The sequence below is a fragment of the Microtus pennsylvanicus genome, chromosome X (assembly GCF_037038515.1).
Source record: "Microtus pennsylvanicus isolate mMicPen1 chromosome X, mMicPen1.hap1, whole genome shotgun sequence".
NCBI lineage: Eukaryota > Metazoa > Chordata > Mammalia > Rodentia > Cricetidae > Microtus > Microtus pennsylvanicus.
In genome coordinates this window covers 53,181,926-53,242,873 of record NC_134601.1, presented here as the reverse complement: position 1 = coordinate 53,242,873, position 60,948 = coordinate 53,181,926, and the positions used below count along the sequence as shown (strand labels likewise).

The 60,948-nt window shown below is 42.1% G+C and overlaps 1 protein-coding gene and 1 pseudogene across 3 annotated transcripts; one reads left to right on the top strand and one right to left on the bottom strand.

The window, feature by feature from the left end:
• Positions 1 to 479: 479 nt before the first annotated feature.
• On the bottom strand, positions 480 to 20,413 carry LOC142840341 (arylsulfatase K pseudogene; annotated as a pseudogene).
• A 9,408-nt stretch (positions 20,414 to 29,821) lies between these two features.
• Atp1b4 (ATPase Na+/K+ transporting family member beta 4) lies at positions 29,822 to 49,270 on the top strand. Of its 3 annotated transcripts, XM_075958181.1 has the most exons (9): positions 29,870 to 29,956; positions 30,613 to 32,591; positions 33,977 to 34,226; positions 37,918 to 38,046; positions 38,318 to 38,422; positions 41,782 to 41,978; positions 43,136 to 43,192; positions 45,342 to 45,437; positions 46,114 to 49,270. In XM_075958181.1, the coding sequence occupies exons 2-9, from the start codon at positions 32,589 to 32,591 to the stop codon at positions 46,273 to 46,275; spliced, it is 999 nt and encodes a 332-aa protein (XP_075814296.1). In that variant the 5' UTR covers positions 29,870 to 29,956; positions 30,613 to 32,588; the 3' UTR covers positions 46,276 to 49,270. The 3 variants fall into 3 exon arrangements, with proteins under 3 accessions (XP_075814295.1, XP_075814297.1, XP_075814296.1); XM_075958180.1 differs by lacking the exon at positions 30,613 to 32,591 and having other exon boundaries at positions 29,822 to 29,956; XM_075958182.1 differs by having other exon boundaries at positions 29,868 to 32,576.
• The last annotated feature ends 11,678 nt before the right edge of the window (positions 49,271 to 60,948 follow it).

Genomic DNA, 60,948 nt, shown 5'->3' with positions numbered 1-60,948 from the left:
CCTGCCTCTTCCTCCCAAGTACTGGGATTAAAGGTGTACGCCACCACCAGTCAGCTCAACTCCACATTTTCTACTGTGTAATTGTTATCTCTTTACTGATAATCTCTAGTTGGTGATATCACATAATACTTCTGTAGATCTGAGTTCCTCTATGTTAGTGCTAATAAACTTCATATAATAAATAGTATGTCTGGACTTTCTCAGGGACTGCTCTTATTTATTATTTTTCTCCATCAGCATATCACCCATCCTGTGCTGTTTTTTGTACGTCGCAACTTTGTTTCCTAAAAATGATATTTTAAGGCATGTAATATGGCAGTCATGGAAATCAGATTCTTTCATAAGTCCGGGGTATATTTTAATCACTAACTATTTTGTTATTATTCCTGCTTATGTAATGGCTTGCTGAAGCAATTCTGTGATGTTTATACTCTTTGTCACATGTGATAACCGAAGCCTCCATTTAGTCTGGTGGCCAACTAATGATTAAAGAGGTCATTTTTGAAATGCCGGAAGCAGGAAGTTTGATAGTCTTCTTTGAGGTGCTCTGTGTCCACGGAGAGGCATTCAGCACTCAGTTTCACAGTAGGAGACTTCATACTGTTCTTCGCATCTATCTCTGTAGAGCTCTGTCCAGCACGAAGTGAAGGTTTCGGCTCCCCGCAGGTCTTTCTTGGGAACATCGAGCCCCATTCATGTGTGTGGTCCTCTAGGTTCTCCAGGTCCGGAAGAACTTTGTCAGCACCCTATGAATGTTTATTTTCAAATTTTTCATTTTGAGACCTTTTCTTTCGTCATCCTACACTGTTTGTACCAAGCTTTGCTTTATCAAATGACCTTGTTTTTGAACAGTTGCTGCTTGTTATTTTCAACTCAGTGAAAAGACAAACTGAATTAGTTCAAATAAGGACAGGTTTTTGAATGGATTCTTCCAGGAAATGATGAGACAGTTGGTTTACTCACCATAATAAGGACATGGCCTTATGGGAACTGCAGCCCACTCTGCTTCCTCAGTCCTCGTGTTTCCACATGATTCTAGAAGGTCATTTTTTTTTCAAAAACTCCAGAGCTAGAGAGAAGGGAATAGTCATGTCACAAGTTAAAACACAAAAACATATATATATATATATATATATATATATATATATATGCCGGAAATAATAGTGTGGTAAGGAAGAAAAAATGTTCCCCAGAAGGAAGAGAATAGTGCTTAAAATGGTAGGAATCAAGTGTTCCCCCTACCCCTGTCATCTAGGTTGTGATAAGAATAAGACTGGGGAATGTATATATATACATACATATATATCTGTGTATATATGTGTGCATGTATGTATGTATGCATGTTTCTGGGTGTTTTACCTGCATGTGTGTATGTATTTGCATTGTTCCCAGTGCCTATAGAAGTCAGAAGAGAGTGCTGGATTTCCTACAAGTTGAGTTCTGAGACGCCATCTGGGTGCTGGGGACCCAACGTGGCTCCTCTGCAAGTGGGACAAGTGCCATCTCCCCATTCCCCAGTCTTATTCTTATCACAACCTAGATGACAGGGGTAGGGGGAACACTTGATTCCTACCATTTTAAGCACTATTCTCTTCCTTCTGGGGAACATTTTTTTCTTCCTTACCACACTATTATTTCCGGCATTGCTCTGACAGTTTTGAGCAGTTTGTAATACAGAGAAGCTGTGTATTAAAATTTGAAGCTTGGAAGGAAGCAATCTAGTTAGTGTAAAGACAAAAAATGTAGAAGATGCCATTGGAGTAGATTAGATCACTCAATGAGAATTTGAAGGATTAGAAAGTCTTAGGACAGAATTCTAAGGAACAGAAATACTTAAGTGTTAGAGAAATTGGAGATAAAGAAGATCTGATACCAAAAGGTAAAATGAACCAGAAAACCTAGGCTTTATAACAGGGTTTCTTGTGGACAATCAGCCATAGTTTGAAAGTCAGTATAGCCCCATCATTCTTCTTGCTGATATGGAATCACCACTGTGTCTATCTACCCTAGCAGCTGCTCTAGTTTTCATTCAATGATACAGAATTCAGGGCATTTGTTGCATCTACCAGATTATTTCACTAATCTTTTCAACTCTTGCTCAAATCCAGGCTTCTCTCTAAAGCCTTCTAATATGAATTAAAACAGAATCAATGTATAATCCTTATTTCTGGGTCCCCTAAAACTCTTTTTATCTTTCTACCAGTATTATCTTTATTTGTACATGTATCTATCTAAAAGATTTTGCTTTGTTCCTGAGAGCTATATTTTGAATGCAGCTCCTCAACAATTCAGAAGTTGTCAGTAGTGGGCAAGGCATATATTTGCATTATTTTCACAATATGTGAACTAAAATTATGTCCATAATAATTAACTTTTAAAAGGCAGTAAGAGAGAAAATATGCAAGCCCTACAAGAGAAAGAGTTTCTTGGGAGACTTTTCAATAGCAACAATGTAGTGTAGAAAGTCCTTCTGTCTATGTGTTGTTTTTATTGGTTAATGAATAAATCTGTTTCAGCCAGTGGCTTAACAACATAGAGCTAGGCAGGAAAACTAAACTGAATGCTGGGAGAAAGCAGGTGGAGTGAGAAGAAGCCATGTAGCTGCTGCCAGGGACAGATATGCCAGAACCTTGCTGGTAAGCCACAGCCATGCGGTGATATGCAAATTAATAAAAATGGGTTAAGATATGAATTAGCCAGAAATACACTTAAGCTATTGGCCAAAGAGTATTGTAATTAATATAGTTTCTATGTGATTATTTCAAGACTGAGTATCTGGAATGAACAAGCAGCCTCCCCCAAGAATGGAAGTCAGCGGTCAGTGCAAGAATTTCCTTAAAGGGCTAGTAAGTCTGTTAACTTTGAACTGATGAACAAATACACTTTCATATATGCAAGCACAGAAAAAAAGTGAAAAGGTTATACTTCAAGAAAAGAAATTTCTTTCAGAAAGAAGGTCTCAGACACAAGAAAAAACAATGGGAAAGTATGGTTGAGTGTGTTTGGACAGGGTATGAAAAAAGCAAAGTAAATCAATGCTATGGTTTCGTTCAGTACAAAGGCAATACAATAAAAATACTAGGCAATATTTGCACAAAATGTGTAAAGGCTTAAAAATGGGCTTATTACAAAGTGGTGTTTTTTCAACTAAATAAATGCAAATGGAATATAAGCAGAAGTAAACCTAGCAACATTTCATATACATAACATAATCATTTTGGTAACTATGCATAAAGAGAAAATATACAAAGAAATGTTTTAACACACCATTTTGACTGAATGTCATCAAGTTAAACACAAAGAACTAGTACTTACTAGGTATATTTTTATGCACTGATATACTTCAACAGGTCTGAAAGTTGTTGTAGATACACTTGAGAATAACACACACGAGGTTGCTTGGTGTGAGAGCAGGGTGTCACAAAATAGAAAGGAGGATGGCTGGAAGGTAGTCTTATTGTTTGGGATCTGAAGCATTGTAGCCAATGTGAATTCATGGCTTTTGATATGTGTGACTTTTCCTGACAACTAATAAGTTCCAGTAGTGATGTACGTATTTATATGGCATGTATTTTCATATCTATATAATCATCTGTAAGTAAAGGGACAGAAAACTTGGAGAAATCGCTGAATCCAGGGTAGAACAAAGCATGTGCCTTAGACTGCTGGAAAATTAAGGAGATACTAAAAACATGATAGATAAATGTCAAAGGGACACAGCTGCTGACCTGAAATGATACCAACTGGCCAAATACATGACAAATTCATGAACAGCATGGACATAGTAATAAATTATAAGCAATATACAACAATGTTCACAAACATACTAAAATAAATAAAAAACACTTTCATATGGTAAAATGCCAGTTAGTAAATGTAAGAGGATTGAGGAAATTCAAAAATTACCATTTGGCAACCACCAAAATAATATTGGTTTGGGGCTGAAACAAGCAAGTGAAATTATGGGTGAGAAAAAGTACCTTCATAATTCTCAAAGAATCCATAAACACATGTAATATTTCTTTTATTCAAGCCGGGCGGTGGTGGCGCACACGTTTAATCCCAGCACTTGGGAGGTAGAGGCAGGCGGATCTCTGGGAGTTCGAGGCCAGCCTGGTCTACAAGAGCTAGTTCCAGGACAGGCACCAAAGCTACAGAGAAATCCTGTCTCAAAAAACCAAAAAAAAATATTTATTTTATTCAGTTATGTGTATTGTTGCAATGTGGAGTATGACATTACAGTGAAAGGAAAGAGTCCCCTGTTCGGGGCCACGTTAAGGAAGTAAACAAAGATTAAATTATGAACCAAAGGACAAAGGTGGCTTAGCAGTTATGGAGCACTTAATATTCTTGTAGAGGACCCAGGTTCAGTTCCCAGTACCCCCAAGAGGACTCAGCCATCTGCAGCTCCCATTTCAGGGGTTCCAACTCCCTCTTCTGGCCTCCATGGGTACTGGGTATGCAAACAGTTCACAGACATACCTGCAGAGAAAACATCTGTACACCAAAAAGAAATAAATTGATCTTTAAAAAGAAAAAGAATGGCAGTTCTGTTACACCCCTGCTCAGGATGCACAAACTAAATCCAATAATGGGGAATCAGCAGAAAATCCCAAATTAAGAGACATTCTAAAAATAGCAGACCTTTAGTTGTTGAAAAAGTCACGTCCAGACAGAGATTGAGGAACTGTGAAAGATTTAAAGGAATCTAAAAGGTTATAGTAATTAAATACTGTGTATAGTCCTGGATCCAATCCTGGACCATATTTTTTTTCTTTTGTTACAAATATCACTAGTTCAACACTGATGAAACCTAATTTAAAATAAAAATTTGGCACATCTAATAATATTATTGTATCAGTGTTCATTTCTAAGTTTGATAATTGTTCTGACATTAAGAGAATATCTCTGTTTTTAAAAAATATCTATGTAATATCACAAACTTACAAAACAACCATCTGGTCTAACTTGCTAACTTTGGTAAATGGAGTAAAATGAAATCTTAGATTCTTTGTAGTTCTTGACATTGCTATGCAGCAGCAATGCACAGTATTCCAAATCCTAAAAGACACACTATGTGAGGGCAATCCTTCACTTGTGTTTATAAAGTCCTAGCATTCTCAAGGTTTCTGCAATAGCTTTACATCTTTTTGCTGGGGATAGGTGCTAAAGACCACAGATCTTGTTCCCAATGATCAACCTCACCGCTAGAGCATTTATTGTCGCAATATTAAAAATCATATTTAATTATGTGTCTGTGTGTGGATGCGTGCACATGAGTCACATGAGTGCAGGTGCCTGAAGATTCCAGAGGTGTTGGATCCCCAAGCAGGTGGAGTTAACAGTGTTGGTGAGTCAAATGGTGCTGGGACTTGAATACAAGTCCACTGGAAGTACAGTACATGTTCTTAACCCTGTGTCATTTCTCCGGCCCCTGGAGTAGATTAGTATGTGCTAGCTACTAGTGGTAAAATACTCATCTACTCTACCCCAGACAGATTCACCCTAACATGGAATGTGAACTTGTAAATGAATATATGCTGATCCTGTAGCACACATAAAACACAGAATACCAGAAGATAAAGCCCCAGAAAGATAAACTGAGCCTTCCAGAATCTTCAGAAGGGGCTGCAGAGATGGCTGAGTGGTTAGGAGCACTGACTACTCTCAAGAGGACCCAGGTTCAATTCCCAGCACCCACATGGCAGCTCACAACCATCAGGAACTTCTGTCCCAGGGCACTTGTCATCCTCTTCTGGCCTCCTCAGACACACATATGTGCATGCAAAATACTCATCCTCATACAATTAAAATCAATGCATCTTTTAAAAAAGAATCTTGAGGAAATTCAAGTAGCATCATGAGTAATGATTTGGAGGAACAGTAAGTATGAAACAGAGCAAAAATCATTCAAAATGGCATATGAGTGCCTCAGAGTCATGAAAGCCCTTGTCACATGAAGAGAATGGTGAAGAGTTTGAGGTGCCTGGAAAGCAGTGTCGGGGTGACAAAGAGAACTGGGAGGCTAGCTATGGACAAAATAGGAAAAGATGGGGAACAATTCCTATTCTCACGTTCCCTCCAATCCCAACTGCAGCACACTCCGCATTCCAGCTTCTAATGGAGAAGAATTCATGCTGGAGACCAGGTAAAGCAAGTGAGTAATCAAGGTTTATTTCAGTAGGCAAGAAAAGCAGAAAGCAAACACACCCTCCAGGCCAGAGGGAGCACCACGCAGAGCAGCAATGCAAAGGGCTGCTTCGAATATGAGGACTCATTAGCACTAACCTACCGTTTCTCCTCCCCTTGCCCACACTTGAGGCAGTCTGGAGTACTCTCCTTCCAGGAATAGGCAGAGGCTTTCTTAGAAATCATCTTTACCCACAATTCAGTCTGCTACAATGCATTCAGTCTGTTAGATACATTAGATGTGTGAATATATGCAAAGGCTTAATTATACTCAAAGCAACAAATGCCTCACCCATCCTCCCCAGGAAGCTGTACTTGGGAGTTGGGCAGAGTTTACCCAGAAGAGCTTTGCTCTTTTGCCCAGAGCCTTTCCTTCCTGTTATATGGTCAACTTGGCTATCTCATGCCCAGCAGCAAGTCTTATTTACTTCCTCAAGTGTTCCTGGCCTCACCATTTTAACTCCAACATTGATTTTAATTCTCGCTGTTGTTTTCACCATAACAAGCTGCTCTCCCCAGGGCTCCTCCAAGGACTCGAGTATGTACAGACAATACTTTCATAAAATGGTCACATTCAGACTGGGATGTATCTTGGTGGTTGAATGTTTACCCAGCATTATGGATGACCTGAGTTCCATCCTCAGCTCCACAAAACAAAAATGAAACAAAAATTCCAGATTTAGTTTTAGTCTATTAAATTCCGAATATGAAGTAAGTTCACATTCACAACTTGGAGGAATGTTATTCATAATTCACATTAAATGAAAGCCACTGCTAGTGATTTTATTAGTTCTACTTTGTCATTTTTTTTGTTTTTATTTATTTTCTATTTTCTTGATCTTTTTTAAAATTAGATTTAAAAAAAATACCAGTCCAAATTCCCACTCCCTCCTCTCGTCCCATTCTCTCCACACACCCTCCCACCCCACCCCTTCTAATCCTGAGAGGGTAAGGCACATGGCTTTGTGGAAGGTCCAAGACCCTGCCTACTATATCTAATTTTATGCAAGGAATACATCCAAGGAGAATAGGATCCCAAAAAGCCAGTACATGCAATAGAAATAAATCCCAGTGCCACTGCCAGTGGCCCCTCAGTCTGTCCCAGCCATACAACTGTCAACCACATTCAAAGGGACTAGTTTGGTCCTATGCTTATTCCTTCCCAGTTTAGCTGGAGTTGGTGAGCTCCTATTAGCTCAGGTAAACTGTTTCAGTGGATGAACCCTTCATTGTCTTGACCTCTTTGTTCATATTCTCATTCCTTCTACTCTTCAACTGGACCTTGGGAGCTTAGTCCAGTGCTCCGATGTGTGTCTCTGCCTCTGTTTCCATCTGTTGTTGGATGAAGGTTCTATGGTGATATTTAAGATAATCATCAGTCTGACTACGTGGCAAGGCCAGTTCGAGCACCCTCTCCTCTATAGCTTAGGGTCTTAGCTGGGGTCATCCTTGTGCATTCCTGGGAATTTTTCTAGAGCCAGGTTTCTTGCTAACCCCATAATGGCTCCCTCAATCAAGATATCTCTTTCCTTGCCCTCATATCTGTCCTTCCTCCATCTCGACTATCATGTTCCCTCAAGTTCTCCTCAGCTCTCCTCTTCACCTTCTCCTCTTTCTTCTACCCCACCCCCATGCTCCCAAGTTTTGTCAGGCAATCTTGTCTGCTTCCAATTTTGAGATGGATGTATATATGTTTTCTTTGGGTTCACCTTATTTCTTAGCTTTTCTAGGATCATGAACTATAGCCTCAATGTCCTTTGTTTATGGCTAGAATCCAGTAATGAGTGAGTACATACCATATTCATTTTGGGGACTCTGCGTTATCTCACTCAGGATAGTGTTTTCTATTTCCATCCATTTGCATGCAAAACTCAAAATGTCATTGTTTTTTTTCCATTGAGTAATACTCTAATGTGTATATGTGCCACACTTTCTTTATCCATTCTTCAGTTGAGGAGCATCTAGGTTGTTTCCAGATTCTGGCCATTACAAATAATGCTGCTATGAACATAGTTAAACAAATGCTTACAGGTGTTTTAACCAAAAAAAAAAACTTGTATTGCAATACATGAAAGCAAGCCTTATAAAGACATTTCTGAAGAAGCAGAAAATAAAACATGAGATCCCTTTCCCAAACATGAGGTTTATTTTTTCAACAAATATTTTATTTATCTATGCATGGGTTTATGTATGTATGCATGCAAACATGTATGTGAGACTGTACATACATGTGTGTGAAAGCAGGGCCTTTCACTTAACATGGGGCTTACCAGTTAGCCAGGCATACTCACCAATGAGTTTAAGGGATTCCCCTATCTCCTTTCACACCGCCAGCACCAGGATTACACATGTGTACCACCTCGCCTGACTTCTTACATGATTCCCAACTCTGGCCCTCAGGCTTGTGCACAGGCATTTTACTGACTGAGCCGTCTCCTCAGCTCGAGGCAGGAGGCTTATTGTAAAGCCACAGCAAACAAGACAGTATAATATTGGCAGAAGTAGAAGGACATAAGGAACAAAAGGGAATGGTTCCAAACAGATTCTTATAAAATGGAGGTTTGATATATAATGACAGATTTAGCACTGTAGTGGAATGAAAAGAAGACAGCCTGTCATTTTAAGACCTGTAGTAGAGCTGAAGAGATGGCTCCCACTGTTAAAGGCACTAACTGCTCCATCAGAGGATCGGAGTTCAATTTCCAGCACCCAGTGTGATTAAGAACTGCCCGTAACTCCATTTCCATGTGGGGAATCCAACACCCGCTTCTCTCAATCATGGGTACCACTCGTGCACGTGGTACACAGACATGCATGAAGGCAAAACAAACCACACACATAGGATGAAAATAAATAGACCTCCAAAGATTTACAGACACTTAGGAATCTGAGTCCTCTGGAAGAGTAGCCAGTGCTCTTTTAAAGAAAAGAAAGGTTATTTTCAGAGTTTTGTGATTTGATCTCAACTGGAATTCTGTACTAACAATCATGCATAGAGGTCAAGTTGCTTTGGGGGGAAAAAAGAAAGAAAAGAAATATCCTCTCTCACTTCATTTCAAACGCATTTTAGTTTAGTTTTTTTTATATAATGCATTTTGACCATATTCTTTCCCACTCTCCAATTCCTCTCACAACCCTCTGTATCTCCAGCCCTAGGGGATTCTCTGCCCATTTCTGGCCTCTGTGGGCACTGCATGAACGTGGTGCAAAGACATGCACGTGGTGCACAGACCTACATGCAGGCAAAACACCCATATGCATAATTAAATAAAATAAGTAAATAAAAACCTTCCAAGAATTAAAAAAAACACCATTTAGTTCTTTCCTTTATAAATCTAGTTAGCAAGTGATTTCAGTGCTTTGAGGCTTTTTTATTTTTGAGGTTTTTAGCTTTTGTTTTTATTTTTTTGGTCAACATAGTAGATGTTTACTTGGATTATTGATCCCCTCAAAGAACAAGGTTATGCTTTTGCTCATAGTCTCTACTTGTATTCCATAGTTTATTCATTTCATTCTTCTCATTTGAATTCTTCCCTTCTTGCTTAGTTAATGCTTAGTCTGCTCTTTTTTTTTTCTAGCTTTCTCACCACAAAGCTCAATTTATTAGTTTGCAGTCTTTATTCCTCCTGGACTATTGTGCAAAAGAGTCTGAGCACTTTGCCCAGGCTAGTATCAAACTCCTGGACTCAAGGAAATCTTGCCTGTGCCTTCCAAGCGCTGGTACTACAGGCATGTGCCCACAACATATGTTCTTCCTCCTTCCCCTCATTTTCCTCCTCCTCCCTCTCCTCTTCCCCACTTTTCTTCTTCTTTTGCATACTGGGTACTGAGCCTGGGCCTTATGCCCGGTAGGCACAGGTCTTTCACTCACATGTCATATAAGTGCTTGCAATTAGAAATTTCTCTACATTTTTCACCAGCTGTATCTTGTAAGTTTTGATATACAAGCCTTCATTTTCATTCATCTCAAGTTATGCTCTAGTTTCTCTTATAATTTACTCAAAGATCTCTAAGTGAGTTTATTCATTTTCATTTATTCGTGAATTTCTGAAAATTTTCGTTCATCTCTAACTTTATTACATTGTTTTTGCAGAATGACATAATTTTTTTCATATTATTTCTAACACCCCGAGGGTATTGCTACTTAATTTTTAGACTAGCATATGATTTACTTACCTCAAGAGAACATTTTATATTTACTTGAGAAGAATGTGTGTTTTGTTGCTGTAGGAGAAAATTTTCTACACGTAGCTGGTAAAGCAGTTCAGTTTCTAGTACTGGTCAAGTCCTCCATTTCCTTGTGGATCTTCCCTGTAGTTATCCTAATTGTTCCTAAGAATAAGATACTGGTTGATTTGTCTATTTTTCCATTTAATTGTCTAATTTTACCTTATGTATTTAGTTGTTTTTTTTCGTTAGATGAAAATATATTTGATAGTAGGTTTTTGAGTGGATTAAACTGTTTTTTTACATTTTAAAGGATATTTAATTGAAAAAACTCATAAGACTTATTCAGAACAAAGATTTCTAAGTATGTTACAAGAAAATGCCAATTTCTACTTGTCATAAAAATTTCAGATCAGTATCAAAAGATATACTTGAAAGAAAGTATCATTTTCAGTATTTTTAAATATGCTTTTCTTTGTTACTATTATTTATTTTATGAGTACGGTTGTTTTGCCTGCATTTATGTCTTTGCACTACATGGTGCCTTGGAGGCAAGAAAAGGTTATTGATCTACAGAAACTTAAATTACAGACACTTGTGAGTCACCATGTGGGTGCTGGGATATGAACCCATGTTCTCTGGGAAAGTAGCAATTTTCTTTATCACTGAGCCATCTCTCCAGCCCATTCCCCTCCCCCCCCCAAAGCGAATAGTTAAGCATACATGGAGCAAAACAAAAAGCAAGGCTAACAACCAACAAAACTGGCTATAAAAGAAACAGGGAATGTCATTGTCTTAGTTAGAATTTCTATTGCTGTGAAGAGACACCATGATCATGACAACTCTTATAAAGAAAAAATATTTAATTGGGTACTTATAGTTTCAGAGATTTAGTCCATCACCATCATGGTGGGCCGTGCTGGCATGTAGGCAGACATGGTGCCGGAGAAGGAGCTGAGGGTAGAGAATATATATAAATATAAATTTATACTATATATATATAGTAAAATTAGCAATTACGAATGCTGCTTCTGTTTAAGATGCACCGGCATATTTATACATACCTCAAGAACCCTGTTTTATTATCGCTCACTGCTACCAGAGAAGAGTGAGTTTTAAGCCACTGGTAGATTGTGTTTTCACACTTGGTTCTTTTGCCCACTCTTGACGCCACCTAAGGTGCCATAACATTTGAATAATTTAGTCCTACACCTTGTTTCCACATCATAAGTGCTCTCTATTGTGTCGGCGGGCAGAAGAAGACACTTCTGGGGAGTTTATAATAGAATGAAGCTTCTGGTCCTTAGAATAAGTGATTCCTGGAAATTCTGTAGCAGTATTGTTAGTTCATCCAGATCTGAGGAAAGATCAAGAAGCTGAGGCCCCGCTGGAGCACCGTCAGAGTGGGCTATGTACTTCCACTGCCAACTCACAACAATGCTTGTACCTAGAAACATTTGCATAGGATCCATGGAATTCACACAGAATCCAAGGCAGACCGAAGTTTTGGTATGTACGTTCATTTGTAGATGGTTCTGATGGCAGTGGCAATGGAAAGTATTCACTCCTGGCCTGAGGCTGAGGACTCCCAGTAATAATAGCAAATACCAAACTGAGTAGGATAAATGTCCCCAAGAGAAACCACATTTGGTCCACTGTCTCAGTGGGTGGGTGCACCCCTCGTGGTCCTGACTTCTTTGCTCATGTTCTCCCTCCTTCTGCTCCTCGTTGGGACCTTGGGAGCTCAGTCCAGTGCTCCAGTGTGGGTTTCTGTCCCTATCTCCATACATCGCCAGATGAAAGTTCTAGGATGATATGCAAGATATTCGTCAGTATTGCTCTAGGATAGGGTCATTTCAGGTTCCCTATCCTCAGCTGCCCAAGGAACTAACTGGGGACCTCAGCTTGGGCACCTGGGAGCCCCTCTAGGGTCAAGTCTCCTGCCCACCCTAAAGTGGGTCCCTTAACTAAGAATTGTGGTTCCGTGCTCCCCTATCCAACCTTCCTTTATCCCTATCCTCCTGTTTCCCCAAGTCCCCCCTCCTTCCCTTCTACCTTTTCTCTCCCCATCTCCCCTTACCCCCATCCCACCCCACCCCCAACATCCCACTTTTCTCCCCGGCAATTTTGTCTACTTCCCTTATCCAAGAGGATAACTATATGTTTTTCCTTGGGTTCACCTTCTTACTTAGCTTCTTTAGATTCGCCTAATGTAGACTCCGTGACCCCTATTTATGGCTAGAAACCAATTATGAGTGAGTACATTCCATGTTCATCTTTTTGGGTCTGGGATACCTCACTCAGGATAGTGTTTTCTATTTCCATCCATTTGCATGCAAAATTCGAGAAGTCATTGTTTTTTACCGCAGCGTAGTACTCTAGTGTGTATATATTCCATACTTTCTTCATCCATTCTTCTACTGGGAGCTCACCAAGGCCAGCTGGACTGTTACCAAAAAAGCATGGGATAAAACTGGACTCTCTGAACATGGCGAACAATGAGGGCTGATGAGACGCCAAGGACAATGGCACGCGGTTTTGATCCTACGCAATGTGCTGGCTTGGTGGGAGCCTAGCCAGTTTGGATGTTCACCTTCCTAGATATGGACGGAGGGGGGAGGACCTAGGACTTACCACAGGGCAGGGAACCCTGACTGCTCTTTGGACTGGAGATGGAGGGGGAGAAAAGTGGGGGGAAGGGGAGAGGGGTGGGAGGAGGGGGAGGAGAGTGGGAGGAGGGGGAGAAGAGTGGGAGGAGGGGGAGGGAAATGGGAGGCTGGGAGGAGGTGGAAATTTGTTTTTTTTTTCTTTTCTTTATTCTCCTTTTATCAATAAAAAAAAGAAAAAAGAAAAAAAAAGAAACCACATTTGGTATGTGTAGGTTCCTCTTAATTCTTGGTCCCATCATTAAAAGTGGAACATGGGCACAATCATTGTATGTACTCCCTTTATAGAATTGCCGCTGCTCCTCGGCCATCTCTGTGTAGATAACAATAGTTCTCCCGGAGAAGAAAACTTGAAGAGCCAAAATAATCTCTGCTACCATGGTATCTTTCTCAGTATGCCTAGCATAACCCAAAACCTCTAATGTTCTTCATTTCCTTTTCGGTAAACAGCCCGGTGAATCTTTTTGTATAGGAAGAATCATTCCACAGGGCGCATCTCTGACAAAGGCAACCACTTTGAGACTTTAATGACACCACAAGCTACTTTTTCAAGCCAATAAAGAGGTTGTGTGAAATGTTGAAGAGCCAAAGTTTTCTCCTGGAGATGGAGAAGGCTAAGGGTGTGGTCAATTCAACCCCACACAAAGGACAAATGGTTTAGTGTAGTTAACTGCATCCTGTCTTAGCCAATCGACCGTTTTGTAAGTATTCTACCAGTCCCTCCGGTCACTGCTTTCTATTTGTATTGGAGATAAGATTAACCATAGGCCTGCCCCCTGGTCTGAGTCAGACTGCAACATCTCTTGTCCATGTTTCCACACAATCACTGATGGAGTGATGACCTGGAGTATAGTCTACTTTCCCAAATGTGTGTGTCTGACAGCCTTGCTTCTCCACAACATCCATCCAGGTTGTATAATTTGGATGGAGGCTCCAAAGGGCCCACTCCACACTGCTACGTGTGGTCAACACCAGAATGGAGTTTGTGGAGGCATTCCGAAAGGAGATGCTGTGTACCTTCATGAAGTTGATGAGTGCAAGTTTGGCTGAGTGGCTCCCTGGTTGTAGTGTTAACATTTCCATCAAAGAAGTCATTGGCAACCAGCACCACATTAGGTGTCTTGGCCACTCCCTCAGCTCCTATGCGCTGGAGTCGTTGCCCCAAGTGCCACACTCATAGCAGCAGCTGTTGAGGGGTGAGGAGGGCTAGGACTCTGGATTTTTCGTTTGGTTTCCATATACTACAATGGGATTGAATTTTTCTCATTACAAAGTGTGTCTTTTATGTTCAGTATATGTCTCAAACACACACACACGTACACACACACACGCACACACACACACACACATAAATATATATATATGTTTTTTGAGACAGGGTGTCTCTGTAGCTTTGAAGCCTGTCCTGGAACTAGCTCTTGTAGACCAGGCTGGTCTCGAACTCACAGAGATCCGCCTGCCTCTGCCTTCCAAGTGCTGGGATTAAAGGAGTGTGCCACCACCACCTGGCTTGTTCCAGTATTTTTATCTTAAATCTACCTTGTTCTGCTTTCTTTACTTAAAAAATATTTTATTTTATTTATTCCTTACTAATTTTATACATATATATATAATGTATTCTGTTCGTAAACATCCCTTTTCCCCTCTTGTGCCCCACTCCCATTCCTCTCTTTCTTCTTCCCAGCAGCATGTCCCTTTTCTGTTTTTCTGTTTGCCCAGATTTCTCATGGTTGTTTTTTGCTTATCTGTCCTCTTTCTTTACTTTATATATGTATATATATATATATATATATATATATATATATATATATTGTATAATATGTATAATATTATACAATATTCTGTCTGTGTGTATGTTTGCAGGCCAGAAGAGGGCAACAGACCTCATTACAGATGGTTGTGAGCCACCATGTGGTTGCCGGGAATTGAACTCAGTACCTTTGGAAGAGCAGGCAATGCTCTTAACCACTGAGCCATCTCTCCAGCCCTATATTTTATATTTTTGAATCTAAAATGTGTTTTCGAAGTAGCATGTATTGGATATGTCTTTTAATCCATTCTCGAAAACTCTGCCTGTTAGATAGCTCATTTGATACCACCTATGTCATTATTTTGGAGGTAAGCCTGAAGTAAAGCTTTCCTGCGTTAGCCTCCCAAGTGCTGGGATTCCAGGCATGTGCTGCCATGCCCAGCTTCAATATCATTACTGGTATAGTTGGATTTATGACCACCTGTTGCCTGTTGTCTATATGTATCACGTCTGTTTCTTTTGTTTCTGTATTATACTTTTACTGATATTTTTATATCAAGTAGATTTTAAATGCAACATTTTAATTTTGAAAAATTTTTTATACTTTTATTTTCTTAGTGCTCTTATAAGCCTAGCGTATTTATATTATCATCTTTCAGGTATCTATAAAATTGTTTACAGTGAAATATAGATGGCAGTCCTATATTGAACAATATTACTTATGACTATGGATTATAAAAATATTGTACTAACAAATATGTATCTTTTGGACAATATGGTTACATACTGTATGGTTCTAATTGTATAATATTGTAGAAAAGGTAAAACTAGATACTATAAAAATGTCAGTGACTGCCAAGTTAGCAACAAAAAGAATGAATGAGCCATAGACTATAGAGGATTTTGAGAACTATGAAACTGTTGTGAATGCCATTGTGATGATGGACAGGTAGTCATTATACATTTGCCGCACAGAGTTAATCCAAATGTGAACTATGGGCTTTGGGTGATAGCTATGCGGGCTCATCAGTTGTCCTAAGTGCACTGCTCTGATGGACGGAGAATATAGGTAGTGGGGCGGGGGGGGGGGGAGAACCGGAAGTAAGTAGGGAGTGTTAGCTTCACTTATGCTCCATTTTGCTGTGCCTCAGAACTGTTCTAAATAAAGCCAATTAAAATGTATTGTTATGAGGGCTGGAGGTGCAGCTCAGTAGCAGAACTTTGACATAGTATGTGTGTGACCCCGAGTTCCATCCCCAGCACTGTAAAGAAAATTGCTATGTGCATTTCTTCCACGTTTTTAAATATATGAAAGTCTGAAGACTTATTGTAACCGTAGCACTTTAAGGTTCTTTCATTTTTATTTTTTGAGACAGGGTCTCTCTTTATAGCCCTGGCTGCCTGAAGACCAGGTTGGCCTTGAAATCCTAGAGATTTACCTGTCTTCACCTTCCGAGTGCTGAGAGATTAAAGAAAGACCTGTGTCATCATGCCTGGCCAGGTTCTTTTATTTTGAGTAGATGATGGTAGTTAAATTTGGACCTGGCTATGTATACTGATATGTCTCCATCCAAATTCAGTGTATGTTCCAAGCCTGTCTTTCTCCATGATTCTGTCCTGGTCTATAATCAAGTTAAAAAGCGTTGACTTCCCAAATGCTTAGTTCCAATCCCAACAAATGAACAGTAAGACTCAGTAAGCTGGCTAATTTTCAAAGTTGCCATAACTTTTGTCCTTTTTGCTACCTGTAAAGGTCCCTGTGCCACCATATTTGAAGGCTCTTTCTGTCCCTAATCTCCCTAAGGAGCCAGCTTCTTCCCTTGGACCCCCAAAATGGCAATAGCTGGAAGGTAATCGCCCCTCTCCCAGACCTTGCTAGAAGTCAATCAGCACCTGCCTCCTGCCCATCTCCCAGGATGAAGTGTGGAAGAAGTTTTGACCTCACACTTGGAAAATTTCCTGACTCGGGATCAAAGGGATTAGAGCAAGAAAGAAGACAAGCTAATGATTAAAGCAAGAGTTGGGGATACTGTTTCTTTGCGGCTATTCCTAGCAGTACTGTACTAGCATGTGATTGGACCAATTTAACACGACTTTCTATCTGTGAAAACGGGGAAACTAATCTGTCTGGGCTCACAAATGACTCAGGGGAAAGGGTGTCTGTTGCTACCATAAGGAGGTCTGACCAAAGAAGTCTGGGAATTTTTATAAATAAATAATGAAAAAAAAAGATTCTGCTGGTAAACACCGTGCCTTTCCACGGCATCATTTCTTTTCTTAGCCAGGTTTTTTTAAGGAACAGATTGTTGTTTTTTTTTTTTTTTATCATTGAATAGATACGAACTTGGCTGGGAAGGAGGACCACAGGTCAGAAGGGATTTAGAAGGTACACAGCTTGCCTTCAAGGTTCTTATACTCTTACTTGAGAAGGAAAACTTCACTGGAGAGGAAGGGTGGTAACAGACGAGTGGGTATTCTAGCAGTTCATAGTGTATGGTCCTTCCTAGCAGGAGCGAGGCTGGGTTTTTATGAGAGGAAGTTTTGTGTGGCTAATACACTGTGAAAAATGAGGACACTGGCCAGACATGGTAGCATATGCCTGTAAAGCACATGAGAGGCTGAAGAATAACAATTGTGAGTTCAAGGCCAGCCTGGGCTACATAAAATCTATCTTTAAAAACATGAGGGTACTGTACATGTTTCTTAAGAATGAAAGACGAGCCGGGCTGTGGTGGTGCACACCTTTAATCCCAGCACTCAGGAGGCACAGACAGGTGGATCTCTGAGTTTGAGGCCAGCCTGGTCTACAGAGTGAGTTCCAAGACAGGATCCAAAGCTACAGAGAACGCTGTCTGAAAAATATAACAAAAAAAAAGGACAATCCGGGCGGTGGTGGCGCACGCCTTTAATCCCAGCACTCGGGAGGCAGAGGCAGGCGGATCTCTGTGAGTTCGAGACCAGCCTGGTCCACAAGAGCTAGTTCCAGGACAGGCTCCAAAACCACAGAGAAACCCTGTCTCGAAAAAACCAAAAAAAAAAAAAGGACAAAATTATTTGAAAAGTTGCTTTCTCTTAAAGAATGACTCTGCTAAGCCAGGTATGGGAGCACAGGTCTGAGATCTCAACACTTGGAAGGTTAAGGCAAGGCAGGAGAATTACATATTTGAGGCCAGCCAGAGCTACATGGTGAGATCCTGTCAAAGGAAGTAATGGAGGAAGAGAGAAAGAGAAGGAAAGAAAGAACAGGCAAAAATAAAGCTCTCCTAAAGCCTCCCTGGATCTGTTCTTTAAAGACATTAGCAGATTCCAGAAGCCTTATTTCCTTGACCTTCGTTTCCATCGCCAGTGTTGCTGCCCGTGTTAAGAAGAAATAGGACTCCGCTCCTTGGACAGTGCTACATCTCAGCTGCCCTACAAGTTTAGACTGCCCTTTCATCTAGTTAAGGCCCAGGAGAGACGGTTGACTCCATCAAGGAAAAGTGGTGAGAGACGTGACCCTATATGGACAGTACCTTTGGCTTGGTGAGACAGTGCATACCAAATTAGTAAAGTAGGGGTGCTCTTCTCGATGTTCTGCTTTCCTGATGGACAGTAATTTCATGGGATTTGTTTATTTGTCCCACAAACGAAAGAGCAAACAGCGTTGAGAGTGGTGATCTCGTCTGTTTTGCTCTCTGCATCCAGTACCACTATCTGGGGCAATGTGTTGTATTAACCATTTAGCTTACGGATGGATAGATGCATTACTTAGCAGATTCATTAAAGTAGACTTCCAGCCTGACAAGGTGTAGATGACAGGGAGCAAATAAGTGAGGACAGACAGTGAAAAATAAACTGAGTTCTTTGTTGGGAGACAGGGAATGACTACGAGAACACAATGGGCAATATCAGCTAATAACCTTCTATAACTGTAGTAAGAAAGTAAGGGTGGAGATAAAAACCAACGATCGTTGAGCATCCTTTGACTATCTAGTACTTTAATGTGTATGAATCCATTTCATCTCCACAATCCCAGAGATGAGTACTATTATGACACAAGCTTGAGAGATGAAGAAGAATTAGGACCCGAGAGATTAACTAACTTGCTCATGATGCCCTCTTGAGACTCATCTTCCGCTGGTTTTGTGTGTTTCTGAGCTTCCTCTGAGAGGGCATTCTGGTTGACATTGTTCCAGTTCACTTTGTCAGGTCTGTGTGAATAGTTCTAGAAGATAAGCTTCCGGCCGGGCGGTGGTGGTGCACGCCTTTAATCCCAGCACTCGGGAGGCAGAGGCAGGTGGATCTCTGTGAGTTCGAGGCCAGTCTGGTCTACAAGAGCTAGTTCCAGGACAGGAACCAAAAAGCTATGGAGAAACCTTGTCTCAAAAAATCCAAAATAATAATAATAATAAGCTTCCCCGTGGTACAAGCAAAAAGTCAGGCATAGTTACTAGCCCTCATGAAAGATTTCAATACTCAGTACTCAGGAGGAAGAGGTAGGTGAAGCTCTGAGTTTGAGGCCAGCCTGGTCTATAGAGTGAGTTCCAGGACAGCCACAGCTACACAGAGAAACCCTGTCTCGAAAAAACAAAACAAATAAGTACAAAAAAAAATCCAGTGAGTTCAGATATTTCCTCCTTGAGTAACTGGGACAGGACTTGGAGAGAAGGGATATTAACCTAAGAAAATGTTTATATTCTGGCCAGTGCTATCGCTGTGAGAAAGAGTCCCTTATCTCTCAGGAAATTAAGTCAGGAGTTTCATGTCTTCTGCCAGCATCTAGGAAGATGTGACAAATTACCTTGTTACCATGCGAGTCACATTGAAATCCTCAGTATCTTCCTGGCTCGTCTCTGTCCCAGATGAAGTGTGTAAGAACTGCACCCAGAGTTCTTTAGCTCTGCAGTCCCCCCCCCACCTCCCAGGGTGGATTTGCTTCCCAAGGTGCTGGGATTGCATTTGGTGGCGTTCTACCGTGAGCTGTCACTCATACCTCTGCTCCACTAGACCTGAGCTCACTTTCCAAGTATGGGGACAAAGGAAGCAGGTTTAGCATATCCGATTGGTTCTCCTTCTATATTCTAGGATAGTGTGAATACTTTTCTTATTTTCTTAGTCATGCTCTTTTCTAGGACTGTGGTTCTTGTGGGAGTCAGGTTTTTACCAGGTAAAGATATAAGAACGGACAGAATCCCCAGATAATACAACTGGAACGCCCTAGACACCTCATAAGCAAACAGCTAGTCTTAGTTGTTTCAGGAAAACTGGCTAAACCCTACATTGATACAGCAGGCTTTGTTCATCTGTCCTGGGCCACCTAAGTGGTGGGATCCAGAGATTCCATTTCCCCACTAATTCTAAGCCTTGGCTTAGTCAGGAAAAGTAATTTCAGTAGCTATTTCTTGTCTCAGGTGTCCCAAGCATCCCTATTGTTCACTTAGGTCTTTTCCGCTCATTGTTTACCAACTCTTTTTATGTCCAGTGACGTCGAGGTGGCAGACAATCCATTTTCTTTGTTCACGAGAGCCAGAGAAACAGCTGCCACCCTGGGGCTGGAGAGAGAGGAAACAGGAGGTTGTGGAGAAACGAGGCCATTTTCATCTATCATGTTCCCAGAGGACTGTTCCACCAGAAGGCCTGATGACTTGTCTAGGATTTCCATCACAATGATTGCATACCACCCTCACAACAGCCCTCTGAGGACACCAAGGCCTGAAGAGATGAAGTGACCAGGCCACCATAACATGCAGTTACAGCAGCCCTTTGCTAGGGTTTCTTTCCCCACCCTGGGTGTTGGCAAGTCCAGAGGGGGGTTCCAAGAAGAGCCTCAGGACAGAGACTCTTTGATTCTCACAGATTCTGTCCATACTGTCCAGAACACGGAATCTCAGCGGCAAAGAGCAAGATAATTCTGCGCTGTAGCATGCATGCTTCCTTCCAGAAAGATGGGGTAGAAGGAAGATTTGACTTGGTAAGGATTGGTGTACTGCAGAGAAGCTCCCCTGGCCTTCACTATACTCACCAACCCCCAACCACAAGATTATTTCGTTGCTACTTTATAACTGTAATTTGATACCTTTGTGAATCATAATGTAAATATCTGATATGTGGCCCCCAGAAGGGTTGTAACCCACAGGTTGAGAACTGCCGATCTGCACACTAAGGAGGATCTTGAGCAAGTTGATTCCCCTTGTGTAAGTTTCCTCATTTGTGCATCTATATGAAGAGGCCAGAGAAATGAAAATAGCTTAGTTCTGGCCTGCACATGCCATAGAAAAGCCTTTTCCTTCATGGTCTGAGGCTTAGGAATTCTGTAAGGGCAGGGCAATACAATACAGCTCCATTTTAGAGGATTTTAGCAAGCACAAGTCCTGCATTCTGTTCCCAACACACACACACACACACACACACACACACACACAGAAAGAGAGAGAGGGGGGGAGTGGAGAACATATGCACAACACAAAAGTACAAAAGCAAAAGGGAACTAGGAATTCTTTAAGAACTGGTATCTTCACCAAGGATGCAATAATTTAATACATTCACCATGGAAAACAGAAGTTCTCTTAGGACACCACAAGAAAAAAAAGGCTATGGGGAGCCTATGCACATCCTAGAAAGCCACCAGAGATCTCAACTATCTCCGGGCAGCATTATGCTGTTTTCTACATATGTGGGTACCAGGCAAGCACTCGACCAACTGAGATACATCCCCAGGCCCTCTTTCTCTCACGTGTAATGTGTTCCTGCTTCCCTCTCCATTTTCCTTTCTCACGGCTGACTGGAAGAACTCGCAGCAGATAGAAATAATGCCACAGGGTGTTACTCTGGTTCTCTCAGCTTGCTACTGTCCAACTGGGAAGGGTCTCCTGTGTATCTTTATCTGTTAGCAAATTGTGTGGCTTATTCCTGACATAGTCAAATTCTATAGCCAAATATATACATGTGTATATGTCCTATGTGTGTTTAGAAGAGAAAGCATGTATGCAAATGTTGCCAAATGTTAACAGTTTATAGATAGAGGGCATGCTGGTGTTTATCACCATTTACTTTTGGTTTTCTTTGATGGTGTTGTTTTGTTATTATTTTGTTCTTGTTTTTTCCCAAGACAGTGTTTCTCTGTATAACAGCCCTGGCTGTCCTGGAACTCACTCTTCATTTGAGCTATTGCCTATTTCTAGAAAGTCCCCCCACCATTTTGTGCTCACTGGGAAAAAGCTTGTTCCATCCCTAGAGGCAAAGGTCAGATATACCAGCCTTCCCAAAGCATTTCTTGATTTCATGTCCCTTTAACTCCAATATTCTTCAGTTAAGAGAGGTGAAGAATACTAGGGACATAGAAAGCGAGATATAGGTAGCTATTGGGATATGAGAAGGTCATATTAAATGAAGGGGGAGTTAATAGTTTGTCCCAAATTTTTACTTGGAAAAATATTACAAATTGAAAATAACCTTGATAAATACCAACATACTCTTGGTATGTAAATTGATGACATCTTAATTTACATGTATGTATTCTTTTATAAACATATATAGGTAGTACTCACAGGCATGTATTTGCCTGCAGCATTAGAAATGAAATTTCAATCATACCAATTGACAATTAAATACTCCTAATATCTTCTAAGAATAAGAGGACCCTCTCCTTCTCTTGCATAGCCATATAGCATTGTCATATTCAAATATTATAACTATTTTAATAGAATAGAATAACATCAAATCAATGTTCTAAAACTGCCTCCAAAATATTCTAGTGGTTTGAGTTGACAGGATTCAATCAAGAACTAGGGGTTTCATTTTGTTGTCTTTTTAAATCTTCTTTAATCTAGATTCTGAAAGGCTACTTCTGTTTTTCCCCTTTTATTAATACCAATATTTTTGGAGAGTCCAGAAAACATGTCTCATAAACCATCTGAATTAATGTTATTTGATTTCCTGCTTCTGCTGGTTAGTTTTATGTCAACTTGACATAGGCTAGAGTCATCTGGAAGGAGGGAGCCTCAATTAAATAAATGTTTTCATAAGATTGGCTATAGGGCATCTTTCTGTGATTGATGGGAGAGGGCCCAGCCAGTTGAGGGTGGTGCCATGCTCGGGCTGGTGGTCCTGAGGCCTATGAGAAAGCAGACTGAGCAAGTCATGGGAAGCAAGGCAGTAGCCAGCACCCCTCCCTCCATGGCCTCTGCATCAGCTCCTGCGTCTGGGTTCCTGTCCTGTTTAATTTCCTGTCCTGACTTTCTTTGATGATGAACAGTGATACGGAAGTGGAAGCCAAGTACACCCTTTCCTCCCCAACTTGCTTTCGGTCATGCTGTCCATGACAGCAATAGTCCCCCTAGCTAGGACACAAGAGCATCAGCTAGAGGCTCATATAGCACTAACAATGACCCTGTTATTAGCTGCAGTAAATTTGATGCCTTCACTAAGATGTAAATTTTCTGAAATTCTTCATTGCAAATGTGCATTTTTCTTTGAAAATAATAAGTCATCTTTGGAGTAATACTTAGAGACTGAAATGACCTAAAAAGATGTTACTAGTAGTTTTAGAATCTATAGATTCAATTGCTGTATTGATAAAAATAGAAAAGGACCTTAAGAAGTCACATGTTCTTTGAGGTACTTACCAATAGCAGCCACACCAGATATGATATTGTGGCACCTGTTTTTAGTTCCAGCACTTGAGAGGCAGAGGCAGACAGATCTCTATGAGTTGTCAGCCAGCCTGTCTATAGAGTTCCAGGCCAGCCAGAACAACATAAGATGTGTCTCAAACAAAAGCTATAATAATGTACCAAGACAGGAACTTTATTTAAGTTAAATCATTTATCTTTATACCAATATAATGGCTGCACACCTAGGAAAACCGAAGTTCAGAGAGGTGAAGGTCATAGAGTTATTATGAGAAGAAATGAGGCGGGGAGATGGCTCGGTGAGTAAGAAGGTTTGCTCTGCAAGCATGAGAACCTAAGTTCAAATCCCCAGAACCCCCTTGAAAACCTGGGCATGACTGTACATGCCTGTAATCCCAGCACTGAGGAGCAAAACAGGTGGATCCCAAGAGCTCACTGGTCAGGCACCCTAGCCAAAATGGCAAACCTCCAACTCGGTGAGAAACTGCCTTAAGGCAGTAGGTACATAGTAGTAGAGCAGGCTTTTATATGGGCGTGCACACTCACATTCTTGGGTAAATGTAATTTCTCTCTCTCTCTCTCTCTCTCTCTCTCTCTCTCTCTCTCTCTCTCACACACACACACACACACACACACACACACACACACACACATGGGGGGGGGGGAGAAGAGCGAGCACAGTGGGGGGGATGGAGTAAGAAGGAGAGGGAAGGAGCTGTTCAGGTGTGGTGGCAGTTGCCAGTAACCTTAGTATTCAAGAGATAAAGGCAGAAGGATCGTGAGTTGCACGCTAACCTCAGCTACCTAGCAAGCACCTTTCCAAAAGGATTGAGCATGTAGCCTATATTATGCCCTGGATTTGATGTCCAGCACCACAAAATTAAAAGTGGCTACTAGATTAAATTCTAAAATCCATGTTTACACAGTATAATGTATTCCTTAATAAATAATTTCACCTGATTTAAAACTCTTCCCAGTGTTTTTTCAAGAGTTCCAGATTCGTGACACTCCGGAGAATGAGGGAGCGGGGACAATGAGCTCTCAAGGGGGGCTTGGCAGATGATGCCATCGAGAAATCAATTGGCATTCCTGTGGTCTTACAGCAAATGAATCACTGAACTCCGATGCTGATGGAGAGACCTTTAGATCTATCTGGCTTACGAGTCTGACTTTGATTTAAGAGGCAGCTGAGAGCCCCTGTGATTTCTGACTACTGCTTGCTGAATCTAGAGTGAGTTCATATTGGATGAATGTCATTCACGGCCCTCGCTGTGATGAAATGCAGCTGCCTGATCATAAACAGGTTTGCAGGATTTCATGGGAAAGCCTCATGTTATCTAACCACCCCTTCTATGTTTGGCATGTCTGATTGGCTCTCCTTAGGCTCACTGCTCTCTCTCCTGCCTGGTGCAGGGAAAATTCTCCTCTTCGGATATAACTACTTCAAGGAGATCTCTCACGCTTGCCCTCCATCCTACGTCCTCTGCAGACAGTAAAAGAAGTCTTGCAGTGTATGATGAATGAGTGTAGTCCATGGCTGCCCTCCTAGTCTACAAATGTTCGCTTGAGAATGCAAAGAAAATGTGGCAGGGAAACACATACAACACATATACTTACATACGCACATGCATACACTAACATGCATATATACCAGCACACACATAAACACAAATATATACCAACTCACACACTAACACACATATACACACAAATAAGCAGCAACACATGTACATAAACACACAAATGCACAAAAACACACATATATACTGACACACACACAAATGTATGCAAACACAAACACACAAATACACATTCACACATAAATATACAGCAACACATACACATACAGAAGCACACACACACACACACACACCAACAATCCAAAGGCTCTGTTCTGCTCAAAAGGGCCATTTGTGATGTGGGGCTTCATTGAACATTTCATTTAAGGCCAGCCATTTCTTAGTGATAGAGGTGTCAGGAAAGCATGCCTGCACCTGTTGCAAAGTCTCACTTGCTGCTGGGCACAGACACACACATATAGAATATCATCCCAATTTTAGCATATGTGCTCTTGAATAAAGTGCGTGCGCGTATAAAGTATCATCCAAGTTTAGCATATGTCCCAATAAAGCAGTCAGCATCAGATATAGACACAGCACATTTCAAGCTTAGGCGAGTACTAAGAAGAGGTCATGCATGCATAAAAAGCCCCCCTTCCTACTCCTCAGCCTGATAGTGGATGCTTAGGGCACCTCTGTCCTATGACACCAAAGTTTGAGCAGCTCCAGGGACAAGCTGCTTCCCAACCTGCAGAGGAGACTGAACTCTCTGACTAGATTTGTTTAACAATAATCTACCAAAAAGAAAATCTGTTACCCTGTATCTTTTTGCCTTTAGAGGCTTCTGCTCCCCCCCCCCCCTTGGAGTCACTTGGAACAAGGAATGCGCTTTCCCACATAGAAACTTCTGCCACCGGTTCCCAGCAGGGACTCTGAGATGATTTGTTCCCTGTGTGTCTCTAAAGTCCATTTTCACAGTTAGTGCTGCCCCCACCTTTATTGCAGCACTCCACCTTGCTCAGCAAGCAAACAAGAGTTGCTGGGAGGCTGGGCCACTGTGGGGCCACTGCTGTGCTGTCATTCTGCTGGCCAAAAGCCACTTAAGGAAGCAGGCAAGTACGCGGTTCCAGAGGCACATTGGGGTTCTGAAAGGTACCAGCCTAGTTTAGGCAGAAATAGGCTCTAACTTGATAATCTGCTCATCACACACAGTAAGAGACACCCTGTCTTATTCAGAGACACCGTGGGTGGTGGAGAGGATGAATAAGCATGATTCACTGCCACTCTGGCACCCGGGGCACGAAGAATAATAAAACCCAAAGAATTGTAGCCGCCTGAGTAGTAAATTAAGAGATCCAGGGCTCAGCTAGACTCTAGACATCAATGTTACCATGGCAATAAAGGGCCCCAGCGTTCGGCAGCTATTACAGAGCAGGCATCTAATAGGCTAGTCTATGTCACAGCCAAAGCCCAAGGGGCTAGCAAAGAAGACCAATTAGCATATCCATTCATTATGGGCCTCTGCACACTTCTTCTCTTAATTCCAATTAGTTGTTTGTTTGAACCAACATCTCTTGCCTGTATTATACCCATTAGTGCCTTCTAGCCAGCAGAAATAAGATTGAATTTCCACAAGGTCTTCACAATTTCCCAAACCTTCATTTTTCCCTGCAGGGGTCTAGTCTTATGTAGTCACAAACCCATGGCCTTCAGTCCCTCGAAGTGACAAACCTCTCTCACTTTCCAACTGTACACGACAGATGGAAACCGCTTTGGAATGTGATGGGCTAAGGGATTTTCCTGGAACCTAGTGAAATAGGGATCTGGGGCCGTAATCTGGACCATTTAGGTCAAGGAAACCCTCTGATCTTAGCCAGTGAGCCTGCTGGCTTGGCCTACTGGCCATTATTCAGAGGCTAGCTGTTCGGGAGGCAGGGGGGAGCAGGGGGGTGGGGGAGGAACACTGGACACCAGGAACCAGGCTGACACCATCAAAGTCAAGCCATAACTATTCCAGTCCGAAGTACTGCCCTTCAAGGTCTGGCCTGAGGCCTGCCTATTCTGGAAACTCTCCCTTGGTCATCATAGCCCCAAGTGAATTCTCCCACTTCCTTCAGTTCAAGAAGGACACCCTTTGTTAGGAAGTGTTTATGGGTAGCCTCGAGCCCTAATTTGGCCTATCACTTCCTTCCTCAAATGACTTGTCCACTGAGAACACAGGTGACTAAGGCTAAGATGGACAGAGGATTTGGGAGCATACTTAACAGTGCCTGAATGACTCCAATATCAAGAAACTCTTAAGCTCCATTGCCCCGCCTACACCCTACTCCTTACCCCTAGTCTGAGAAGCCAGCTACTCCCTGCAGAGAGAAGCTGATCTCCCATGACTGTGACCCATACTGCCTGCCCACTCACATACAGACACACACCTCCATGGAAATGGTCCACAGGAACAGATGTGAGGAATTAGCCTATGTCACATGGTACCGCCAAAAATCCTCTAAACTGCTCTATCACCTCTTCCTTCTCCTCAGGACAGAAAAGTAGAAGAGTCCAGAAGACTGTTTCTGTTCTTAATTGCCAGCCAATGGCCATAGAATTTTACCAGAGCAGACAACCAGGACATCCTATGGGGGGAGAAAAGCAGCTTTTAATGCTTTGTCCAAGGAAAGAACATGAGGCTTTGAAGACTTGAATAATGTTGTCTTTGAATCTGTAGTCATATTCGAGGCTTTTTAAATTCCCCCTTCCATGCCTTTGCAGCCACTGATCTACTGACCTGTTCTGGCTCCATTCTGTACACTGCTTAGCATATTGTCTTTTTTTAAAAAATTGACAGAAACGGCTTCTTATTTATTTCTTTTTAGGGTGTTTTGCCTACATGTATATCTGTATACCACATGCAAGCTGTGTTTGTGGAAGCCAGAGAGGGTGTTTCATCCCCTGGGACTAGAATTACAGATGCTTTCGAGCTATCATGTGGGTGCTGGGAATTGAACCCGGGTCCTCAGGAAGAGCAGCCAGTGATCTTAACTGCCGAGCCTTGTGTCCAACTCCGACAACTCTTTCAACTAGAGTTGAATGTGAACACATTCAGATGTTTTTGGCTTTGAAGGCAGTCTGGGCTGTAGTTGATGCGCATTGCAAATGTCCTGAGTATGTATTAAACTAGTTGGGATAAGAGATACTAGACCTGGATGGAGGTGGGGGTTCCTTGGACTTCCCACAGGACAGGGAACCCTGATTGCTTTTCTGGATGAGGAGGGGGGGACTTAATTGGGGGAGGGGGAGGGAAATGGGAGGCGGTGGCGGGGAAGAGACAGAAATCTTTAATAAATAAATAAATTTAAAAAAGAGAGATTCTGGATAATGCAATATTTTATTACTTGAAGTCTTCTCACTCCAAATTTATTTTGTCTCCATACTCTTGATTTTTGAACTGTCATTAAAAGATCATATTCTCTTTTGTTAAGATTTGTTTTATTCTCTCTCTGTGTGTTGGTGCGCGAGTGAGTGTGGGTATCCGTGGAGGTCAGAAGAGGGCATCAGTTTATCTAGAACTGGAGTAATAGGTAGCTGTGAGCCACCTGACATGGATGCTGGGAACTGAACTCGGGTCCTCTGCAAGAGCAGAAAGTGCTCTTACCGCTGGGCCGTCGCGCCAACCTCTAGGAAGATAAGGCCAGTTAATAGATCCTGTATTTAGTTTTGAGGCTTCCCTAGGCCTCAGATTTATCTTTTCAACCCCTGGGATAACACAAAGTACTGGAGTGGAGAATGTACAAGAAATAGAGCTAGACATGTGTTCAGCACTGATGATGCCCTGAAATAGATCTTTATTTTATTGAAATTCAAAGAGGGGAGTGACTTAATTTACTGTTTGCCTTGGTTATGCACTATTCTGTAACCTGGGTGAAATTGAGGTAGGGGGTGGTTCTTAAAGGAAGGATCACAAACTCCACCCAGGCCTCACAGTGGTGGACCAAACTGACCCAAAGTGCTCTACAGTGTTCCTAGCAGTTTTTTCTTTCGCTGGATCCCATCTTGGCTTCAGGGGTTATATATGTCTGGGAAACGGACACTGCAAAGTTCTGCCTTGTTCCCTGCCCTGAAGCTAAGGGATAAATATAGATCTCAACCACTACAGAAATTTGGCCAGGATTCCAAGGGTGTGGATGAGGGGCAGTGACTGATGGGGCCACTGTGACATGTGGCCTAGAAAAATGCTTCTTTCTATCCAAGACCCTCTTCGGGATAGGGAAGGTTCAAGAAGGAGCCTTTGCATCTAAGACATAATACACATTTTTAGGAGTTCAGGAAGTGATCGGGCAAGGAATATTTTATAGGTGGCTTGGAGAGCGTGGCCAGAAGAGGGTAGGGAGAGCGAAGGGAATCTTCCCTGACACCCTAGATCCTTTTGCGTGAGATCAGCCTTACGAAAAAAGCAAGTTATTCTTGGACATCTCCCCTCACCCTAACTCCCACCCACACCCCACCCCCTTGCACACACACACACACACACACACACACACACACACATGCATGCACGCACACACGCACACACATACTGATATTCAACTCTCAATTGAGAAGAATATGACTTAAGATTTCCACTGAGTCCATCATATTTCGGGTGCTGGCGAAGGGCAAGAGGTGGAAAGGCACACGAAGGGGGCGGTGAGTTGCTCATCCTCGTGACCCAGAATATCTCCCCCTCCCTGTAATGATGAGCTTGCTTTTCCAAAAGGGCTTTCCTTTGATTCCAGGAAGGGGCCAACCAATGAGAGAGGAGCATGTTAGATTATTTTGGGGAAGGGCTCGTGCCAGCAAGGTTCACTTTTAGTAGGCGCCAAGTGTCCCCAGCAACCAGTGTCTCCTGTACCAGCAGAAGCTCCAGAACTCCGACCTACTCGCCTGCCTCTGCTCTGCAGCATCTTGGCCCGCTGAACAGCCATGAGAAGGCAGCTCCGCTCCAGAAGGGCTCCGGCCTTCCCTTATGGTTATCGCTACAGACTTGTGAGTCTCGGGGAGCCGAATATTTTGCTGCCCGTTTTTAATTGGTTGGGTTGGGTAGACCTTGGATTATGGCTGTCTTGCCTTGGAATAAACAGGAATAAATAAAGTTTAGAAAAGCCCAGACTTTGCAGGAAAGTGACTCCCAGCATCCCAGGGCACCCTAAACTGCCGAATGGAAGGAGGGCTCACCTTTATGGGGGAACAGAGATAAAGGAGTGGGAAGATACCAGGGAATAAGCTTTATCTTAGGAATCTAGAATATGAACAGACCTTTGCAGATGGAAGCAGAGGTTTCACTGCAAGAAATTTGGCCAGGAGAAAAGGGAAAAAAGAGGAAATGCAAGGCGCTCCCTGGCCAGCTGTCCCAGCCCCTTTGGGTGGTGGCTTTTAGGAACCAGCTGCTCTTTTTCTAAGGCAGAAATTCAAACTATAGCTAAAAAACACAGGATCCTTGATAGGAACCAGAAGGACGCCTAGCCATCCTTTCCCCAGCACCACTTGCTCTGCTGAATGAGGCTACTGCTGATAGTTGCCTTCGGAAGGTAGCAGGGTGCCAGATTGACTTGCAGGTTGGTGGGGACCCCAACATGAGAATGTGTATATTGTTTGTAACTTGTGCTCTTTCCACTGTGTTTCTTGTATCCAATCTCTGGAAGCTCCGGCCCACCATCACCCTGTCATTTCATCACCCTGTCCGCCACCTTGCCTCATCACACACATCCGTACACACTGGTGCACATGTCCCTGCACATAACTCCCACATCACCGCTTACTCTCAAGTTCTTTACAAATGCATTTGGTCCAAACGTGTCTTTACATTTACTTTGCTCTAAGCCATAAGTACGTGTGTTGTATGTACAACACTCTCAGGAGGGGTATTCTGAAATGCAAGAAGGTTATTAGATGAAACCCAAAGAAAGCAAAGCATAAACCATTTTTCTTTGTTTATGGCCACTTATGTACCTAAGAAATTAAGGGAGAATTGTCAAGAGCAAGAAAAAAAAACACAACACAATTCTTCTAACCTCATGTCAACCACTAAGGAAATTTCTTATCACTCTGATATAGAATCTTTATTTTAATACCTGAAGTTCTTCTCTCTTAAGACCAGTCAGTCTATGGAGTATATATAGCTGTACATTACTTGGTTTCTTTTCTATGCTGAATTGCTAAAATTGTTGTACTTAATTTGAACTATTCGCCCAGAAGTTTGAATTTTTAAGTGCCACAGGGGATCTTGCTCATTATAATATCTGATCAAGTTAAAATAAATCGTTTGATGCAATTGTATGTCTAATTTTTTTACTTTTAAATCAATCATCCATTCAGACGTTTGCATGATGTTACTCGGTGCAAGATCCAAATTTATCCTTTGGGTCATATTGCTTGTTTGTGTATTTGTTCAGATATTTATATATTTAGATTGCTCAAAATGGAGCTACCTCCTGTCCTTCAGGTTTCCCTTTTAGGGAAACAAGAGGGCCCCAGCACACGCCCACTACCATATCTGAGCATGTTCACACTCCCTATCACATGAGGATGGTGCCACTTTAGGAAACTGACAGAAACAGAACCTTGGAGATGAACGTCCTCATCGCCAAAACATTTCCTACTGGAGCGTGTTAAATAATTGCATGAAAGTGCATTTTCCCAAGGCTTTCGTTAACAAGGAGCCTTTGGGAAAAGCCTGTCTTGCACGCTGTGACATTTCCCTATCCCTGCAAGCAGAGAAGAGGAAAAAAGATATTTTGGTTCCTGAAATAAAACTCAGGTGGTAGGAATCCATAAGGGGGAAAATAAGCTCCAAGAAGATTAATTCTTCCTTGGAGGATAAGACTTTAATGACAGCCATTTTAATAAGATTATGTGAAGCACATATCTACAAATAAAATAAGGCCGTGCTTATGGCCAGCTGCTTCCTTTGCAGAGCAGAGGTGGTAGGGCAGGCACAGGCAACAAAAGGAAGTTGTTCCAGAAATATAAAAGGATTTGAAACCCTTCCTGATGAAATGTCACATCTTAAATTCTGGGAGAATTTGGTGCATGGGCTTTCTAGGGACCATGATGACTAGCCAGTCTAGTATGTATAACTTCTGAGGTTAAGAATGACGAACTGTGAGAACCATCCTACAGAGTCCAGGCGGGAGCCCTGAGAGTATCCACTGAGTACCTTGCTGTGAGCTTCACACTGTGAATAGGCCACAAAATGGTAGGAAATATGGACCTTCCGCCTGTGTGTCCAAAGCCTGATTTGGGAGATAGCGTGAACATAAGTTCACACATGAGTGAAACATTTAAGAACGTGCATCAGTTCATTTAGCAGTGAATGATAGGCAAGGTTGATTTTCCTAAGCTTTATACTACGAGTCCATGTCAAAACATCCTTGATTATAAGCACCTACATGTTGGGAACACAAACTCTAAGACATTATCATGTTCATAAATCTGCTAAGCCACTTCTAGCCACTTGTGTTCAGTGTGATGGAGGAGAAACTGTGCAGAGTATCAAGAGACACAAGTTCCGAGACTGTCAACTCTGTCATGGATTTGCTGTGTGGCTTTGGCCAGATCCTCTCCCCTCTCTGGAGCTCATTTGGACAAACCTAATTTGGAAGCCCCCGTAAGTTCTGATATGGTATGTGATGTGGAGCTGTGCGTTTGAACAAATTCAAGGGTGCTCGTACTCAAGAGCTAGCGAGCTCTGGGCAGGCTAAATGCAGAGGGCAGAGATCGGTCCTTCTGTAACACTGTCACTGTTCGGAACAATCCAGTTTGCTTAACTCTGCTCAAGGCAGCATGGGTAGCTGAGTGCCCTCTAAGTGGCCTTTGAGGAATCGGGCAGAAAGGGGGCAGCACTGAGCCCATGGCTTCTAGCATTTGACACATCCAACCCCAACAGGTGCACCAGCCCTGACACTCTTCAGACTTGGATGGCACAGAGAAGGGAGGGTGGCCTGATTTTTTGCTCGTGCAGTAAGCCTTGGCAAACTCCCAAAGAGCAAGGATACAAGCCTCCAGCCTTTACGTCGGAGGCATGGGAAATACCACTGTCGATGTCTGGGGTTTTCTTTTTCTTTCTTTATCTCTTTCTGGTTTGTTTCACATCTCAAGTACTGGCTGGAATCAATTGACATATAGATGCTGAGTACTTACTTTCTGCCCAACTTTTGATTTTACATTTTTATTTAATTTTTAGAATTAAAACATAACTACATCTTTTCCCAAGCCCCTTTCCTCCCTCCAACCTCTCCTATTTACTCGCTCCCTTTTAGGCCCTTTCAAATTCATGGCCTCACTCTTACTTTAACTTGCTCAGTCTGTTTAGTGTTAACTTGTATATGTATGGATATGCCCAACTTTTTAACTAAGCTACTGGGGAAAACAAAGGAAGTATCTGTTGGGATCTCATGTCTCAGGGGGTCTGTCTGTCTAGCTTAAGACAGGAAGCAGGAAATGAGTCCTTGTTTGTGTCGGGAAGGCTGTGGAAGTTTTGAGGAGGGGTACGGCAGTTGGCTTCTCCTCTTGATAGCTGTCTGAGCCTATTTTTAGACACAACTTAGGATGGTGAGGTCAAGCAGCTGAAAGTGTACAGAGCATTAGGACAAAGCTGGCTTGGGCTGGGAAGTTGCCATCATAGGCATAAATGTCCAAGACTGCTCGGCCCTTCAGTTTGAGCTCAGCTCAGTCCTGATAGGTCCAAGTTCAGTGGAAGTCCAAGGCCCGGGACAGAGCAGTGACATGAAATATCATAGAGAAAGAACCTAAATACCTGACGCTAAAAGGTAAATTTAGCACCACTGTGGAAATAACAGGGCTTCAATATGGACTATAGAAAGAATGCTTCCTCCAAAAGAGTGGAGAAGGAAAATTCACCTCCTGCAACAATGGGTATTTTTCTGGGCATGTGGAAATTTGAAAAACCTCCAAATAGTGAATGTTTTCCATTTACTTTTGGCTGGTGGGCTTTGCCATTGGGCTTGTGTTGCTCACAGAGAGCTTCGCATTTTGTCGCTGCTCCAGGATGACCAGGATGAAGTAAATCAGAACTACTTAGCAGACGAGGAGGAGGAAGCCGAAGAAGAGGCTCAGGTGATGATGGCTCCTGGTCTGGAGGAAGAAGAAGAAGAGGAGGAGGAAGGAAAAGAGGAGGAGGAAGAAAGGGAGGAAGAAGGTCAGGGTCAGCTGACAGGCAATGCCTGGAGGCGGAAATTGCAGACCGTGACTGAATACCTATGGGACCCAGAGAAAAGGATGTCTCTGGCCCGAACAGGTCAGAGTCGGAGTAAGTCCCATTCATCCCAATGCCCCAGTCTGGTGTCCTTGGCTTTTGATGTGGTATCCAGAGCTCCTCGGCTGTCCAATCGACGGGTTTGTTACAGACTTCTCCTAACATTTCACAGAAAGACCAGTGACATCCTTGAACTGAGAACAGATCAGCTGCATCAGAAAAGCCACTAAATAGACAAACAAGAGTGAATGAAATCTACTAGTCTCAATATGCAATATAAAATAACAGTGGATTGTGTGTGTGTGTGTGTGTGTGTGTGTGTGTGTGTGTGTCCCAGGCCTGTCACTTTCTATGCATATGACTGACTACAGGCTTAGCCAAATGGGGAGGTGGGGGATTCTGCATTGCCTCTCTATCAGAATCAAGGAGTGACTAGCATTTGTCCAGTATAGGATGAAATTCATAAGATTGAAAAGAATATGTAGAAGACTGTGTCTAGGATATGAGAGCAAGCTCCTGCTAACCCGACCACGGCTTTATAAAGTCTTATCAGTTCACTTACCAGTGTCTGAGAAAGAGAGCCCCGAAGCCTGTCCAGACCCCAGCTTCTGAGTGCTTTATGCCTCCATGGTACATACAGAAGAGCTGCTTTTAAAGAGATCATTGCTAGGGAATAAGGTTGAGCTTCCTTGTTGATGGATCATTGATAGAATTTCATATCTTAGCCCTTTAACTTTAGATCACAAATTATCCAGAACTCGACTCCCAGGAGTACTTAAACTTACTTCGTAAACAATTGCTGCGGAGCTTTCTCCTCAAAAGATTTTGTGGGTAGGAAAATTCATACTTGCCACATTCTGCACAGCCCAGCAGAAAAGAAAGCAGCTGCTGGTTAATCCATAGAAGGAACTAGAAAAACACAGTGGGCGTCATGGATGAAGTAGTAGTCCCCTGCTGCCAAGTCTCGAGGTTGTTGAAGTCAGTGGCCCTTCCTCCCAAAGGTCCTTTTGGCCAAGATTCATGTGTTTTGTAGCCAATGTTGCTAATTCAGCTCCGTTTGCATGAAGTAGCCAACTCTATTTCCTGAAATTAGGAAGAGCAGGTGTGAGGCTCTAAACAACGCCCATCTCCCTTTGCTCCTCCTCAGTTCCCAGCCCCACCCCTGCCCAACCCTGAAACTGTAACTAATGTACCACGTAAGGGACATTCCAATGTCCTGGAAGCTACAGACAAATGCTAGTCACTCCTTGGAGCTCCAGAGGGGGTCCAACTCTTTCTTCCTCACCTGAAGAGGACTGGTAAATCTGGCGTGGGAAATGCAAGTCCAATTCTGGGAGAGGGGACCCATACTTTAACCCTTAAACAACCATTGGCACTTCACTAGACATCATCCATATAAATTGCTGTGGTGGATGACAAGCCGTGGGACAGCAAAGAGGGGTGATGTAGAAAGGTTCAAGTGCTTGGGGAAGACATAGCAATGGGGATGCTTAATTGTAGGCTGCAGCCAGACCCATGGCACATAGGTCTTGTGCTAGTGCAGTAATTCAGACACCTGTCTGCAAGACAGCAGAATATTGACAAGAATCATGAGGTAATAAATAATATTATTATTATATTTTTCAAGTGCAAAAACAGGCTTAGAAAGGCCTAAAATCACACAGTAATTTATAAGTAACTTATAAGTGACAGTTCTGGGATTCAAATACCAGAATTCATCCTCTTGCCAGAATGCCTCATTATCTTCATGAATTTGACCAATGAGCAAGGCCCTCCCTGATTTGTAAGGTCTCCAGAGATTAGAAGCGCTGTTGGGTAAAGAGTTGGGAGCATGAGCCCTTAGTGGTCTGTCCAAGCTTGGGTGGGGACTACTCGGGACAGAAACCTAGAGGAGGATCCCATGTACAGCTATCTATCTGGAGGAGGAGAGATTAGAGAGATTGATGACTGTAAGTGTGGCAGTGCTTGCTTTTGCCTGAGGGCTGTGAGAGACCAAACTAGCCAGTCTCAAGGTTACCTCTCCCCGCATCAGGCTAAGGGGACTCACTAGTAGTGCCACTATCTTATCTATAGCTTTCTGGTCCACATATTTTAAGGAGGAGAGAAGATATTGCCAAGGGAATAAACAGGTGATTCATCGATTACCCTACATGCATGAAATTGAATGTCTTGGTCCCCTAAGATGGCTCCAGGCTGTTGGTCCATTCCCAGGATGGGAATGGGAGTGGAGAAATGGAGGCAGAAACACAGGATGCATCCAGTTAGGATAGCCAGTGAACAACAGGCAAGAACCACAAACACACAGACATGGTTGTTTCTTCTCTGGGAACTCCAGCGAAATCAATGCGTCCATGTTTCAATTTTGCTTTAGTTCATCTTACACAAACATAAAGGGTCAATTCCATTTCCAGCTGGATTACTACAGTCACTCTCTCTCTCCCCCTCCTCCACCAATTTTATTTGGTTCGTGGTTCAATTTTCAGAATTAACATTTGAACTTATTTTGGGGTACACTGGAGTTGTATGGTTTATCCCAGTTTCTGGTTCATGATTCAGTTCAAACCTTTAGTCCCAGTATCATTGGCACATCTATGAGTGAAGGCAAATACGTTTGCCTGAGAGGTCCCCAAGGAAGGCTAAAAGAGCTCTGGGCATCTAGCTCATGCTCATTTTTCTCACCCTGCTATATAGTCCTGGAACAAACATAATCTTAATACAACACAGAGAAGGACAATTCATATAATCATGCATCTGAGCTTATAGCAATAATAACAATATTAATAATAGCAATAATGATGGATGCCATTTATAGAGCACTTAGGATCTGCCAGGCAATGTGCCATGGTGATGACATGCATTATTTAATGTTTATTTAATATATCAAGTACTACGCTTCTGTCCTTGTTACCAAATGAGGACACTAAGGCCCAGAGTGGCAAACCTCAGATCCAAGATGAAACAGACAGAAGTGGTAGAATCAGGATAAGATTATGAAAAGACTGAATTTGGGATACTGTCAGGGATACAGATGAATATATGTTGTAGATTCTACAACTTTCCCAAGTTCACATACAGCAGATATCAGTGATTAAGTACTATTTTCTCCTACTGTCTTCCCCACCCTTCATTAGTGTTCTTTTTGGAAAGAAGAGCAACTTGAACTTTGCTAAGGATGAGTAAGATTTGAAATAAGTAGTCAAGGATAAGCCTTGATTAGAAGTAAGTCCAGTGGAAATGAGTCAAAGCTTTGAATTCTAGATCATGTGAAAAGCCTTGATTAGAAGTAAGTCCAGTGGAAATGAGTCAAAGCTTTGAATTCTAGATCATGTGAAAAGAAGGGCTGCTTTTCAGTCCCTTGCAAATATCTATAATCACGTTGCTAAGTCTCTTTAGGATACCTGACATAATGAAGAACAAATGATCTGTATTCAGGACATCAGCCATGGCCTAGAAGACTCCCAAGCAATGTCCCCACTGCGCTCTGTTGAAGCCCACTCCCTATAATCTTGCTTATAGTCCTCATGTGCCCGGCAAGACGCTTCTCTGAAGATACTGTAAAGGGAAAGCACTTTCAAACCCCTGACACAGTCAATCTTCACCAGTTCCAGATTGACAAAGTCCAATAAGAAAGGAGATCCTGAATCTGCCTGAGTTGATTTGGGTTCATGAGTCCAGTGGGGAGGTGGGGCTCATTGGCAAGCACTGACTACTGCCATCTTCAATTGCTCTACAGGTCTGATTTTAGTCATTTACTTCTTCTTCTATGCCTCCCTGGCTGCTGTGATCACGCTATTCCTGTACATGCTGTTCCTAGCCGTCAGTCCCTACATGCCAACCTTCACCGAGCAGGTGAAACCTCCCGGTGAGTGTGCCCAAATGCCCTGCATTGTCAGAGCTCTCTGGACAGAAATCCGCTTGCACAGCATGTTCAGCCTCAATTAACTTGGGTTCTTCCCGGTAATGACTTAGAGATTCAATTATTAAGAGGGAAAGTAAAATGGTACTTGGAAAATTATGGCCCTTTTCATTTTGATTGCTGTGGGGGGTGGCAGGGAGGGAAGTGTCATGGGAATCTGTATAGGAAAAAAAATCCAAGAATGGGTTAATCTATCCCAGACCTGTTTCATTGCCAGGAGTCATGATCAGACCCTTCGCTCATAGCCTTAACTTCAACTTCAACGTTTCCCAACCTGAAACTTGGCAGCATTATGTGGTCAGCCTGAATGGCTTTCTCCAGGGTAAGTTGCCCTGAGGAGTGAAAAGCTCTTCAGAAAAGTGGTGGGTGGCCCGGAAAGCTGCTTTAGTCACTCCTACCCGCCATGGTCCTCTGCTGTCTCACATGCCTGCTTGCACCCTTTATAATTTTTTTTAAATGCTCCGATTGTGTGTTGCCCTATGTGAGCTCTCTAAGACACAGAACTTCTTTTCTCTTCATGAGCACACTGCACCACCTACTTAAATCCTGGGCACACCCAGGTGATTGGCTTCCTAAGTGATCTCTTCTAAATGATCATTCTGGAGGGAGCTAATGGTGAGGAAAGGAGACTGTCCTCCGAGAGGTGCAAGATCCCTGCCTCCTGTATGTCCCTGGGGTAAGAGGAGTCTGGGATGAGCTATCTTTGAAGAGGGAAAGTAAGTGTCTTCTTGTAACAGCAATTTATAAACGAGTCAGAGGACTGAAGCTCTGCCTAGCACATTGACCTCAAGTGTGTTGAGAATTCCCGTGTCTGTAATGTTCTCAAATGAATGGCTTTGTCTTTCACTCTGTGAACGCTAAGGTGGGAGTAGCTTGGAGCCTTTAGGAGAGAGAGCAGCTCTCTGTTAGCCTGGGGTCTGCAACATCAACATCACACAGGTGTTGGTAGAATCTCAGACCATACCCCATAGCTATTGAACTGGTCTTCATTTAAAATTTTTCTAGTGGCCGGGCGGTAGTGGCGCACACCTTTAATCCCAGCACTTGGGAGGCAGAGGCAGGGAGATCTCTGTGAGTTCAAGGCCAGCCTGGTCTACAAGAGCTAGTTTCAGGACAGGCACCAAAGCTACAGAGAAACCTTGTCTCGAAAAAAAAAAAAAGATTCTGTTGATGTGTATGAACTTTTCAGTGTGAGAAATGTCATGATTCCTGACCATGCTGGTGCCATTTAAGCAGGAGTTAGAAGTTCAGCTTTGTATTAGTATTTGTATTAGTATTTGTATTAGCTTTGTATTAGTATTTGTATTTGTATTAGTGTACTGCTGTTTGGGGTGAAACAGCTTCAGAGTCCGCACCTGTAGAATGACAGAGCTGGGTTCTTTCTGATCCATGGAGTTCTATTTTGGGTCACAAAAGTATTTTGGGCATCTTAGTCAGCATAGTGTCTTTCTTTAAAAATGCTTGTGAGCTATTTCAAGGATGCAAGTTGCCAGCATTTCTGCTGAGGAAATCCCTGCAATAAGATAGTAGATGGGGAAATACCAATTTTGTCCTGATGATGACGGCAGGGAACAACAAGAAGGCATTGGGTTACTTCTAAAGAGTCGATGGCATGTGACTGGGGAGATGGCTCAGCAGTTAAGCCCTTGCCACTTGCCAAGGGAGCAAGAAGACAAAAGTTCGGATCTCCAGAATCCTCATATGCTGTATGGCTATGGGAAAGAACCTGTAACTCCAGCCTCGGAAGGCAGAGGCATGCAAAGCTGACTAGTGAGACGAGCCATATTGTTGAACTCTGTGCTTGATTGGAACACCCTTGCCTCCATAAATAAAGTGGAAGAGCAATCCAGGAAGCATCCCAGCATCAATCTTGGGTCTCCACATGCACGTGCACATGGATGTACCCGCACACATGCAACACACACCACGTATGCAATACATGCACATGAAAATGAGAAAAAAAACTAATAGATACGATGTCTTTCCCAAAAGGACCAGTATCTGAAATCCATATCCCAGAGCATCGGTTTCATCCCTATGAGTATGGGAATGGTGCAGTGAGTGCCACACCCATGCCGCATTTTTAACGGAACTACCTCAAGAAAAATGCTGAGTCGTGTGAGTGCAGTTTCTATTTTAAAAGTTAGTGTTTGAGCATAGTTCTTATTCCTGTAAAAAGATTAAAACAAATCTTTGAATTAAATGTAGTTTTGTCAAAATAAGTTCTCTAGACTGGGAACATAGCTTAGTGGGAGAGCATTTTCCTATAATGTTCAAGGCCCAGGACTGCAAGTAAGAGTTCCAATGGAGGAGGTAGATAAAGAGACAAAGTGGGACCCATGTGTGAAAATATTATAACAAAACCTGTTTTCACTACTAACTTAATTGCAATTCAACATTTAAAGTCAAGGAATTTTGAGAAATAAAATAAAGTAACCAATTTAACATCTCATTATATCCAAGTTACAACCTGTCTAGACATGGAGCCTGCAGTCCTTTCTAAGTTTTGCCTCTGGTGGGTCAATCTTTTCCAAAAGAGTGAACAGCTTCGGACATAACAGCATGTCTGGATGCAAGAGGGTTCACTGAACCCCGCCATCTAGGGTGGCGCAGTACATTTTCAAGGCCCAGTTTTATGGACTCCGAAGGCTCCAATAGTGAACACGCAAATAGCTCCACTTCTCTCTCTGAGATAAGTAGCTGGGACAGACGCCCCATTCTGTCTAATATAAAAGGACCAAAGTACCTCAGAGTTAGAGAAGCCCTCCCTCCCTTATTTGCTTGCTGGGGACCCTGTAGCTGTCTTCAGTTTCTAGACTTCAATGTAAACCTTCCTTTTGCAGTGGTGACTTGCCTCTTTAGAAGTTGAGGAGTCTTCTTGTTTTTTTTTCCTCCTCTTCTCCCTCCTCTTCTCTCTCCTCTTCTCTCCTCTCCTTCTTTCATATCCCTCCAGTTCCTCTACCTCAGTCACCTATGCTTGATCTCAAAGGGAGACATTTCCTAAGTTGAATTTAAGGACTTTTAGGCTAGAAACAGCCTCCTGACATATACTGTGTCTTGATATGATATAGCCCCTCTTACAAAATCTACTGATACAGGCCTGTTCCTCTCTCAGAATAGAAGGGACAGCCACTCCAACTTTGCTGTTTGCCATATCCAAAGAGAAATAATGGGAAATGGAGAAAAGGTATAAAATGATCAACTTCTAACCCTGAGACGGACACTTGAAAGTTCTGAAGAAGTGAGAGGCAGTGGATTATACTAGCAGCTGGGCTGAGAGGCAAGCCGGCTTCCTTGAGCAGTGGCTCTCAACCTATGGATCACAACTCCCTTGAGTATAGCGTAGCAGATATCGTGTGTATCCGATATTCACATCATGACTCACAACAGTAGCAGAACTACAGTCAGGAAGTAGAAATGAAAATAATTTGATGGAGAGGGGGTCAGCACAACATGAGGAGCTGGATTAAAGGGTCACAGCATTGGGAAGGTTGAGAACCGCTGTGCTAGAGGGTTGGCGCTGGAAATATCCCTTGGTACCTAATACCAGTCCCCAGGGATTGTGGTAGAACAAGAGGACTTCAGAAGGAGTACAGGGACTTAGAGAAAAACCACTGAAGGTGTGGGCTTCCCTTCTGGCACCTCTCTAACATGATCCTTTGCCACCCACATGTGCTCTAGGCTATAACGACAGTCTTCAAGAGGAAATGAATGTAGATTGTCCTCCGGGACAGTTCTTCATCCAGGATGGAGATGAGGATGAGGACAAGAAGGCCTGCCAATTTAAGCGCTCCTTCCTGAAGAATTGCTCTGGGCTGGAGGACCCTACTTTTGGATACTCTACTGGACAGCCCTGCATCCTCCTCAAGATGAACCGGGTATCTTAGCCCTTGGGGTCTGCTGTGTTAAGTGGATGCGTGGGTAGAGAGCATGGAAACCACATTTCTGCTGGACTCTGGTATGCACACACTGCAGCTTTGCCCATCCTTATCCACATCATCAAAACTGCAAGCAGCCGGACACATTGACCAATTAATTTTTTTCTGAACATTTCCTACACACCAACCTGCCCCTTGAGGGCCACTAGTTGAATGCAATAGAGTGTGTCTCTAATCCCAGCACTCAGAAGGCAGAGGCAGGAGGGTCTCAAAATTCAGGTCAGCCTCTGTCTCAAAAATGGAATGGAAATCCAGAGATGGTTGGAACACAAGCAGGGTTGACACTGGGCGAAGATGGAGAGCGATTCTTATGCTTTTATAGCACTTAAAAATGCACTGTTCTGGGCTGGGGAGATGGCTCAGGGGTTAAGATTACTGGTTACTTTTCTGAAGGACCTGCATTTGATTCTCAGCTTCCACGTGGCACCTGTCTCTAACTCCAGTCTCAGGGGATCTAACACTCTCTTCTGGCTTCTGTAGCCATCAGACATGTATATGGTGCATGCACATACATGCAGGCGAGTCACCCATACACATACAAATAAATTAATAATTAACTTTTTAAATGCACCTTAAAAAAATATGTCTTCCTTAGGGAGTGCCAGAACCTTTTTGTCAAATATAGTCATTGAAACTAGAAAGTTCTTTACATCTTTTTGGTTATTTTTGCAGTAGTCTTTTATTCTGTGGATGGACCTAATACACAAATATTTCAGGAAGCAAGCTGGGCTACACAACTTTGAAGTTGTTTGTAACATTCCTAAAAAGGGGCATAGATGAAATTTAGGCATGAGGAGTAATGAGCAAAGGCAGGGAGAAAAATCCCATTTTTACTGTGAAGTCAGTTTCTTCAAAAGTAAATAAATAGGCCAGGGTGGTGGTGGTAGATGCTTTCAATCCCAGCAATTGGGAGGCAGAGATAGACAGATGTATGTGAGTTTGTGAGTTCGAGGCCAGCCTGGTCTACAGAGTGAATTCTGAGACAGTCAGAGCTGTTACATAGAGAAACCCTGTCACAAAAAAATTAAATAAATAAATAAATAAATAAATAAGTATAAATATATAATTAAAGCAAGCACTGTTTTTTTTTCCACTAGATTGTAGGCTTTCGTCCTGAGCTTGGAGATCCTGTGAAGGTAGCCTGCAAAGTTCAGGTAAATTCTCCTTTGGAGTAAGTATGGTTAGCGCTTTTGCTTCAGTCAATCAGAGATAGTTCTTCTGTTGCAAGAACTTCTACATGGGTGGTAAGTAGGAAAAGCATTAGTGTTTTTCATAATTTTTCTTCCTTTTAATGTATTAAGGTCTTATTTCCAGAAAGCATTCAGTATGTGTACGTGTGTGGGCACATGTGTACGTGCGTGCGTGCGTGTGTGTGTGTGTGTGTGTGTGTGTGTGTGTGTGTGTGTGCTACACCTGTGAAAGCCAGAGGCTGAACCTCACCTCGGGGCCACAGCAGGGAACCAGACTGTGCTGAGACATTAATTGGGATTCTGTTTACACTCTTGCTTTTAGCTCTAATGGCTTGCTTCTTTGAACCAAACAAGCAGCTTTCATTAGAGTCATTAGTCCCTGATTTTAAAACTGAACTTCACATTTTACAGCAATGACCAGTGGCACTGGGTGTTGCAATAACAAACGACTACAAGGGAGGTATACACAGAATCCATTAATATGCTAATTAACGGTCCTTCAAGGGACCATTAACTCCTATCTCATCTACGTCAGTTAGCTCCTTTGTAGGCAAAAGCTCTCAATCTTGGCATTGCTTCTTAAACATTGTTCTCTTCTGTTCAGTGACGTCATCTGCATCCTTTAGCCTTGGATAGTTGCCTTGCAAACGTTGTGAAAATAGTCATTGGCAGAACTAGGAATCAAGCAGACAACTCTAGGCTTCATAGGGGCAGAACGGAAAACAGCAAAAAAGACTCATTCAGCCACCCAGCCACATTCAGCAAATGTCTATTGATCACTTTCTACATGCTAAGTGTTTAGCTAGCTGTTGGGGATGCCTAAGTAAACACAACTGAAATCAGGGCCAAGACGTCTTAACAGGCAGAATGAAAGGTACCGTGGGGACACGGAAGAGAATGGCCAGTCCCGCGTGGAAAGTGGTAATAAGGAAGATGAGCTTCCTGAGGTCAGGCCGTATTTGCTAGCTGAGTAAGGTGAGAAGAGACGAGCATTCCTTCTGTTCAGATGTATGTGTGTGTGTATAAAGTCACATGTGGGCTATGACTACAAACTAATGGAATTGATCCCACAGGCCATCATTAAAGATAAATTCATTCGTTTTTGAATATATGAATAAGTCATAAAGACCAACGCAGTTGAAAGTAACAGCAAGTGCTGTGCCACTGAGCCACATCCTAGCTCTTAATCTAACACATTAATTGGTCCAGCTCCTATTTGCATTTCCCTAATGTAAGCTGTTCATTTTCAAAGTTACTATATACTGAACCTTACTAAAAAAATAGAAACATTAACAGTCAGTATACATTTAAAAAATCAGTAGTGGTCAAATCCATACTCACTTGTAGCAATCAAGCAGGATGAGGTAATAACAAAAATTGAAGTATAGGGTGCTCGGTTTGTACCAAAACCTGTTACAGCATACTGTATATAGTATATTAACAGCCATAGTTCATGGCACTCCATTACCTGGTGTCGTGTAATTCAGGGTAGTCCTGTTTAATCATCCCCCTTATTTGGGTCCTCTTGCTTACTGTCGGAATTTTGTGCTCAGTGATTAAGCAGTACAGAGAACGCAAACAGAAGCATGCGTTCATGTGAGCTAACTATAGACGGTGTGGCTATACTTCAGGCTCCTGTGTACTTAATGTGACTTCCAGTAGAACTAAACCTGCAATGGGAACTTAGGGAATGTTCCCTAATGCATACCTGCTTCAGTTGCAAAATCCAAGGCCAGGTAGCATACTGTGATTCTTTGGAGATAGGCTACAATCACAGGCTCTTCCTAGAAAAGTACAAAGTTCTCAACTGCCTTTGAAGCCTTTCTGCCTAGGACCCAAGAAACCAGAACAAAGTCATACCGAGTAACTTTGCTCTCAATCACCCAGGCCTTCAATATGATTTTCTTTGAACTATAATGCCAAGGCACAATCACACCCGAAAAACGCTTCTCTGAGGACAAATCAGGGTTGAGCCCTAGCCAATTCTGAGTTTAGGTTTGAAACAATAGGTTGAGAGTCACATAGTGATTTTACCTGAGCCAGAATCCCTTTAGACTGGACTCTAACTCTCTCTGTAACCCAACATTTCACATTTATCTGTTTTTGCTTACAGAAAGGTGACGAAAATGACATTCGATCCATCAATTACTACCCAGAGTCGGCGTCTTTTGACCTCCGCTACTACCCTTACTATGGCAAACTGACTCATGTAAGCTGTATCCTTCTTTCCCCCTTTCATAACGGGCTCAGAGACAGAGGGAGAGCTGCCTGGGATTTGTGAAGATGAAGGAGCAGGTGGTGGTAGCAGACAAGTGAGCTGTGGATTACAATAGGAGTGGGGGAGGGGACCCCATCCACACATTCTAACAACCGCACATCCTTCCAGACCGGAAAGGCTGTCATATATGGTCTTATCTAAGCACTTCAGTTTACAAATGAGAAAATTGGAGCTCAGAATGCAGAAGGGATTACCCAAAGTCACCAACCAAGCCAGGAGGAGACATTATTAACAGTGTGTTTAATGTCTAAGTAATCACACATTCCTGTGGGCCAGTTCAGGCTTCGTCTCCACTATAGGATCTTGAGGTATACTAGCTCTCGTTTGATGTATGGTCTGATAGCCATAAAATCAAATCATTCTGAGTCAGAATTGACTTCCCCCCAGAGGATAATCAGACAACTTGACACTGACTTATGAGAGAGCAGTGTAATTTCTCGAAAGCAGGGAAAGCATGTTAGTTGCTGGAATCACTTGGGACTCGGCATCATGATGTCTGCACAGTTCCCTTTGCCGAGGTTATCCTACCTTGAGCCTCTGATCACCACCTCCCCAATCCTTGCTGCCATCTTGGTCCGTTTAGAATGTATTGTTCTTGCCTCTACAGGTTAACTACACCTCGCCCCTGGTCGCAATGCATTTTACAGATGTGGTGAAGAACCAAGTAGTGCCTGTACAGTGCCAGCTGAAGGGCAAAGGCATCATCAATGATGTCATCAACGATCGTTTTGTGGGGAGGATAATCTTCACCCTGAACATAGAAACCTAGGAACTTCTGGGGGCCACTCACACCGGTTCTGGTTTCATTTTGTGTTATCCCTGGTAGCACTTCGATTCCTTTTTCTTCAGTTAAGACACAGCCAGATGGACGCCTAAGACCAGATCATCTTTCCTTGCCTTTGACGTGTGTATGAAGTGATATTGTGGGACCTGCTTGGTTTTTTTTAAGGTCGTCTCTCCCGGTGACAGACTATATTAATTTCCTCTCCTTCCCTTCAAATTCAGACCTCTTGATAGAAGTCTCACTATCCACAGCATCTGATAGCATTCATATTGTCAGGACAATGTCTATCATGTTTTCTTCAAATGTGTTGGTTTTAGAGGTGATATTATTCCCAGTCAGGTGGGTATTCTAACCCACGACGCACTCACCTTTAAAACTGCCTTCCAAGGTCTTTCCTCAGAAACTAACACCAGACAAACCCAGACTATACAAAACTGAAAGCCACTCTCCCTACCTAACTTTATATAGGGGTAGGGGGCTTGAACATTTGGCTGTCTCCCATAGGTGACTTAATACTGATTCATGATTCCGTTATTTTCCGCCAGGACAGCAAGCAATGCTGGCAGGTTATTGGTCTGGGATAGAGATGAAGACCTTCTGTGAGACGTTTTGTGGAGGGAAGTAGATCCTAGTGCAACCAGGGAGAAGTATTAGCATAGGGAGGCGCTGGTTCTTGATTGCTCTATAGTATAACCAGCCAAAGGCAAAAATTCTTGCAAACAAGTTTTTCTCAACTCCTAACAGAAGAGAAAACATGAAAAAAAAAACTTCTTTGGTCAAATCGTCTTGGCCCGCTTGCTTGATAGTTGTGTGGTTGCCTTTGAGATCAGCAGGGATGGGTGCCTTGATCCCCCAGCTACAACCTTGGGGATTGAAATTAGGATTCTCCAACTAATACGTGGCAGGACAAAAAGCTCCTGCCAGGCCTCCCTGAAGCCAATGCTCATTAGCCAGTTTTGCATTTCCTTTAAAAATCACACGAGGCAGATGTTTATCCAGGTTGTGTATCAGCCAAGTTGCTTTGTTTTTTCTTTGGCCATGTGACCATTCCAATTGCTTCTTAATGCCTCCACCAGAGGGAGGGCTGGAACAAAAAGAGGAGGCGTGCATTACAGAATAGCATAGTGTCTCAGGGTCCAAAGCAAATTAGAATTCCACTTCCAAGCCTGCAGTTTGGATCTACACTACAATGTTTAGTTTCTCCAGGAAGGGGCAACTGAAAGCCTGACAGGGAAGACAAGTGAAGACGTGACTATGATATAGGGTAACGAGAGATACAGACATAGTATACGGAAATGCTATGGGGAACACAAGGGACAATAACTCTCTCTGGCTAAGAAAGTAGCAGAGGGAATTGTGCACTTAAAGCCATAAGCATGAAGCAATCATCTCGTGCTTTGGTAATTCTGAACTGTTCACATGAGAGCTCAGAGGAAAGGCTGGGACAGTGGATTTCATGAGTATTTAGGGACGATGCATGAGAGTCTTTAAAGCATTTTAATCACGGAATCTCTGTGTGCACATTGGCATTTTAGCCAGAGCACTTGGGCAGTAATAACATAAGGGATGAATCAAAGACAGAGACGACAAGACCAAGACAGGAATTGAGGGGAAGGAAGAGTATAAAATGACCCCAGAGTTTTAAGCTTGGCTAAAACCAATGAGATAGTGATATTGTTAATCATGACTGGGTATAAAAGAGAAAGAGATTGGAGAGGAAGTTGCTGAGATCACTTTGGGACAGATTTAGCTTGTGGTTTCCTCTGGTCAGACACTGCTGCGGAGATACAAACACGTGTAGAGTAGAAGAGAAGGAAAGCTGAGAACAAAAACAGCGCTTGGTGAAGTGAACTGATTTAGGAAGTATTTAATCTTGGGAACTTGAGCCGATTCAGCTTGGGAACTAGAGCCACAGATCTAGCTCCTAACACGGTGCTTTTCTCTGGGTTTCGTGGCAGAATGGACTGCTGTTGCTCTTAGGACTGCCCCTTCCAGACCCTTCTAAATCTTCTGCATAGATTACAGAGGGGCTGGCCGCATTTAACAAGCAACTGAAACAGGTCAGTTGAGCAGCAGAGTGGGCCTATGTAACACGGAGATGTAAAGAAACTCACTCCTCCAGCCCTACTTCCTCAACAAGTTCAAGTTTCCTAGCCCTTGAAAGGAAGAATAAGGAAATGAAAACGACAACAGCTTGAGACCGGTTCAAAATGACCTCTGTCCAAACCTCAAGGTTTAACAGCAAAAGAGTATACAGCAACAAATCTGGGAAGGCTCTTTAGGGAAAACAACCTGCATTGCCTCTGACTCCAGGTCCAGTGCTCTTTCCACTCAGAGCCACTGCTTACCAGGAAGTGCCTACCATCTTTTGAAAAAGCATATCCCAAATCATATCCCAAACATTCTGAAATATATCAAACTTAAGATAGTTAACAGTTCGCAGGAACCCAACTACTGGTGCTATATTTTATACATAATACATGGTCCTGGTGAATGTGTTTAACTATTAGATAAGAAATTAGAAATGATCTTGTCATGTGTGTTTCTCATTCAGTGGCAGATATCACGTTCACACGTTCCAAGAAGTTTCGAAAAGGACTAAGACAGTTTGGGCTGTCAGCTAGAACATGGAAAAAATAGCTTTCTTATACAAAACTAAATATTATACAGAACTGGATTAATGAGTGTGTTCGTTCATGTGAGAGTCTAACTGTTCAGAGTTGATTCATTTAAACAGGCTCCCATACTGTGCTGTACCAGGATTTGATTTGGATACCATCTGTTGCAATGCACTTGGTTTTACTTGATTGTCAATGAGAAATACTACTTCCACATGGCTTCATGGTTTTGTTCTTGCTATACTTTGTGTATGGTTTTTCACTTTCTACTCCTCTAAAATGATTATTCTAAAGTCATCTTTCTTAGGCATCCATTTACTTGGGGTCTTCATGTAGAAAATATTTATATTGTCTTGGGGAATTGGTGGCAACAATAAATGCAATTTAAAAGCAATATATGAATTTCTTTTTCTGAATCTTACCATTGATTTTTTCCCCCCAGAGGAATATGGGCAGCAAGCCATATGGGGGGAAAGCTTGACAACTGATATTCTATTAGTTCAAGACTGGTTGGTTTTTGTTTTTGTTTTTCAATATTGTTTTTAACTTGTAGGGTTTCATCTATAGGGACATGAAGTTAAAAGCTGTTTTATTTAAGGGCATCTCTCTTTCCAACATCCATTCTCCATTTCCTAAAAAAACACTTTGTCATAGCAACCTTACTTTGTCATGTTATCCCACCTCTTTGTTTCCTAAACAGGAATTTGCTTTGTACCCCTAGGCTAGTCTTGAAGTCACAATCTTCCTGCCTTGCCCCCATCAGGGCCAGCCTCTTCCTTTATCAAAGTTGAATCCTGCTATAAATTGTTCTTTTTGTTTATATGAGACATGGACACTGAGTGATGCTTTGAGATAGGGGGATGGAAACAAGATCTCAATAGAAACCTGGATTGTTGTGCAATAATCGGTTTGTACACTATGAAGATGTGTCTTCACCAAGGTGCCTTCTGATTGGTTTAATAAAGAGCTAAATGCCCAATAATGAGGCCGGAACTATAGGAGGGACTTCCAGGCACTGAAAGGACTCTGGGAAGAAGAAAGGTAGAGTTGCCAGCCAGAAACTGGTAGGAAACAGGAGGTGCAAGATGGAAGAGAGGTAATGCTATGTAGCAGAATATAGATTAATATAAATGGATTAATTTAAGTTATAAGAGCTAGTTGAGACAAACCTAAGCTAAAGGCCAAGCTTTCATAATTAATAATAAGTTTCTGTGTCATTAATTGTGAGCTGGTGGCCAAAGAAAAATCTGACTATACTGGATAAGGGACTTCCAGGTTTATCTGACCACATAAGTGTCCCCCAAAGCAAATCTTTCATGGATGTAGCTGTTAAAAACAAATATCCCCAGCCCAACTCTTTATTTAAGTTAGAGACTAGGTTGTAGCAGGAATACATTATTGACTTGGGAGCTTCCCTGGCCAAAGTTCTACTAGGCTGATATGGCTTGATTTGGGGTGTATCAAGGAAAGGGAAAATATGCTTTTCTGTTCTTGGCTCTTCGTTACAATCTGTTCTTTTACTGGGCTTAAATATCTGTATATATTTAAAAGTAACTTAAATCATACAAAAATGTGATTACACTGTGCATTTCTCCAGGCAAAAAGTTTGGGGAGGGAGGGGGAAGAAGGAGGGAGAATGAGAATGTGTGTTGGGGGCGATGAGGACAGACAAGATTGATGGATGTGAAACAGAAAGAAGAAATTTAAAGGCTCCTTCACAAAGTTCTTCTGTAGAATATTTGATAGGGAGAGACAAAAGATTTGAGAAGGACGTGATCGGCTCCCCCTGACAGCTTACTTTCCAGAATGTACTGCCATGCAGGCTTCTGGATCAGTATAGCACTGATCAGAGTCCCACTATGAAATAGATAGTAATGGGTAACTTGATAGTAACTGGGAGAAGGTTTAGTTACAAAGGTATCGTGTACAGAAAGCATAAATGTAGGGAAATGCAAATAGCACAGTACCCAGCCAGTAAGGGTTGAACACTTGCCACTTCCTAGACCCCATGGTTCAGGGGCAGGTGTGGGGTGTGTAGAGTTGTCTGTCTGGAGGAGAGCAATGGCTTCATTGAAGGGTTAAGAGAGCCTAAGTGATAGGTCGTCATATAGAGAGAGGAAAAAGGAGACTACATACTCAATCTTCTTCCCTCTGTCTCCTGCTAGCAATTCTCCTCAGTCAGACTACAGAACAAAACTAGCAGCTACTGATGTGATCCATGAAGGTCAGCCTCCCAGGGAGGAATACAGCACGCAGAATGGTAAACATGTATCTGGGAGATTAAAGAGCGGGTACCTAGCGCAGCTATCAGGTGGAAGTTCTGTGCGGAGATTCTTTGAAGCCTGCAGAATATAAGCAGTCCCAGAACGGACTCCAGTCACGGGGTCAATTGTACCTTTATACCTACTCTTTTCTGTGCCTGTTCGGTCAAAAGCATTTGACTTAACTGTGGTCGGAAGCTTTTCTCTCTTCTTCAATATCCATTCTCTTTGTAAATGTTCCGACTTTTCTAATCCAGCATCCTCTGGTACAGCATATTAAATTATTTTGCTCGCGCGTGACAAAACAAACCAATGAACAACAACAGCAACAAAATCCAATTTTGCTTCAGGAGAAAAAGGGCTGCGAAGTCTGAATATAATTTAGCTTCTGGTATAAGCCATGCCCAGAAACTCCAATACTTCATTAGGGACTAGTCTTTCCTTCTCCAGATCTCCCTTCTGCTCTCCATCATGCTAGCCTCATAATCAGGCTCACAATCAAGACAGGCTCAATTCAGGCAGAAAACTGCCAGAATTACTAGACTGTACCCTAAGAGCTAATGTTACCTTGAAAAGTGGAAAGGTCTCTCCTGACAGTTCAAATTTGAGTTCCTTCAAACTTTCTACAAAACAGCAAGGAGATGGACACTAACGTATTCATTCTGAGAGCCCTGATACTGGAAAAGACAACTAACTATACTTATTTTCCACAAGAGATGGTGAAATTCTCAATGAAATCCTTGAACATTGAATTCAAAAATGTATTAAGAAGGTCGCATCAATGACCAAGTTGGTTTCATTCCAAAGATGCAAAATTGTGTTTACAGTATGTTAATCATTAAGTACAATTCAACACGTAAGGAGACTTAAGAACAGAACCCTCATGATCATCTAAATCCATGAAGAAAAGGCCTTCCACAAAGGTCTAAATCTTTTTGTGATTAAAGATCTGAAAAACTAGAGATGGAAAGTACAGGCCTTGGAACTGGAAAGATGCCTCAGCAGTTAAGAGCACTGGATGCTCTTCCAGAGGAACCAGTCCAGTTTCCAACACCCATGTGATGGCTCACAACAGTTTATTACTGTAGCCCCATGGAATCTGAAGCCCACTTCCAGTGTGCAGACAAAATACACCCCCACATATAGAATTAAAAATTTAATAGCGGGATGTGGTGGCACACACCTTTAATCCCAACACTCAGTAGGCAGAAGCAGGCAGTTCTCTGTGAGTTTGAGACCAGCCTGGTTTACCGATTGATTTCCAGGACTGCTAGAGCTACACAGCTGAGGCCCTGTCTCAAAAAAAGAAAGAGAGGAAGGAAGAAAGGAAGAAAGGAATATGCCTCCATGTAATGAAAGCTACACACAACAAATTTATAATCAACATTATCCTAAATGGGGAAAACTTGAAGCACGATTCAGAGAGAGAAATTGGGGTTCAACCTGAAGACCCAAAAAGAAAAGCAAACAGCCACAGCCATTGCCTCTTACCTCGACCTCAGTCCAGGAATCTCAGAATGAGACTGAGCCTGAGAGTTGTCTTCTCCCATTTTATAATCCTCTCTAGTTCTAGGATTAAAGGTGTGCACCATTACTATCTGGTTTCTATGGCAAGTTAGTGTGGCTACTGGGATTAAAGGTGTGTTATTGCTGCCTGGTTTATAGGGCTGACCAGTGGGGCTATTTTACTCCTCTGATTCTCAGGCAAGTTTTATTTATTAAAATACAAATGAAATGCCACTACACAAACTGACAGCATTTACTATAACATTGGGAACAAAACAAGATTTCCACTAAATCCACTCATTCAATTTAGTGCTCAGGTTCTTAAGACAGGAGAAAGAAGTAAAAACAATACAATTAAGAAGAAGACAAATTATCCCCATTTATAGATAACATGATCTTATACTTAAAAAGATACATAAACGTCTCCACCAGAAAATTCTTAGAAGTGATAAACATTTTTTTTTTTTGCAAAGTAACAGGATACCAAATCAATACACAGCACACAAGGACGAGTGGGAGAGGGCAATGAATGAAAATAAAGTACAATGACATGTGTAAGAAAATGCTAATGACGTCTTACACCTGTAAGAATGGCCAAGATCAAAAACAGGGATGACAGCTTATGCTGGAGAGATGTGGGGTAAAGGGAAGACTTCTCCATTGCTGATGGAAGTGCAAACTAATACAGCTACTTTGGAAATAAGTATGGCAATTTCTCATAAAATTAGGAAACAACATTCCTCAAGACCTAGCAATACAACTTTTGGGTATATATCCAAAGAATGCTCAATTGTACCACATGGACATGTGCTCAGCTATGTTCACAGCAGCATTGTTTGTCATAGCCAGAACCTGGAAACAACCTTTAAAAACATCATATTGAGTGAGGATCTAGAAAACATTATATTGAGTGAGGTAGCCTAGATCCAGAAAGACAAATATCATATGTACTTCCTTAAAAGTGGCTTTTAGAAATAAAGCAAAGAAAAACCAGCCTACAATTCACAATCCCAGAGAACCTTAGACAACAAAGAGGACTCTAAAAGAGACATACATGGATCTGTTCTACATGGGAAGTAGAAAAAGACAAGATGTCCTGAGTAAATTGGGAGCATGGGGATCATGGGAATGGGTAGAAGGGGAGGGAAAAGGATAGGAGGGGAGTGGAGAAAAATATATACCTCAATAAAAACAATTTAAAAAATCACACGAGAAAAATGTTTAAGTTCATCAGTAGATAGAAATAATAAATGATGTGGGATTCCCTTCTGTATGTTGTTAATACCATTGGTTAATAAAGAAACTGCCTTAGGCTTGCAAAGGGCAGAATGTAGGAAGGTGGGTAAAACTAAACTGAATGCTGGGAGAAGGAAGGCAGAGTTTAGAGAAGCCATGTAGCCCCATGGGAGACAGATGCTGGAACTTTAGCCAGTAAACCACAGCCTCATGACAATACACAGATTAATAGAAATGGGTTAAAATAAGATGTAAAAGTCAGTCAATAAGAATATATATTTGGCTTACACTTCCACGTTGTAGTTCATCACTGAAGGAAGTCAGGACAGGAACTCAAGCAGATCAGGAACCTGGAGGCAGGAGCTAATGCAGAGGCCATGGGCGGAGCTGCTTACTGGCTTGTTCCTCATGGCTTGCTCAACCTGATTTCTTATAGAACTCAGGATCATCAGCCCAGAGACAGCACCACCCACAATGATCTAGGCTCTCTACCATCAATTACTAATTAAGAAAATGCCCTACAAGCTTGCCTACAGCCCAGTCTTATGAGGACATTTTCTTAATTGAGGTTCCTTCCTCTCAGATGACACAGTTTTGTGTCAAGCTGACATAAAACTATGTGGCACATTCCTATAATTCCAACACTTGTGAGGCCTCCTGGACCACAATGTGAGAGACATACAGACACAGACAAACACAGAGGGAAATACAAACAAAACGAGTGGACACAGGTCAGCATTAACAACATTGGTACTCTGGCCTAATCGCCTTTCTTACCCTCACTATTAAGGCAGCAACATCAAGACACAATATGCTCATTTGTATAATCCCAAGAGAACTCTCTGTAGTACCCATAGTCACTGGTAGGTGACTGAGCTGGAGAGATGGCTCAGAGGTTAAGAAGTTAAAAAAAGAAAAAAAAAAACAGGCTCTCGAACAAATGGCGCTAGAACAACTACCATTCAAAAGAAGAAATTTTATACTCCTTACACCATATACAGAAATGAATCAAAGGTAGAAGAATTTGTGAAACAGCTGGGCAGTGGTAGCACACACCTTTAATCCCAGGACTTGAGAGGCAGAGGACGGCAGATCTCTTTGAGTTCAAGACCAGCCTGGTCTGCAGAAGTAATTCCAGGACAGCCAAGGATATACAAAGAAACCCTGTCTCGAAAAATTTAAAAAAATGGGTTTTAAAAGTTTAGAATTCTTAAAAAAAATTATAGAAATCTTCAAGACCTTGGATATTTTTTTATTTTTAAAGCAAACTTATTTTACAAACCAATCCCAGTTCCCTCTCCCTCCCATCCTCCCACTTCTCCCACCTTCTCCCCATCCACTCTTCAGAGAGGGTTTTTACAAACTGATTTCTTAGGGTTGAGTGTGGTGACTTACTCATATACTTCTAGCTCTTAAGAGGCAGAGGCACAACACTCATACATTCAAGGCCATCTTGACTCAAAAGAATCAAAAGATAAAGTTTTAAAATATGATACCAAAGTATAAGTAGCTAAAGAAAATCAAATAAATTACACTTCATCAAAATTAAAACCCTCTGTGTGGTCAAGAAAGTAAAAATATAACTCATAGATTGAAATGAAATACTTGCATATTATATGTCCAGTAAAAGTGGAATATCTCTAGTATATGGAAAGGTCTTTTAAGTATGAAAAGGTAATGCATCTGAAGATGTGTGAGGGTTCTAAAGAGGCGTTTCTCTAAAGAAGATATATAAATGAACAATAAGCACATAAAAATATTCAGTATCGTTACCCATTAGAAAACTGATAATCAAAACAATGACAAGATCTATGCTGATATTTGCAATCCCTTTTGAACTAATTTTTGTGTATAATATAAAAGAAGGGGTGAACTTCATTATTTTTCTTCCATGTGGATATCCAGTCTCCCCAATACTATTTATTGAGAAGTCTGTTCTTTCACTGGTGTCTGTTCTTAGAAACAATGTCAATATTAGTTCTCTATAACTGGATGGGTTTGTTTTTAAACCCTTTATTTTTTCCCACTGGTGTATATGTTTTCTCTTACCCCAATGTGATGCTGTTTTGATTATAACTTTGCCATACAGTTTAAAATAGGGAGTCTCTTTGGGGAATAAGTATGGGACCAACAAAATGGACTCATACTTGTCCAGACTAGACTTAGTTACTGATACTTCTGAATTTCCAAACTGTCAGCCAGTAAAGCCAACATGCCTCTCTTCAATGGCATTGCTACCTCAGGTATTCAACTGACCATTTGGTGACTGTCCACAATGTACCAGTTATATTCTGGTTGTACCTGAAGTTTGTTTTTAGCAACAAAAGCATTTATCCATGTATACTTTTGCATCTCTTAAGCACAGGTCAGTACACTACCATGTGAATACTTAACAGAGTGTATAACAGATTCAACTTAAAGTTGAATTCCACCAAAGGATTTCCAGCATAGCAAAGAAAGGTACAAGAATTAGCCTATGATGATGAGCCGCACAGATTTCATACCATATACTACCACCATCAAAATGGGTGTTGTGTGTGTGTACGTGAGCATGTGGTGTGTGTGTGCGTGTGTGTGTCCTATGTACTATAAGATATTTAACAGCATCCTGGGCTTCTATCTACTAGGCTCCACTATACAACCCTCCCAATTGTGACAAACAAAAATAGGGGTGTTATGCCTCTGGCTGTGTGCTAAGAAGGCTAAGATATGTTGTTCCGTGTCTCACTGGAATGAGGAATGTAGATAAGAATCCGGTTCATGATGCCCTCCCACAATAAAGAGAAGCTGATGAGAAATAGCCTATGATAGCAATCCAATTATATTTTTAGACAGGATCTTGCAATAACGCCCAGACTTTCCCTCTTCCTGCCTCTGCCTCCAAGGTCTGCAATCACCCTTAGTTCTTTCAGTGTTTGTTTGTTAGTTTTTTTGTTAGAGGCTTTCTCTACATAGGCCAGGCTAGCCGTGAACTCAAGTCACCCCAGGTCACCTTGTCACCTTGTCAATTCTGACTATAAATGGATAGGTACAGTGATCTCTGATTAGGAAGAACATGATAAAAGAGGAACAGACTGAGATCAAGCCAGTCAATAGATGGGCCACTGAATCAGTCAATGGGATAACTGGGATCTAGAGAAGAGAAAAGAAAAATGTATTATTAGTCAGTGTTCTCTAAGGGAACAGAACCAATAGAATGAAATACATATGCATACATATATATTTATGTGACATATATACATACATACACACATGCATATACATATATATGGATGGGGATTTATTAGAGTGACTTACAGGTTGTGGTCTAGGCAGTTCAATGATTACTGTCTCCTGATGGAAAGGCTAAGAATCAATAGCTGTCCACTCCACAAATCTAGATGCCTCAATATTTCCAACCTGGTGTCAGAGAATTGGGAAATTCCTAGAGAGCTGATGGGCTTCAGTTTACGCTGGAATCTGGAAGAAAAAGACTGTAACAGCAGTGAGGGAATGTCTTGGCAACAGGATGGATGAACTTGCCAGTGACCACGTCTTAGTGTTTTTATTGCTGTGAAGAGACACCATGACATGGCAACTCTTGTAAAGAAACCATTTTATTGGGGTGCCTTGCTTACAATTTCAGAGGTTCAATCCATTATCATCACGCCGGGGAGCGTGGTGGCGGGCAGGCAGATGTGGTACTGCCTACAACTGACATACTGGGTGGTATCCTGAGCATGTGAAACCACAAAGCCCGCTCCCACAGTGGCACACTTTCTCCAACAGCGTCATACCCCTCCAGAAAAGCCACACCTCCTAATAGTGCCACTCCCTAGGAGGTTATGCGGGCCAATTACATTCATGCTACCACAGACAGTGAAGGCAAACAAGCAAAAAGCAAAAGCTTCCTCCGTCATGTCCTTTTATGTGGACTGCCACCAAAAGGTGTGGCCAAGGTTTGGGGTGTTTTCCACCTCAAATGTTCCAGATTTGGGGTGTGTCTTCTCACCTGACGTGATCCAGTGAATAAAATCCCTCAGGCATGCCCCAGTGCTTACATTTTAGTTGATTCCAGATACAATCTAGTTGAGAACCTAGATTAGCCAACACAAGAACTATTTCTTTGAGTTTCGGTTTGCAGCTCTGGGAACAGAGCTCACAGCCTTGCCCATGCTAGGCCGATGCTGGAACACTGAGCTATATCCCCAGTTTTTGGAATTAGCTTCAGCTTAAGGTTTTTTTCCTTTTCCAAGTTTTTCTTTATCAAAAAACCTCAAGGGAGTCCTATAGAGCATCCTCCCAGATATTCAAAACAAAATGTAACAAAGAAGATAATATGTGGTTTCTTTCTTTCTTCCTTTCTTTTTTTACATACCAACCAGTTTCCCCTCCTTCCTTCTCCTCACATCCTCATTCCCCAACTCCATTCTACTATTTACCCCTGCCCCTCCACCCCATCCACTGCTCCATCTCCATTCAGAAGGGATAGAGCCTCCCATGGGAGTCAACAAAACATGGCATATGAGGCAGGGACAAGCCCCTCCCCCCTGTATCAAGGCTGAACAACGTATCCCACCAGAGGAAATAGGTTCCAAGGAGCCAGCTCATGTGTCAGGGACTGGTCTTGGTCCCACTGCTAGAGGCCCCACAAAAGACCAAGGCACACAACTGTCACCCAGATGAAGAGGGCCTAGGTCATTCCTGTGCCAGCTCCCTAGCTGTTGGTCCAGAGTCCGTGAGCCCCCACTAACTCGGGTCAGCTGTCTCTATGGGTTTCCCCATCATGATCTTGACCCCTTTGCTCATATAATTCCTGCTCCCTCTCTTCAGGTGGACTCCAGGAGCTCGGCCCGTGCTTGGCTGTGGTTCTCTGCATCTACTTCCATCAGTTACTGGGTGAAAGTTCTATGATGACAATTAGGGTATTCACCAATCTGATTACAGGGGCGATCCCTTTCTAATTTTATTTTCTAATTGTGTGAGAGAGAGATGGAGAGAGTATGCATGTGTGTGTCATGTGGAGGTGAGAAGAAAACTTGCAAAAGTTGTCTTTTCTACCACATTGGAGCAGGGCACTAAACTCAGGCTATGAAACTAGGTGGAGAAGCATCCTTATCTGCTAAGCCATCCCGCTGACCTACAATGTTGTTTTTAAGTAATTCCACTTTATTCTCTTTATTGATTTTTAAGCCATAGTATCTTTTTTATAAGGCATTTGTGGTGGTTTGAATGAGAATGGCCCCATAGACTCATAGACTTGAATGCTTGGTCACAAAGAAGTAGCACTATTAGGAGGTGTGGCATTGTTGAAGTAGGTGTGGCCTTGTGGGAGGAAGTATGTCACTGTGAGTGGGGGTGGGAGTTGAGGTCTCCTAGGCTTAAGCTATACCCAGTGTCACAGCTCACTTCCTGTTGCCTGCAGATCCAGATGTAGAATGCTCAGTTCTTTCTCTAGCACCATGTCTGCCTGCACGCCACCATGCTTCCTGCTATAAGGACACTGGGCTAGATCTCTGAAGCTGTAAGCAAGCCCCAATTAAATGTTTTTTTTCTTTTTAACGTTGCCATGGTGTCTCTTCACAGCAATAGAAACCCTGACTAAGACAATGTTGCGTTTACCAACCTTAGATATTTTTCCATGGCAACACAAAACAGAATAATATGAGAATTTTCAAACATATACTTTTATCTTTGTGCCATTATTTTCATGCATTTTCTTCTACATGATCATGTTTGCTTTAACAAATTGTGGTTTTACACATTATAACTTCTGTATGAACAAATTATTTAGAATGTATTAGAACTTATTTAACCATTTCTAAATTGTGTGTTATGCTTGTTGACACTCAGTATTACAAAAGAGCATTCTTGTGTAAAATTGAATTTGCATACTTTTGGTTATTCAGGTTATGTTTTTGTTATAGAAAAACTCACAAAAGTCATATGTGATAGCTAACACCTGGAATCTCAGCACTCAGGAAGCTGAATCACAGAATTGTCATGAGTTTGAAGCAAACCTGCACTACACAGTGAGTTCCAGACCAGCCTGGGCTACAGAATGAGACTTTGTTTCAAAGCAATTTTGAAAACACATAAAACTGTCACCTTAACCATTTTAAGTACATATTTCAGTGGGGTATAGTGTGTTCATATTGTGAAACACAGCTCTGGAGCTTTAATTTTTTTAATTAAAATATATCACTTTTCCCTTCCCTTTCCTTCCTCCAGCCCCTCCCATGTTCCCCCCTCCAATGCCTCCCCTCCTCTCAGCCCCTCTCAAGTTGATGGACTTTTTTCTTTCGTTTAAATCTTTCTAGTTTAAAATTCTATATGCCTTTACAGCATCCCCTCCTCCCAACCTCTGGCATCAACCATTTTATTTTGATTTTTTTGTGCATCTGGCTACTTGGATATCCTACGTAAGTGAAATCATATACCATTTACTTTCATGACTGACTTGTTTTATTTATCTTCATGTCCTCAGGGTTCACCCATATTAGAGTATATGTCAATATTTACTTGTGTGTGTGCATACATGTTCATATGTATATAAGTACATGTATGTGCCAATGAATGCAGAAGTTGACATCTAATATTGTCTTGGTTAGGGTTTCTATTGCTGTGAAGGGACACTATGACCACAGCAACTCTTATAAAAGAAAATATTTAATTTTGGTAGCTTACAATTCAGAGGTTTGGTCCATCATTGTCATCATAGCAGGAAGCATGGCAGCACGCAGGCAAATATGGTGATAGAGAAGTAGCTGAGAGTTATAAATCTGGATCCCCAGGCAGCAGGAAAAGAGAAAGGAAGAGAGAGACTGGGCCTGGATTGAGCTTCTGGAACCTCAAAGTCCACCCCTAGAGACACACTCACTTACTTCAACAAGGCCACACCCCCTAATAGTGCACTCCCTATGAGCCTATGGGGGCCAATTTTATTCAAACAACCACAGGTATCTTCCTCAATAGTATCTTCTTTTTGGCCTGTGTATGTACAAATGTGGGCATGATAAGCTTAAATGTGTGTGTGTGTGTGTGTTTGCATATGTGTA

What these genes read in the sequence shown, in the direction of transcription:
- Atp1b4 (XM_075958180.1), top strand. Translation starts at nt 29,894, where the DNA reads ATGAGAAGGCAGCTCCGCTCCAGAAGGGCTCCGGCCTTCCCTTATGGT. An exon ending in ATGGTTATCGCTACAGACTT is followed by an intron (nt 29,957 to 33,976) that starts GTGAGTCTCGGG and finishes TCGCTGCTCCAG; the next exon opens with GATGACCAGGATGAAGTAAA. An exon ending in ACTATGGCAAACTGACTCAT is followed by an intron (nt 45,438 to 46,113) that starts GTAAGCTGTATC and finishes TTGCCTCTACAG; the next exon opens with GTTAACTACACCTCGCCCCT.